Source organism: Haematobia irritans, chromosome 5 (assembly GCF_050003625.1).
Source record: "Haematobia irritans isolate KBUSLIRL chromosome 5, ASM5000362v1, whole genome shotgun sequence".
Taxonomy (NCBI): Eukaryota; Metazoa; Arthropoda; class Insecta; order Diptera; family Muscidae; genus Haematobia; species Haematobia irritans.
The window spans coordinates 167501057-167573145 of NC_134401.1; the positions used below are offsets into that span (position 1 = coordinate 167501057).

Here is a 72089-nt window from a genome sequence, read left to right on the forward strand (position 1 = left end):
TATCCGTTAATCTTTACAAATTTTGTCATATCTTCACATTAAAATTCGATCTGTGTGTGTATGTTTTTAATACGAAATATATAAATTGTTATGGTTTTCATTAATTCTAGAATGGAAATGAAATGGATTTTCGAACTTATTTGCCATGAAGTTTTTTTCATTCGATTTGTAATTCTTTGTTAAATTTTCATTTAAATACATGCAAATATATTGTAGACCTATTAAACGGTTTAGCAATAAAAAAACCATCGTAAACAACATTCTTTTCAAATTCAATTAATTGCATATTTTCGTCGGTTATAGACTTGACAAAAAATGTGGCATATTTTCAGGCACAATCTCTGAAAAATTCATTATCTATGTAGCGTCGGTGGCTTTGCTGAAACGAAATAATAAATTGACTTGGAATACATCAGTTTAAATCAACGTCTTGTTCGTTGACATTTTATTGCCTACATTTAGACACTTGGATGTATATTTTTTTTTGTTTCAGTTCTATTCATTCATTCATTCAAACAAAACGTGTCGGACCCTCACCGAAAGTCGTTAACTTTAACAAATTTTCTTTTCTAATTATTGCAATGTCTCTTTTGTTTGGTCTACATCTGATAGATGATGCCCAAGGTACCGCTGTTTGTTTTTCTGTATGGGTGTGTTTTTTAACCCACCCTCCCTCACTCTCTTCTTTCTTTGTTCAGGTCTTGTGTTATTTTTCGTATGACTATCCGAAAATCTATTCGATGGCAACATTTTGACACCTTAAGTTGTCAACATCACTCATTCCGGTAACTTGGGATTTTTGTGCCTTTTTCCGCTTTTTTGCTGTTCACACTTTCAACCCCAATTTTTCGTAGCAAAAAGAAAACAAAAATGTAGCCTTTTGACATACATTCTTTTATAGTTGATTGATAGTTGTGCTACTCTAGAGCTGACAAACTAACAATGTTGCCTCTCCTGAATTTCAAGTTGTGATTGCTGTTACTTGTAAAAATGAATTCAAGGAGTTTTCTTATGGCCTTTGCTTTGAAGCTTACCTTTTCATATTCTTTAGACCTTTTTTCGAATAGTTTTCTTTAGTACGTTACTTCGTTTAAGCCATGCATCGACACTTAACAATGCGGACAAACGTATTCAAAGTAAAAATGTTAGATAACCTTTACAATAGTTGGGGAATAATTTCAGCAATTAAATTTATTACAGTGAGTAAATTTGGTATTGTCGTTAGCCTTTAACTCCCAATAAACAGGAAATAAATTGAAAATATATTCTCTCCTGTTAACTTTAACTGAACAATTTTCAGCAGTTAAGTTTCTAACTGAAATATGGAACATGTAGCCAAGAAGACAGGTATAGCCGGTTTAAAATCCTTTAGCTAACCTAGCATTAAATGGGGGTTAGGCTTGCTTATTCAATATTGACTTTAACGAAAATTTAGTCAAAGTTTTATTTCTATAGAAAATTTTCTTTTATACAGCAAATTTGTCAAAATTTTATTTCTGTAGAAAATTTTGGCAAAATTTTATTTCTACAGAAAATTTTCTCAAACTTTATTTCTATAAAAAATTTTGTTAAAATTTAATTTCTATAAAAATGTTGTCAAAATTTTATTTCCACAGAAAATTTTGTCAAAATTTTATTTCTACAAAAAAATTGTCAAAATTTTACTTCTGTAGAATATTTTGTCAAAATTTTAATTCTAAAGAATATGTCAAAAATTTTATTTCTATAGAAATTTTTGTCAAAATTGTATTTTTATACAAAATATTGGCAAAATTTTATTTTTATAGAAAAATTTGTCAAAATTTTATTTCTATAAAAAATTTTGTCAAAATTTTATTTCTATATATCTATTTTTTTTATTATATTATTTAATTTTGTTCATTTTCTTGTTTACAATATGCTAATACAATGGAAAGAAAACAAATAAATAAATAAACCTTAATTTAATTTAAATAAACAAAATATATTCGTATTTATGACAATAACATAAAGTTGTCTGTCACTTTCAAAATTTTAGATAATTCCAGTCTGTTCCTTTTAATTTATAAGTAATCAAATTTTGTTTTAAAAATTTTCCTTCATAATATAATTTCGATATTTTAGAGCATAACTAATATAATCATATAATCTGTCCCATCCATTCTCAAACTCTCCGTTTAATATGGTCACAAGTTCATTTTCTTCCAGATATGATTTTCTAAAATTATACATTCGGATTTCTCTTAAAAGTGGACATGAGGTGATGAAATGTAAATTTATAGTAAATTTTGTCAAAATTTTATTTCTATAAAAAATTTTGTCAAAATTTTATTTCTAAAAAAATTTTGTCAAAATTGTAGTTTTATACAAAATATTGACAAAATTTTATTTTTATACAAAATTTTGTTAACATTTTATTTCTGTAGACAATTTTGTCGAAATTTTATTTGTATAGACAATTTTGTCAAAATTTTATTTCTATAGAAAATTTTGTCAAAATTTTACTTCTATAGAAAATTTTGTCAACATTTTATTTCTATAGAAAATTTTGTCAAAATTTTATTTCTATAGAAAATTTTGTCAAAATTTTATTTCTGTAGAAAATTTTGTCAAAATTTTATTTCTAAAGAAAGTACTGTCAAAATTTTATTTCAATAAAAAATTTTGTCAAAATTGTATTTTTATACAAAATATTGTCAAAATTTTATTTTTATACAAAATTTTGTTAAAATTTTATTTCTATAGAAAATTTTGTCAAAATTTTTTTTCTATAGAAAATTTTGTCCACATTTTTATACCCACCATCATAGAATGGTGACGGGGATATAATAAGTTTGTCATTTCGTTTGTAACACATCGAAATATCGATTTCCGTAGAAAATTTTGTCAAAATTTTATTTCTATAAAAAATTTTGCCAAAATTGTAGTTTTATACAATATTGCAAAATTTTATTTTTATACAAAATTTTGTTAAAATTTTATTTCTATACAAAATTATGTAAAAATTTTATTTCTATAGAAAATTTTGTCGAAATTTTATTTCTATAGAAAACTTTGTCAAAATTTTTTTATTTACAAAATTTTATTTCTGTCGAATTTTTTGTCAAAAATTTATTTCGGTAGAATTTTTTGTCAAAATTTTATTTCTATAGGAAATTTTGTCCAAATTTTTTTTTCTATACAAAATTTTATTTCTGTAGAATTTTTTGTCAAAATTTTATTTCTGTAGAATTTTCTGTCAAAACGTTATTTCTGTAGAAAATTTTGTCAAAATTTTGTTAAAATTTTATTTCTATTAAATTTTTTGTCAACATTTTATTTCTGCAAAAAAATTTGTCAAAATTTTACTTCTATAGAAAATTTTGTCAACATTTTTTATTATTTTTATACCCACCATCATAGAATGGTGACGGGGGTATAATAAGTTTGTCATTTCGTTTGTAACACATCGAAATATCGATTTCCGACTATATAAAGTATATATATTCTTGATCAGGGAGAAATTCTAAGACGATATAAGCATGTCCATCTGTCCGTCTGTCTGTCTGTTGTAATCACGCTACAGACTTCAATAATGCCGCTATCATCCTGAAATTTGGCACAGATTCGTCTTTTGTTTGCAGACAGGTCAAGTTCGAAGATGGGCTATTTCGGTCCAAGTTTTGATATAGTCCCCATATAAACCGATTTGGGGTCTTGGGCTTATAAAAACTGTAGTTTTTATCCAATTTGCGTGAAATTGGAAATCTAGAGGTATTTTAGGACCATCAATAAGTGAACCGAAAATGGTGCATATCGGTCCATGTTTTGGCATATCCCCATATGGACCGATTTCCCGATTTTGCTTTTTGGGCGTCTAGAAGGTGTATTTTCTATCCGATTTGCCTAAAATTAGAAATCTAGAGGTATTCTAGGACCATAAAGAGGTGTGCCGAAAATGGGGTGTATCGGTCCATGTTTTGATATAGCCCCCATATAGACCGATCTCCCGATTTTATTTCTTGGGCTGCTAGAATCCGTAGTTTTAATCCAATTTACCTGAAATTTGGAATCTACAGGTATTCTAGGACCATAAAGACGTGTGTCGAAAATGGTGAGTACCGGTCCATGGTTCGATATAGCCCCCATATAGACACCCATCTCCCGATTTTACTTCTTTGCCTGAAATTGGAAATATAGAGGTATTCTAGGAAAATAAGGAGATGTACTTGAAATGGTGATTATCGGACCATGTTTTGATATAGCCCCCATATATACCGATCTTCAGATTTAACTCTTGGGCTTCTAGAATCCGTAGTTTTTATCCAATTTATCTGCAAATGGAAATCTAAAGGTGTTCTAGGGCCATAATATAGCCCTCTTATAAACCGGCCCACTGATTTGGGGTCTAGATTATAGAACTACAATTAAATGTGCTGAATACTGTGTATCCTTCCATGTTTTGGTATAGCCCACATTACACCGAACTCCCGATTTAACTCCTAGGGTTTCTAAAAATTTTAGTTTTTATCCGATTATCTACAAATTGAAAATATACTGGCATTTTAGACCCATAACAAACCCATGATTTAGTTTTATCGGTCCATTTGGTAAGGCCTCCATATAGACCGATTTCACTTATTGAGGGTATAGAAGGCGCACTGTTCATGAAAATTGCTTGAAACTGAATGCAAAATTTCCAGATTTTACTTCTCGTAGTCATTTAAATAATTGGGATGAAATTCTACAGATTTTATATTTCAAATCAAGTCGTCATTTCATCATTTTCTTGTACACTTACAAGATATGTTTATGATTCCTCTAAAACTCAAACAAAAAATGGTTCTTATAAATTCAGAATCTGATTTAGTCTTCATAGGTAAAATATTTACATTTATCTGTGGAAAGTATACTGGTTGAACTGATCTGCTTGGGAAAATATCTGTTATCAAACCCTCCTGAAACTTTCAAAGGAAACTAGTATATTTGATTCATGGTGGTGGGTATTTAAGATTCGGCCCGGCCGAACTTACTGCTGTATATACTTGTTTTTTTTTTTTATACAAAATTTTATTTCTGTAGAATTTTTAGTTAAAAATTTTATTTCTGTAGAATTTTTTGTCAAAATTTTATTTCTATAGAAAATTTTGTCAAAATTTTGTTAAAATTTTATTTCTGCAAAAAATTTTGTCATAATTTTTTTCTGGTGGAAATTTGTCAAAATTTTATTTCTAGAGGAAATTTGTGAAGTTCATCTTGTTGGAATATTTTACAAAGTCTACCAAAACATGAAGAATTCTTTCAATCTACCAAATAGTAAAAAATCTTTCATTTTTGGTAGAATTCTACCAACTGTGGCAACCTTAGTCCCAACGGCATTTCGCATTGTTGTGAAACAACTTAGAGTAGCTTCGAACGATAATCCACACTTAAAAAATTTTTGGTGTCCGGTCGATACTGGTATTGAACCCGGTTGATATTGGTACACAACCCTTTGTGTGTAAGGCGGATATGCTAACCTTTGGAACAATCATTTTCGTGATTGAAGACATTTCAATTAAAAAAATTATTTTTTTTTCTGGTGAATTTACAAAATTAATTGATCCAATTTTGTAAATTAATTAAACAAAAATTTTCTGTGTGTTCGAGTAATGATGGTAAAAATCTACAGAACATAGATTTCAAATGCTTCGACGAAAAATTTAACAATCCTCTAAATTTCAAATAGAAACTGATGTAGTCTCCATATGAAAAAACTTTCAAACTAAATTTGAGAATCGTTCTATAAGATACGATTTCATATTGAATTCTGTATATTATCAAGTAACCTGCTACGGCAAGGAGTTTTAGTTTAGACTATGATTTTTGATTCATTATGATTGGCATTCCCAGAGAAGGAATATGATCATCCTAAACTCCCATTTTGCTCTTAAACATGTTTGGGGTAATCATTCTCTGCGTGTATGAAGGTTTCTATGGAATTGCAATATTTCCCACGTCCATTGGCGAAAGAAATTTTTGTAATAATGTCATGACCAGATACTGTATCGTTATACCGGTGGATGCTAAAAATTATGAAAATAAAATATAACAACAAAAACAAATATTAGAATTGCCCTTTTTCCTTAATGTGAGGGAATATTTTCAGCAATACAAATTGAATCGCTTCATGATAAAGTAAAGCTTAAAAAAAAGTTAAATCAAATGCCTGTAATTTCTTAAATAATCCAAAAGGGGATTTTTTCGCATCAAGCTAAATGTTCTCAATTAAAAGCTAACCAAAAGTTAGACATGTAAATGACCCAATTCATGTCAAATCCTTTTTTGTAATCTTTAGTCTATTAAAATTTTAAACGAAGGTTCATTGACTTGAGCTAATGAAAGTTTTGCATTTCACCAAGGGTGTCATAACTGACCCCATTTTAAATGGTATAATAGCTGCGCTTTGGTTTTGTTCATCCGGTAAAATTCAGTGCTGGTATAGAACCTCTATGGAGTTTCTGAAAATTTGCTACTGCTGCAACTGTTGCTAATGAACATTTGAAGTGAAGTGGTGGTGGTGGTGGTGGTGGCTTTTAGTTTTCAGCACTATTCCCGAGTTGTAAACAATAGCTGTTCTATGCAATTACAGGAGTAAATAGCTGGAACAAGCGACTGCCTTTTTAAAAGGAGCACTAAAATGCAGTTGGGCTCCTAAGTGCTGGTTTGATGTATCCACTCCAGCATATTGTACTTGACGACCTTTTTTCCCACACTCCCAAAATGAAAGACACATTTCACAACAAAAAAGGAAACAAGAAAATGTAATGTGAAATGTCGTAAATTACCCGCTTGACTCAAAATTAAAGTAAGCAACTAATGTAGTGGCAATGTTGAATGGAAGAACATTCATTCCGGGTATTCCATATAAATGGTCCATATTAAAGTTGGTTTATGTTTCAAAGCACCGAAGCTATGTACCTTGGGGAGGGTGTGATACTATTCGTGATGTAGACTTGAAAAATGACGACTACGTCGTTATGTTTTTAAAAAACATAACGAAGAAAACTATCATTCTTTCACCGTACTAATTACCACTACACGCAAAAGAATTTTATTTTATTTTTAGGAATTTTACCTTTCACCTGGACGGAGAATCGATCCGCGGACCATGCAGTTTGTAAGCCCAGGCTCTATCCATTGGGGTACGTAGCTGATATTGTCATCAACAGACAATTCGCTATAGCCATCAACGCATGAGCAACACAAACAGTCAAGCAGTTATATATATTGAACATAGTTTTCGGAGCCCATGACCCGAAGTAAAAAAAACTTTATTTGAAAGAAACATTCATTTAGTTGGTTACCGTGGATCAATGCATGCTTCGACTCCTGCTTCGACTGAACACCATAAATTTTTTTTTGTACATATATTCCAAAAATGTTCGGAAAATTGCGAAAATATGCTAGACATTACATACTACACAGAAAAAAATTTCGCGACAAATTTTCCAATTAAAATTTTAATTGTGTTTTAAAAAATATTCAATTAAAAATTTTATTGATTCAACAAACTTTTTAATTGAATCCAAAATCAATCACAAAATTAATAGTATCAATTAATTTTAAATTGACTGTCAATTAATTTTTTAATTGATACTATCATTTCTGTGATTGAAGACATTTCAATTAAAAAATAATTGGATTAATTAATTTCGAGATTGAATCAGAAATTTTTTTGTGTGTACTATATTAAAGTTTTGTAACACAAAAAAAAAATTTTTTGGTGATAAATGTTTGAAATTTTCGAAGAAATTCAAAAAAATCGAACAAAAGTAAAACGTTTTCGGTACACGTTTTCCAAACATTTTTGACTCCTCCACCATAGAATGGGGGTATATTAACTTTGTCATTCCGTTTGTAACACATCGAAATATTGCCCTAAGACTCCATTAAATATATATATTTTGGGTCGTGGTAAAATTCTGAGTCGATCTAAGCATGTCCGCCCGTCCGTCTATTGAAATCACGCCAACTTCCGAACGAAACAAGCTATCGACTTGAAACTTGGCGTAAGTAGTTTTTATTGATGTAGGTCGCATGGTATTGCAAATGGGCCATATCGGACCACTTTTACGTATAGCCCCCATATAAACTGACCCCCAGATTTGGCTTGCAGAGCCTCTTGGGGGAGCAAACTTCATCCGATCCGGTTGAAATTTGGTATGTGGTGTTAGTATATGGTCTGCATCAATCATGCAAAAATTGCTCCACATCAGTCCATAATTATATAATCTCCATATAAACCGATCCCAAGATTTGTTTTCCGGAGACTGTTGGAGGAGTAAATTTCATTTGATCCGGTTGAAATTTGGTACGTGGTCTAAGTATTTAGTCTTTAAAAAGCATGCAAAATTCGTCCATATCGGTCCAATTATATATAGGCCGCACAAAACCGATCCACGGATTTGATCTCCAGAGCCTCTTGGATTAGTAAATTTCATCCGATCCAGTTGAAATTTGGTACGTGGTCTTTACAAACCATGCCAAAATTTGTCCATATCGGTCTATAGTTATATATAGTCTACAGATAAACCTATCCCCAATCACACAAAAATCGGACCATATCGGTCCATAATTATATATAGCCCCCATATAAACCGATCCCCAGATTTGACCTCCCGAGCCTCTTGCAGGAGCAAAATTTATCCGATCCGGTTGAAATTTGGTACGTGGTGTTAGTATATGGTCTCTAACAACCATGCAAGAAATGGTCCATATCGGTCCATAATTATATATAGCCCCCACATGTCAATATTTTATTTCTATAGAAAATTTTGTCAAAATTTTATTTCTATAGAAAATTTTGTAAAAATTTTATTTCTATAGAAAATTTTTTCAAAATGTTATACCTATAGAATTTTTTCACAATTTTATTTCTATAGAAACTTTTATCAAAATTTTGTTTCTATACAAAATTTTGTCAAAATTTTAATTCTATAGAGAATGTTGTCAAAATTTTAATTCTATTGAAAATTTTGTCAAAATTTTATTTCGATAGAAAATTTTGTCAAAATGTTATTTCTATAGAAATTTTTGTCAAAATTTTATTTCTATAGAAATTTTTATCAAAATTTTATTTCTATAGAAAATTTTGACAAAATTCTATTTCTATAGAAAATTTTGTTAAAATTTTATTTCTACAGAAAATTTTGTCCAAATTTTACTTCTACAGAAAATGTTGTCAAAATTTTATTTTTTCAAAATTTTATTTCTATAGAAACTTTTATCAAAATTTTATTTCTATACAAAATTTTGTCAAGCGTAATTATGTACGTATTTAATCGGCCTGTTTATACCCTCCATCATAGGATGGTGGAGGTAGTCCATACTACGTAAGTTTTAAAATACCTTGCCATCGGCAAGTGTTACCGCAACCCAAGTAATTCGATTGTGGATGACAGTCTTCAGTAGAAGTTTCTACGCAATCCATGGTGGAGGGTACATAAGCTTCGGCCTGGCCGAACTTACGGCCGTATATACTTGTTTAATCTTACAGTAATAAATGGCAACATACCAAAAAATTGGAATAAAATATTTTATGCCAAGCATTTGTTAGAAATATCCAACATACTCGTATCTAGTCAAATCTTATTTTCATTAAAAGAAATTTCTATCCTATAGTCTGTACTTGGATTTGTAGTTTATGCAATTTTATGAAGATTTAGCATTTTCCACAGACAATCACAACAATATTGGATATTTTATTTATTTGGCTATTTAATGGAAATCAATTTTTACTGAAAAAGGAATCCACTTCCTACACAATGGGGAAAAACCCCAACGACATGCATAAGCCCATAATATATGTTCAGGATAAACTATCCCGAAAAAAAGGATTTAATACCTCTCCTTGGAAACGGAAATTGAAAAGTCCGCCCATACGAATAGACCCGTTATGACCTCAAACGGCAAATGGCATTTCCATAACAGCATATCTTCAATATCTTATGGAAAATATTTGAGCATACATACTTCTATTGCAAAGGATAGCAAATAAAGTCCAAAGTTCCAAAGAGGCAGACAAGTAGAAGAGTAAATGAAAGTCTATTGCTTTATCCTTCATAAAAGAATAAAAACGAACTCTTTTTTTGGTTCTTCTTTGAAGTTCTTCCATTGGAGCTGTTATTATTCACCACAAAATATCAAAATCATGTCTGTCTGTCTGGGCAAGGAAATGAATGTTGGACATAAAGCCTCTTAACAATTACCATTGCATCAATATCGGACAAATGAACCTTAACTATTTTTTCCTCAGATTTGATCAATTTACAATATGTGTATTGGTTTGCATGTGTGTGTGTGTGCGTTTATGTTTTTCTATTCTGTCTATGTGAATGTTTAGCTATGGAGTAAGCAATATTCTGGTATTTGCTTGTGTTGGCATTCGAGAAAATCTTAAGAAGAAAACTACCATAGAGAATTGTTTAAGGATTCTATAAAGGAAATTGCATTTTTCACTTCAATGCATTTGATAGTTAAGAGTATATTCAGTGGAAAAAAGAACATATAAAAATTTGCCATGAAATATTTATGAAGGGTCAGGAATATGGAGACTGAAATAATCACAAAATTTCTAAAGTACAACTCATTTATGATTATGAGCTACAAAAATTTGACAAATTTTTAGTGTTTGCTAGATTGGGAGAATCGATGGCAAAATGGTTAAAATAAATATGGGAAAATGCATTAGTTGTATTAAATGTTTCGTTGTGTAATAGAAAAAAGTCATTCTATTAACAAATACTTTCATAGCATTTATGAAATTGCTTTGTTGCCCAGCAAAAAAGCGCCGCCAAAACAGTAATGAAAATGTTGTTTTTGGATACGGAAGTGGTGCAAAATTGACGCAGAAGCGATGAATTTAACATGGCTTTGACATAGGACGGAAGTCCTCCATTTCAACAGCTGTTGCAAAGAATTTGCATCACTTCTTTAGGTGTGATCCGAATTCAATGTTTTGGATGTAAATTAAAAAATTCTGTGATATTTTGTCAAATAAATAATTTTTATAATTTTTAATGGATTCTAACGCTTATCGGAAATGTTTGACCTCAAATATTTTCAAAAATTCACAATTTTTTTTCAGATTGGATTTAGCACTTTTTTCGCCAAAAATTTAAATGATTTGTACCATTTTATGAATTCTTACTCTGTTTTTAACCTATTTGAAACAAAAAAAGTTAAAATTACCCATTGAAAGTATGAAAAAACCCAAGTTATAAAAAATTTAATTAAAAGAACTTCCTGGATAATTAAAATAAAGAACATCATTGGGAGTGCATCTTCTTTTAAAGTTGTGCCTTAGGAAGAACTTCCAATTTTTTTTGCTGGGATGTTTTTATTACATGTATGAGACCATTTAATAAAATAAATAAAAATTATTTACTTATAGATATTCAAACTGCAGTTCTTTCATTTTAAGCGTGATAAATTTGAAATTGGATTTGGGTACCAATTTTTTCGTATTTCGGTTGTGTGAACTCCAAGAGTTGATCGACACAACCGAATGATGAAGGTACTTACAGCAGAATTTATTGGTAGACACAACCAAATCATGTCATGTAAGTCTTCCTTGACATCGTTCGATTGGCATGACCGAATTATTTGGGAGACACAACTGCCAAGTGATAGTAGCTGCAACTGCCAAAACGAGGTTGGCAATAAATTCGGACGTCCCAACCAATCCGTACTCTCTGTGCATCTTTGGCTCGGAATCAATACCAAACTCCTTAAAGAAAGGTCAAAATCTTTCAATCCAAGTAAACTTTTCCTTGAGTGTATGTTGCTTTAAATATAGGATCTATTTTCGCGGCATATTCATAAAGCTATTCACGTACAAACAAATGACACATTAAAAATCCAAATTATAACGGATACATCAACATACAAAATGTTTTCTTAATTCAAAAAAAAAAAAAAAAAACTTTGAACCAACTATGCTAAATCCTCAAAATAAGTCGTAGCCTATATTTGAAGCTCTTTTAACTTAAATTTAAAGATACAATATTACAGTTAATTTAAGGACGATTTCTTTAAATAAAAAATGTGTTTATTTACTTTAAGGCAAATTGATCTTAATTCAAAGAAATACGACTTTAACGAAGGGACGCAGATTTCCCAAATTTGTGTTCTAAATTTAATAAAAAAAATTTTTGGAATCAAAAATTATAAACTTTATGTTAATTAAAATTTCACTATTTTAAAGAAATTTGTCCTTAGTAATTTGTAAATTTCTCATCCTAAAATTTAGGTTGCGTAATCTTTAATATTGTATTTCTTCGAAAATTTCGAATCTTTATCACCAAAAAAACAAAAACAACAAATTGTTACAAAATTTTTATAATAAAAAACTAATTTTTGATCCAAAAGCACAGTCAATTTCGTTTATATCAGACACAAAATGGAATATAGTGGTATGCAATGTCGAACATCTTTTCGGAATCTTCCGAACATTTTTGGAATATATGTTAAACATTTTTGGTGTTCAGTCGAGGCAGGGATCGAACCCACGACCCCTTGCTATCCATTGATAGCCAACTAGGTCAGGTTAGGTTAGGTTATGTGGCAGCCCGATGTATCAGGCTCACTAAGACCATTCAGTCCATTGTGATACTATATTGGTGAACTTCTCTCTTTTCACTGAGTGCTGCCAGATTCCATGTTAACCTCAATGACAAGGGACCTCCTTTTTATAGCCGAGTCCGAACGGCGTTCCACATTTCAGTGAAACCAATTAGAGAAGCTTTGAAACCCTCAGAAATGTCACAAGCATTACTGAGGTGGGATAGTCCACCGCTGAAAAACTTTTGTTCGGTCGAAGCAGGAATCGAATCCACGGTGGCATGGTTAGCATGTAAGGCGGGCATGCTAATCATTGCACCACGGTGGCTCCCTGTGATAGCCAACTAAATGAATGTTTCTGTCAAATAAAGATTTTTTACTTCGGCGGGCGCCGAAAACTATGCTTCATAAATATAACTGTTTCACTGTTTGTGTTGCTTGTGTGTTGATGGCTATAACGATAATTGTCTGTTGATGACAATAACAGCTACATAGCCCAGTGGATAGTGTGTTGGCTTACAAACTATATAGTCCGCGGTTCGATTCTCCGTCCAGGCTAAAGGTAAAATTAACAAGTATATACGGCCGTAAGTTCGGCCAGGCCGAATCTTATGTACCCTCCACCATGGATTGCGTAGGAACTTCTACTAAAGGCTGTCATCCACAATCGAATTACTTGGGTTGCGATAACACTTGCCGATGGCAAGGTATCGTAAAACTTTTTAGCACTGTCTTCTAAATTGTAAGTTAGCCCATACGGGGTATATCTTAAACAAAAAAAGGCCGATTAAATACGTATATAATCTAATTTGACAAAATTTTCTATAGAAATAAAATTTTGACAAAATTTTCTATAGAAATAAAAATTTGACAAAATTTTCTATAGAAATAAAAATTTGACAAAATTTTCTATAGAAATAAAATGTTGACAAAATTTTCTATGGAAGTAAAATGTTGACAAAATTTTCTATAGCAATACAATTTTGACAAAAATTTCTATAGAAATAAAATGTTGATAAAATTTTGTATAGAAATGAAATTTTGACAAAATTTTGTATAGAAATAAAATGTTGACAAAATTTTCTACAGAAATAAATTTTTTACAAAATTTTCTATAGAAATAAAATTTTGACAAACATTTCTATAGAAATAAACTTTTGACAAAACTTTCTATAGAAATGAAATTTTAAGAAAACTTTCTATAGTAATAAAATTTGACAAAATTTTCTATGGAAATAAAGTTTTGGTAAATTACAAAATTTTCTATAGAAATAAAATTTTGACAAAATTTTCTATGGAAATAAAATTTTGACAAACATTTGTATAGAAATAAACTTTTGACAAAACTTTCTATAGAAATGAAATTTTGACAAAACTTTCTATAGTAATAAAATTTTGGTAGATTATTTTTGGCGATATGGACCAATTTTTGTGTAATAAGTCATCGGCTATATATAACTAAAGACCGATATGGACCAATTTTTACATGGCTGTTAGAGGCCATATATTGACAAAATGTACCAAATTTCAACCATATCGGATGACTTTTGCTCCTCCAAGAGGTTCCGGACGTCAAATCTGGGGACGGTTTATATGGGAACTATATATAATTATGGACCGATATGGACCAATTTTTGCATGGTTGTTAGAGACCACATACTAACACCATGTACCAAATTTCAACTGGATAGGATGAATTTTGCTCTTCCAAGAGGCTCCGGAGTTCAAATCTGGGGATCGGTTTATATGGGGGCTATATATAATTATGGACCGATATGGACCAATTTTTGCATGGTTATTGGAGGCCGTAAACTAACATCAGGTACCAAATTTCAACCGGATCGGATGAATTTTGCCCCTCCAAGAGGCTCCGGAGGTCAAATCTGGGGATCGGTTTATATGGGGGCTATATATAATTATGGACCGATATGGACCAATTTTTGCATGGTTGTTAAAAACCCTATACTAAGACCACGTACTAAATTTCAACCGGATCGGATAAATTTTGCTCCTCCAAGAGGCTCCGGTGGTCAAATCTGGGGATCGGTTTATATGGGAGCTATATATAATTATGGACCGATATGGACCAATTTTTGCATGGTTGTTAGAGGCCGTATACTAACATCAGGTACCAAATTTCAACCGGATCGGATGAATTTTGCCCCTCCAAAAGTCTCCGGAGGTCAAATCTGGGGATCGGTTTATATGGGGGCTATATATAATTATGGACCGATATGGACCAATTTTTGCATGGTTGTTAGAGACCATATACTAACATCAGGTACCAAATTTCAATCGGATCGGATGAATTTTGCCCCTCCAAGAGGCTCCGGAGGTCAAATCTGGGGATCGGTTTATATGGGGGCTATATATAATTATGGACCGATATGGACCAATTTTTGCATGGTTGTTAGAGACCGTATACTAAGACCACGTACCAAATTTCAACCGGATCGGATGAATTTTGCTGCTCCGGGAGGCTCCCCAAGCCAAATTTGGGGATCGGTTTATATGGGGGCTATACGTAAACGTGGTCCGATATGGCCCATTTTCAATACCATCCGACCTACATCAATAACAACTATTTGTGCCAAGTTTCAAGTCGATAGCTTGTTTCGTTCGGAAGTTAGCGTGGTTTCCACAGACGGACGGACAGCCGGACGGACGGACAGACGGACGGACGGACGGACATGCTTAGATCGACTCAGAATATCACCACGACCCAGAATATATATACTTTATGGGGTCTTAGAGCAATATTTCGATGTGTTACAAACGGAATGACAAAGTTAATATACCCCCATCCTATGGTGGAGGGTATAAAAAAAAATATAAAATCGAATAATTTCTTCCACATTGTTTGTATTATAGATAAAGGTGCTAAGAACAAAAAACCCTCGTTGAAGTGAGAAAGATGTGAGGGAAGATGCAGTTAACCAGAAAAAAAATCTTAGTCTGTATGAAGTTGTTTTTACATCCTATAAAACAATCAATCCTTATAGCGAAAACAAATGGAAACGATGTTTGTTTGTCTAAAATTTCGTTTGGGAAGAAAGAATTATTATTTTTTTTACGTGTAATGAAGTCGTTTCATTATAATGTCTTTATTGTAATTAAACTTCTTCTTTGAAACGTAATCAATACAATAATCATTAAATGGTATGTATCACCTAATTGACATTTTGTTTTTCGAGTGTATATTAAATTATCGTAATACCTCAGAAGTTGTTTATTGTTGTTGATGTCTACTTCTTCAAACTTGTCAAGACCAGTCATTCTTCATTGAAATATCATCAAAGGGCCCACTTGTTGATTTCTTCACCAAATTTAAAATTGCACACAATAACATTTGTTTTCCTTTTCTTCTATTATTTGTATTTGCTATTTTGCGGGTTCTTAATATTGTTCGAGAGCAAAACATAAATGAAAATAAACAGTAAACAGAGACCCCTTACATTTTAGATAGCAGTTTTTACCATGTGTTTTGGCATTGCTTTCTATTCAACTGCGGGGTTGAATTTAGGCTTTTCATTGAGCACTTATAAGGTTGCCCACTTTCGATGAAGAAAAAGCTTTCTCTTACCCATCCATTGGAATGCTAGACGTATATTTTTAGTAGAACTACAGCAGTTAAATTGAAAACACTTGTCTGGGAAAACCCCAAAAATATTTAAAAAAAAAACCTACACAAGAAAAAGATAAAAAATATCTACAAATAGAAAAAAGGTAATTCACTTGTAAATCCTTTGATGTTGTGATTGTTGAAATTGCGTATTCTGTTTATATGGTTTGATTACATATCATCGTATTAAGAATATAAATTAAATGTCTGAGAGAATGGTATACATTTTTAAAGAGAAACGTATACCTAATTTTTATCGATATTTAAAATCACTAAATCTAAACCTTGACAATATGACTGGCACTTTGTCCTTCTAAGTTGGGTCCCAAGGTTATACCTCTAGTAAATGGTAATAGTATGATTATATTTGTGAAAATCGGGCAAAATAGGCAACAAAGTAAAGCGCTATTTTTTTTATAATTTTTTCGTAATTTAATGTTCGAAAACCAAAAATGTCAGAAATAACATCAAGTATTAGAATCAGTTTAAATTTGTTCGAATTGACTATCTTTGACACGAATAATGGCCTTCAAACAGCCGACAACGCCTTCACATGCTGCTCCAAAGTGGTTCTGCTGAATTTTAGTCCATTTCCAGCGAAATGCCTTCTTGAAATGATCTTGTATTTTTTAGTGCCAACCTTATTCCCCAAAATGCTCGAGGTCCACAAGTCCAACTGATTAAGAAGCGGAGATTTTGGTTTGTTGACGAGTACGATTGTGCTGAGTTCTGATGGAAAGTCTGCAGCTGAAATGTTTATCTGTCCAGGATTCAATTTTATCTTTCTGAAATTTTCTCGATAAGATTCCGCATTTATTTTGCACCCACGATCAAAGAATCAGGGTTGGCCTGTCACAAACTGTGACTTTTGCGACATACATTTGCGACGGTATAATACGTATGTCGCAAAAGTCGTAATCATAATGTAGAAAACCCAAATTGCATTCGCTGTTAGTTTCTGCAGAAATTTGTGAAAGTTTTCTCATGGTCAAGCCTATTTTCTTAGGTGGTATCGAAATTCCCGTTGGTGAGTGTGCAAAATACCTTGGACGAGGAAATCCACGGTTACCCTGTACTCGTGCAATAGGCAATAGGGAAAATGTGGGGACTAAAACCGAAAATTGTGAACATTCCTAAGAATTGAAACTTCTTCGCACATACCATCGTCTTGGATATCATCGAATTCGCTGCCTAGCTGACGCGACTAAAGTGTTTTCAGTTTGCGACTTTTGTTACTTTTTCTACATTTACGACGTTTACAACTTTGCGACAGTCGCAAACCTAAAAAAGTTTGATACAGACCATCTCTGCAAAGAATTCGAGCGGGGAACCACCATCGGCAGCGCTTGATTTCTGGTGGCCAATCGAAGTTGTAAATTTTTGAGCTGACCTCTTGTGCTCATATCACTTGGTTTACGCACAAACTGCCATATTTGGAATGGCTTCTCATCGAAGACAGGTTGGCATCGCAGATAATCAAATTTGGTAATTGGTCACTTTTTTTTGCTACGAAACCATTACCTCCAATATTTTTCAATATGTTATTTTGTGGATGGGAAATAAAGAATATTTTTCCTCAAAAAAGTTGTTTTCTCGCCACACTTAAAATGCTTGTCGAAATCAAATAAATTATTTCCGAGAAAATAATATGGTTGCGACAAACATGTCATATGTTCCTTATTCAAAAATAACATTTTTGAAACTTGTTGGAGTAGATCATATTCCTTCTTTTGGTGTGGCCCTTTCGAATGAGCCTTTGCTTTTTTATACCCTCCATCATAGGATGGGGGTATATTAACTTTGTCATTCCGTTTGTAACACATCGAAATATTGCTCTAAGACCCCATAAAGTATATATATATTCTGGGTCGTGGTGAAATTCTGAGTCGATCTAAGCACGTCCGTCTGTTCGTCCGTCCGTCTGTTGAAATCACGCTAACTTCCGAACGAAACAAGCTATCGACTTGAAACTTGGCACAAGTAGCTGTTATTGACGTAGGTCGGATGGTATTGCAAATGGGCCATATCGGTCCACTTTTACGTATAGCCCCCCTATAAACGGACCCCCAAATTTGGCTTGCGATTGCTCTAAAAGAAGCAAATTTCATCCCATCAGGCTGAAATTTGGTACATGGTGTTAGTATATTGTCTCTACCAACCATGCAAAAATTGGTCCACATCGGTCCATAATTATATATAGCCTCCATATAAACCGATCCCCAAATTTGGCTTGCGGAGCCTCAAAGAGAAGCAAATTTCATCCGATCTTGCTGAAATTTGGTACATGGCGTTGGTATATGGTCTCTAACCACCATGCAAAAATTGGTCCATATCGCTTCACAATTATATATAGCCCCCATATAAACCGATCCCCAAATTTGGCTTGCGGAGCCTCTAAGAGAAGCAAATTTCATCCAATCCGGTTGTAATTTGGAACATGGTGTTAGTATATGATCTTTAACAACCGTGCCAGAATTGGTCCATAATTATATATAGCCCCCATATAAACCGTTCTCCAGATTTGACCTCCGGAGCCTCTAGGAGGAGCAAAATTCATCCGATCCGGTTAAAATTTGGAACATAATCATGGTTGCCACTCGAGCCAAAAATAATCTACCAAAATTTTATTTCTATAGAAAATTTTGTCAAAATTTTATTTCTATAGACAATTTTGTTAAAATTTTATTTCTATAGAAAATTTTTGTTAAAATTTTATTTCTACAGAAAATTTTGTCAAAATTTTATTTCTTTAGAAAATTTTGTAAAAATTTTATTTCTATAGAAAATTTTGTTAAAATTTTATTTCTATATAAAATTTTGTCAAAATTTTATGTCTATACAACATTTTGTCAAACTGAATTATATAAGTATTTGATCGATCTTTTTTGATTTAATATATACCACGTAGGGACTTACATACAATTTAGAAGACGGCGTTAGGAGGTTTTAGATACCTTGCCATCGGCAAGCGTTACCGCAACTTAAGTAATTCGATTGTGGATGGCAGTGTTTAGAAGTTTCTACGCAATCCATGGTGGAGGGTACATAAGCTTCGGCCTGGCCGAACTTACGGCCGTATATACTTGTTGAATTTCAGTATAAGCCCATTTTTGTGTTGCATCCGTTCACGCGGTAAAATTTTCTACCACTACAGCGTGGATTTCGATAAAATCTGGCCTTCACTTTTCGGATCATTTCTGATGTGGTTACGGTGTTTTTCGTCTCCGTTATGGACGCGATGCAGCACTAGCAGTATCACTTGAGAGCCACCGTGGTGCAACGGTCAGTATGCCCTCCTTGCATATAAAGTGTCGTGGGTTCAACCTCAGTTTCGACCAATAACCAACAAGTTTTCTAGCGGTGGATTATCCCTTCTCAGTAATGCTATTGACATTTCAGAGTGTTTGAAAGCTTTCAATACAATATGGAACGCCGTTCGCACTCGGCTATAAAAAGGAGGTCCCTTGTCTTTGAGCTAAAAGTGGAATCGGCCAGCATCCAGTGATAAGAGAGAAGTTCACCTCTGTGGTATCACAATGGACTGAATAGTCTAAGTGAGCCTGGTACATCGGGCTGCCACCTAACCTAAGGCTAGGGACTACCTTACATATTCCAGGGGAATTAGAATCTGTTGGTATGTCCCTGGCTACCTGCAAGCTCATACTGCGTGAGAATGCTGTTATGATGGAAAATGTTCGATGGGAGAATTGCAAGCGTTGTAACGACACCAAGCAAATATGGCCCCATTTAAACTTAAACCGAACACTATATATGCTAGTGTTTTCGAGACGTCAGATATCACTTCTGATATATGCTATAACGGGTCGCCTATCAGGGATTTTGCAAAACCTATTGGCACGAAGTATAATGACTATTGTATGAGCTGTCATGATGCGGAGGAAAAGGAATCAATTAAACACCGTTTGTGTGAGTGTCCTGTATTTTGTGTAAGGCGTAAGCAAATTTTAGGGGCATATAGCTTTAGATTACTGACTGACCTGGAAAACGTTAACTTATGCAGTCTGGTAATGTTTTTGGAACAATCTGGTTGGTTCAACAGAAGAAAATAATCGAGAAGGTTCAGCGGTTAAAACTAGAAGTGCCCATATGTAATAGGTACTTTTAGTTAATGTGGTATCACAATGGACTAAAGGGTGATACGGTCAAAATTTGGTCAATATAAACTTGACGTATTTCTTTCAATTTTGCATTTAAAAAACATGAACACCCCTCATTTTGAAGGTGTGGGTATGTGTCGAATGTTGCTCCTATTTTGATTTTGAAATTCACTCTTCAGTTGTCAAAATGCCGTCCAAGCAGAAGAGCAGCATATCAAAATTTTGTTCGCACATCGCGAAAATCCGAGCTACTCGCGCGCAACGCTGGCAAAATCGCTAAAAGTTGCCAAATCAACCGTTACAAATGTAATTAAAGTGTTTGGGGAACGTTTGTCGACAGCCAGGAAGTCTGGATCGGGGGAAATCGAAAACCGGAAGCCGCTGAGACGACAAAGAGAGTTGCCGGTAGTTTCAAGCGAAACCCTAACCTCTCTCTCCGAGATGCCGCAAATAAGCTGGGTGTATCGTCTACAAACGTGCATCGAGCCAAAAAACGAGCCGGACTATCGACTTACAAGAAGGTAGTGACTCCAAATCGCGATGATAAACAAAATACGACGGCCAAAGCGCGATACCGGAGGCTGTACACGACGATGCTGACGAAGTTTGACTGCGTGGTAATGGACGACGAAACCTACGTCAAAGCCGACTACAAGCAGCTTCCGGGACAGGAGTTTTATACGGCAAAAGGAAGGGGAAAGGTAGCAGATATTTTCAAGCACATAAAACTGTCACAGTTCGCAAAGAAATATCTGGTTTGGCAAGCCAAATGTACCTGTGGCTTGAAAAGCAGCATTTTCATAGCTTCCGGGACTGTCAACCAAGAAATTTACGTGAAAGAGTGTTTGAATAAACGTCTGCTGCCTTTCCTGAAGAAACACAGTTGTTCCGTACTGTTTTGGCCGGATTTGGCATCTTGCATTACGGTAAAAAGGCCATGGAGTGGTACGCCGCCAACAACGTGCAGGTGGTTCCCAAGGACAAGAACCCTCCCAACACGCCAGAGCTCCGCCTAATTGAGAAATACTGGGCTATTGTCAAGCGGAACCTAAAGAAGAACAAAAAAACTGCTAAGGACGAGCAGCAGTTCAAGGCAAACTGGCTTTCTGCGGCGAAGAAGGTGGACAAGGTGGCTGTACAAAATCTGATAGCAGGTGTCAAGCGTGAGGCGCGGCAATTCGGATTTGGAAAAGCGAAAGCCTAACTGAATATTTTTCCTGAATTTTATACAAATTGAACTTGAAAAAGAAATTTAATTTGATTTTTTAAATAAACGATTTCACCGATTTGCACGCGTTTTCCCTTGAGCAAATTTTGACCGTATCACCCTTTAAATAGTCTAAGTGAGCCTGAAAGTTAATTGGGCTGCCACTTTAAACTAACCTATCCACTGGCCCTTGAAACTCTCATTGTCACCAGCAATCTATTTTCGCTTAACGAACACATACAATCATACAGTTCTATTTATAGACCGCATTGTAGGGCACACACACGTCGATGTAAAGAAACTATATTTAAAGAAAACGAACCATTATAGGACCGCCTGACCTTTTTTAATTTTTTTTGGGTGATAAAGTTTTGAAGCTTTCGAAGAAATTCAGAAAAACTGCTTCAAAAGAACGACGTTTGTTATACCCGCTTCCCGTGCATGGTTTTATAACCAAATATAAAGCAATCACACTATCACTATAACCCATTGTCAACCTATGTACCCTCTGTGTTAGCTGAAGATTTCCAGTAAGTTAATTCATTTGTATTAATTCAATTCAAGTGTTTAAGGGTAATTTTTATTAGAGGATCAAACTCTATAAAACTATGAAAATTATAAGCAAATTGTAGAATTTATTTGTAATTTTTGAAACAACTTGGAGAAGAAGAGCCTCCTTCCCCGCTCAGATATAACTAAGAGAGAAACCTTATCATCCTTTGCAGAATTCTGAAGAAAAATTAAAAAAAAAAAAAATGAAAAATATTTCAGTATACCGATTGGGGGAATCCCCTTTCCTGTTCTGATATGTACACTCAAAAAACAGCGAACCCACCACAAAAAGGAATTTTGATTAATCTTAAATTTAGGTTATTTTTGGAGAATTTTAACTACATTGTATAAAAAAAACGCCTATATCACAAAAAAGTAATTATTTTTAGACACATGCAAAAAAATTTACTAGACCTTCTTAATTATTCTCGCTTCTTGAAGAATAATTCGTAATTTGAAAGAAATTTGGAGTAAAATAATTGCAAATTATTAAAGTCAAGAAAAATTTCTTACCACATATAATAATTCCCTGAACTAAAATTGAGTTGAATTGTCTACAGTACCCTAGAAGGTTAATTTTTATTAGGGTGTAAAAAATTTTTTTTTTAATTTATCAGCTTATATTATAGCCTGCTCTAAATTATATCTCTTTAATTGTTACAAATATTGTAAATGTCCAGAAAATCTTAGCACCCATTTAAAATACCGTTTAAACATTATGCAAATATTGCAAGCGGATAAATCAAAATGTTTCAATCGATAGCAGACGGCGCCAAATACATGTAGTGTTGCGTTAACGTGTACGCATTTTGTTGGAGACAACTAATACGAAAAACCCCCTTATGTTATGGTTATGAGTTGGAATAACATGTGTTAACTGGTTTGACCTATGGCAACAAACGTCGCGCCAAACATATACACGCCCTCCCCATCCCAAGTTCTGCATATAATAACGCTGTAACCCCATAGAAATCAAACACCCTAGTCTAAGCCCGGTCTGGCTTATTTGAATGCCAAGGTTATCAAACATACACCAGAAATCTAATAATTGTCTATTGTTTTTTTTCTAGCTTGTAGACCAAACTAATAAAAAAAAATCCAGCATTGTTCATGGCTGAAATAACACCAAATTCTAATGGAAGCAATTGCGGTCTGGATCAAAGCGTTAGAGCAACCGAAAAACAATCGATAATGTCGGCCTATTCAGTTGAACCTTTAGTTGAATCTAGCTGCATTGCTAGCGAGCCAAATGTCCCGGTATGTGGCAAATGAAATCATTTTCTGTCAAATTTGAATTTACTCAACCCCGTTTTCCTTCTTTTAGATAGCTGAAAATAAATCCATGGATTTACCACCTTGTGATACATCTGATTTTGTGGGTTTACCTGGGCCTCTTTTAACAGCTGAGATTGAAGGAGAAATTTTAGGGCCTCCCATTGGTTTTGAAGATAGCAGCATTACTTCCCTAGGATGTAAGTAATTGCTCCGCTTACATTCATTTATGGTTATAATTTTCATGAATTCAATATTTTATCAAAACCTCAAAATTTGTAGAATATCACCTGCATTGCTAGCAATTCTTGTCCTTTTTGGTTTATATCATATTCCAGGTAATAGTTTTCAGAAGCCCACAAATTGTACTTAATATTAAATTAACTGGCTTTTGTTTCTCTTTCAGCCATAAATCCCGATAAACTGATGAAGGCGGAAGTGGATTCTATTGATATAAAAAATTTCCCAACACCAGATGAACTGGACAAAAGTGTATCTTTAACGGCTGAGAATAAAAATTTGGACTCTGTTACCAGCAGTGTGGCTTCGGCTAGTGGTGAGAGCAAAACCATTGAAATTTCTTCAATTGAAGAAAAGTCTTCAGAAGAGAAAATAGAAATTGAATCTCAAGACCACTCTAATATTGTTAAGGATTCCTCTAAAGTTGATAAAAGCTCGGATAAATTACTTGAGAATTCTTCAGAAGTATTAAAGAATAATTCGCCACAAGAGAAACATAATGAAGACTTTATAACACCTTCGGATGAGGGTAATGCATTGCACCAAAGCGTAAGAGAATCTGATATACGTATTGCAACTGAAGATTCCACTTCAGAAGCGGTAATTGAAATAACGAATGAACAAGCACTGCCTTGCGAGTCCCCAAAATCCACGGAAGAGGCACCTAAATCAACAACAGGAGAAGTTCCATTACCTTCAAAGGAAGCTTCGATTTGCAAAGATGAAGTGAAGATTAGTGAGTTGACTTCTAAAGCTTCCATAATAGAAGAAACTACCACAGCTGAAATTCCTACTCTGGAATGTTTAGCCAAAAGGGCAAGTGTATCTGAACTTTCTGAAAAATCCAGTAATGTATGTACGGAAGAACAAACAAATACAGCTGGAGCCAATGAAGAGGCCACTCAAGTAATCGAAGAAAAAGTAACACAAACTACATCATCACAATCCCTTGTAACTTCGGAAGATACTGCTAAAATTGTACCAGAAGCAACACAACCTGATTCACATAGTGAAAATGCTACATGCAAAGATGAACAAACGATTAGTATGATGGCTTCTGATAATACGAAAATTCAAGAAAATATTGGAAATGTTAAACAAGAACTCGAAAAGGTAGATGATCAAACAACCCTAGTAAAGTTAGAAGGCACATCATTAGCTTCGCAGGAAGAAATAAAAGCTCCTGAGCAGATTGAAGGCATTACATCTGCGACTTTGCAGCAAGAAACACCAGCTCCTTCACTAGCGGGAGATATATCTTCATCAGCTCATTCGAATATTGTTCAGTCAAATATCCCTGTTCCCACGGATATAAACTTAAATGTCACTGAAACATCTTCCGAAACATTGAAGGAGCCCTCAATTAAATCACCTGCAATAAAAGAAAACCAGGGTATATCATCATCTTCAATAGAATCAATAATCGAAGTTACCACAAAAGAAGAGAATTCAGTTCCCATATCAGACGCAAACGTCTGTCATACCATAACAACTAAACTTACTGAAGTGTCAGCAGCAGAATCTACAAGTGATTCAAATGACCCAAAAGAAGACATTTCAATTGAGACGACACCTCAAATTCCCCAATCTATATCCAATGCTGATTCCAAAGACGATACAAAATCTACAACAAGCAAAGAAGATAAAACTGAAAAGCAAATTGCTTCAGATTGTCCTGGAGATTCCATAGAAAACGAAGGTGATAAAACACATGTTCAAGAGTCTTCAAATAAACCAACATCAGCTTCATCTGTAGAGGCAGGAATATCTCAAGGAGGAAATACAAAAACTACAGATGATTTGTTACCTCCCTCTGAAGCAAATCAGGAAAATAATTCTACTCCAATCCGGGAAGATGTATCTTCAGTTGAACACGTCGAAGATAAAGACGATCCCCTTAACTCCACTGTAGAAAATCTTCCATTCTCTGCAACAGCAGAAACGAAGAATGCTTCGAAAGAAATCGCATCATCTTTAGAAGTGACACAACCGAAGATCGAAAATGATAGAGGTAATAAGGAGAGTTTAGCACATGTTGCTTCAATCAGTGAAGTAATATCTTCATCTGAACACGTCGAAGATAAAGACGACCCCCTTAACGCCACCGTAGAAAATCTTCCATCTTCTTCAACAGTAGAACCAGAGAATGGTTCGAAAGAAATAACAGCGTCTGTCGAAGCGACACAAGCAAAGATCGAAGATGATATAGGCAATAAGGAGAGTTTAGCGCCTGTTTCAACAAAGCAAAGTGAAATAACTTCAACTTCAGTTGATCTACCACAAGAAGAGAAGAAAAGCTCTGAAGATTCTGCTGAATACGTATTGCCTGTCCCCACAGAAGAAGTAGCTTCAGCCGAAGAACCATTGAAAATTAGTATGGAAGCTCTGGCAACTGAAGCAGAAGTAAAATTGGAAAATAGCGTAAATAATGTCAAAGATTCTGCGGAAACTATACAAGAGGTTATTAGAGACGATGGGGGAAGTACCAATGAGGAATCACCATTTGTTTCAACAAACCCACAAGCAAACCAAAATTCTAAAGATTCTTCCGAAAATTTGCTACCTCCACCAACAGCTTATCAATGTGACAATTCTGCAGCAGTTCAGGAAGAAGGTAGCACGGGAAATGTAGATTCCACAACAGTCGTTGTAGAATCTCTGACAGCCACTGCAGCAGTAGTATCAGAGATTGGAGTTAACGAAGTCGTAGCCTCGGTGGAAGTTGCACAAATGGTAATCAATGAGCAGAATCATGGAACCTCCACTGAAACTATGGCAACTAGCGTTAGCATTGCAAATCCTCAGGAAGTCCTACCTGAAGAAACCACAAAATTCGTACCAGTTGAAGAAATCCTGGACTCAGCATCCTGTGCTACGGTATTATTAAAAGCAAAAGTTGAAATGCAGTCAAAAGACGAGTCATCAATTATTGCATCACAGGGAACAAGAATGTCTAGTCCAGAACCAGGCAGCAACGTAACGAAACCTAATAAAGCTGTACGTTTTCCGGAAGATATAAAAGCTAATATAAGTCTAGGAAAGTTCCCAAAAGAAGTTAAACCAAATATTGTTGTTAATCGTCCACCGATCCCTGTATCAACTATAGAACATTTACCTTCTTCACCTGAAAATGAACCATGCAATATAGAAGTAAATGATACAGAGTTATCTAAAGAAACTCAATTAGCCGATGTTACTGATACCTTGTATTCAAAGTCATCTGAAAGTAATGCAGAAAACACTACAAAATCAGCGACCGAAGAATTATCAGCAATTTCGATAGAAAGCTCCGTCAGTAGTTCTATTGCGGAAAATACTTCCAATGAGATTGAACCATCTACGATGACAGTAACCACAAGTATAGAAAAATCAGTCGCTGATGAAACACCACCAACTAAGATGGAACCAACAATTATACCAACCATTAATAAAGAGAGTCAAGCAGGCATACTTACAGAGCCATCAAATTCTGCTCAGGAGGTGAATGAAAAGTCCTGTGAACAGGTTGTTTCAACTACACCAGCTGTGTGTCCAGAGGAAGCTTTGCAAACTGTTTCTTCTAAGATGGAAGTCGTATCATCTACCATGGATGAACACAGTTTAGAAAAATTGCAAAATACCCCCAAAACGACTGAAGAAGTTTCTCTTATCGATAAAGCGCAAGGTGATGTTGAATCAACTACTGAAGATTCAAAAGGTTCTGAGAAACCCATAGACCAGAAACCACCAGTCCCTGCGAAACCCTTAAAGGACGCAATATCAATGGTATCAATGCCTACGCCGGTATCCCAAAAGGAGGAAGTCTCAAAAGAAATAACTAACTCAGATGTTCCTACCAATGTTGAACGAATCATTGAGAAACCACCAGTCCCTGCGAAACCCGTAAAGCACGCAATATCAATGGTACCAATGTCTACGCCGGTATCCCAAAAGGAGGAAGTCTCAAAAGAAATAACTAACTCAGGTGTTCCCACCAATGCTGAACGAATCATTGAGAAACCACCAGTCCCCGAGAAACCCGTAAAGGACGCAATATCAATGGTACCAATGCCTCCTTTTGGGATACCGGCCCAAAAGGAGGAAGTCTCAAAAGAAATAACTAACTCAGATGTTCCTACCAATGCTGAAAGCATCATTGAGAAACCACCAGTCCCTGCGAAACCCTTAAAGCACGCAATATCAATGGTACCAGTGCCTACGCCGGTAGCCCAAAAGAAGGAAGTCTCACTAGAAATAACTATCTCAGATGTTCCCACCAATGCTGAACGAATCATTGAGAAACCACCAGTCCCTGCGAAACCCTTAAAGCACGCAATATCAATGGTACCAATGCCTACGCCGGTAGCCCAAAAGGAGGAAGTCTCACTAGAAATACCTATCTCAGATGTTCCCACCAATGCTGAACCAATTATTGAGAAACCACCAGTACCTGGGAAACCCCTAAAGGACGCAATATCAATAGTACCAATGTCTACACCGGTATCCCAAAAGGAGGAAGTCTCAAAAGAAATAGTATCTCATAATGTAGTGTCTTGTACTGAAACCCTACTTGCAACAACGGAAATCGAACATGTCGAGAAATTCCCCGATGGCATAGTAACTGTTGTAAAGGAAAATGAAGACACGTGTGCTCCAACTATTGCATCAATAACTTGTGCTGAAGAAACTCTTATAATAGATGATAAAAACATTCCCTCTGCACTTATTCAATCGATAACTTCAGCAGAAGACATTGAGGGTTCTGCAGTAAAGAATACAGATATTCCCGTCCAAGTTGATGAAGTAGTTACAACTGATTCAAATCATATAGAACCTGACAAATCCATAAAACAAAATGGAGAATCAATGGCTACAAATATTCTTACTCCCTCTATTGAATCAAAAACTTCTGCTTTAGAACCACCAATAAATGTGAATCAAGCAGACTTGGTCATATCCACTATAAAAGACAGCGAAGATACGATCCCTGAAGAGACGACTAAAACTGCTACTTCAACTACCGAAGGAGAACCGATACACATTGAACAATCAGAAGCAGAAGTGTCTAAAGATGTTATTCCCAGTACTGAAGGTATATCAGGACAATTAAATATCGGAACGAATAATACAATTATTGGCCAAGTTGAAACTCCGATTTCTTCTGAACCTCTCCCAATGGCACTAGAAAATGTTGTAGAGCGCCAAGAAGTATTAGTATCATCTGTAAGTGAAACTAAGGAGACTGCTACTCAAGAAGTGGAGACCAACAACTCTATTGATAATAAGACCGAAAATCAAAACAAAACTATTGAGGAAGGTTTACCCAGTATTCTGAAAGAGGATGATCAAAAACCAGAAGAAGTTAATATAGAAAATATACTGATAGCCCCACCACCTGAATATGGAGAATTTGTAGAGACAGTGTCTGAGGAAGTTCAACATATTAACACAATAGAACTGTCGGAGAACGAATTAGCGCAGAAAACCGATGTTCCGTCTACGACCTTAATTGAAACAAATACTAGTTCAACTTCAATTGAAACACAAACAATAGTACAAAGTAGTCATGTTGGCGATGAGAAAGAAAAATGTCCCGGAGAGGATACAACATCTTCTATGGCAGATATTATTTCTCCCGGACCCAATATTTCTCCCACCCAAGGAGATGTTTTGGAAATGCAAGAAGTCTCTACGTCTACAACTACGGAAAATATGATTCCAATAGAGCATCAGCCTTCTGAAAATGCTACCCCCAGTTTGTCTCCCGATACAATAAAAAACGCTGCATATCCCACAACGGCTTCACAGGCCACATCTTCAGAACCATTAACAACTGAACCATGTAATAATGAACATAGTGACCATAGTGAAACACAAGCGACAACTCATAGTAGTGACACTTCTATTAAATCTGAAACAGTGGAAGTTCCAAGCAAAAAATCATCCCCAGTAGAAACATTTCCTAGAAAATCACCTCATTTTAATAATGCTGTTATTTTTATTACTTCATCAAATCAACAAATCATACCTCAAGGAGGAACTCTGTCCATAGTATCAAAATCAGGTGTAGAAGAAGCTGTATTTCAAACGATTGGAGAACCATTAAATCCAACAGATACTCAGATCGATACTGAACCCAATGCTACACAAACTAAAAATGAGCACGTTTCAACTTCATTGGAAAAAGTAGAACTTGTTGAAGAGGTTAAAAGCACTTCTTTAGTAATAGATAAGGATCCGGTAATTAGTGAAAAGAAACCAGTTCCTTCTCCTATAGAAGAGCAAATTACTGAAACACAGGCTGTGACAGTAGAATCTCAAACCCCTACCTCTGACATAGGTAGTGAACAAGCAACTAAGTTGAACGAAGTAACTCCACTTGGTACAGATGAGCAAAATACTGAAACAATAAAAGCCGAACCTATTAGTTCTCAAAATGGTAAAAATACAATAGAAAATATCCAGCACATCACTGATAGTGCTGATGAAATTCAAACGATTGCAGAACCTGCAAATACAATATGTGATAAGTCTGTTACAGCTAGTAAGGCAATTCAATCCAATGCTACTCAGCCTGCAACGGATAGTGTTTCAGCCTCTTTGGAAAAAGTTGATCCTATTGAAGGGGTTAAAAGAACTGCTGAAGAAACAAATAAGGATCAGGAACAGAAAACACTTCCTACTCCTATAGAAGAGCAAATTACTGAATCGCAGGTTGTGACAGGAGACGAAGTCCCAAACGTGGAAAGCTGTCAAACTATCCTAACTATTGAAGCACCGGAGGACCAACTAGCAAGTCATCATGAAGAAATACCAACAGTTCAAACCAATGAAATAAATTCGTCAACAAACGAACTATGCGATAAGGATATAAGTGAGCCATCTGTTAAATTACAAAATGTTGAAGTTCAGCCAGGGGCTAAAAAAGCAAACACAGAACAAGAAGCAATACCATCCATTGAGCAATTAGACTCTAATAATACACCAACAGGGACAAGCTGTAGCGACAAATCAATTTCTGATCAAGTAACCGAATCCTCTATCATATTGGAAAAGTCCGAAATCCCAACTGAAAAGACTACTTTGAAAGTTGAACTGATACCAACCGAAACAAAACAAGAAACATTGTCTCCTATTGATAGCCTACATTCTAGTCAATCTGATGTAGATCAGTCGAATTTTAAAACACCTTTGCAAGAGCCTGCAGTTAGTACGCCTGCCGAAGACCCCAAAACTATCGATTCTCAACCGAAAGACAATGTTGCATCTATAGTAGAAAAGGAAACTAAAAAACCAGAGACAGTGACAGATGGAAGTTGTGATACACACTCAGTTACAGATTCGGCTGTAGCATTAAGTCCTTATTCAGAGAATCAACCTTTACCAAAACTGCAATCAGAAACGACTACTGTGGAACAGGAAACGGAGGTCAATCTAAAAGTAACGCCATCTACTGAAACTTCTGGTGAAACGCAATCTGTAATACTTCAGGCAACTATCAAAACACAAAATGTTGAACCTGCAGAAGAAACTGAAGATCCAAAGTCTACAAGTACTCATCAAGAAGAAACATTATCTTCTTCTCACATAGATAAGTCTGTTGAAGTAAAGAAGGAGGAAATTAATGACTCTTCTGTCATATGCCAAGCGGTTGAAACTGCTGCAGAAACCAGAACAAATTTGCCAAGCGAAGGGGATCCCAAACCAGAGGAGCAAACTATGGATATAAAATCTTCCCAAAATCATATGGTTGAAGCAGGCTCAATCTCAGCCACTGATTCATCCCTTCTATTGGAAAAGGTTGAAACAACACTTGAAAGTGAAACGAACCCATTAAAAGAGGATGAGATTTCCACTGGTAATAATCCAGAAACAGCATTATCCACTGAAGATATTCATACTAGTGAAGCACAATCTGTAACAAATCATTCAATATTGACTGTGGAAAAAGAGACTGAGACATTGAGCTCTAAGGAAGAAGAGAAGCCAAAGGAACCAGGACCAGTATCTGTGTCTGAAACAGCTAAAACTATTGATGCAAAATCTGAAGCTGATACTACGAAGGAAGTGGAAATGAATGAATCTTCAGTTACTACTTTGGAGACTGATAAAACTATAACAAATGAAGGCCACATCTCTACCGATTCCCATCAAGAAACAGTTTCATCGATAAATGAAGTTCAGACTGTTGATGTACATACAGTGACGGATTGTGGTTTGAATGAATCTTCTATTCAATTAGATAATGTTGAACCCGTGTTGGTTACTGAAACATTTAGTTCTACGGAAGAAGAGAAGCCAAAGGAACCGGACCCAGTAAGTGTATCTGAAACGGCTAAAACTATTGATACAAAATCTGAACCTGATACTACTTGTGAAGCAAAAAAAGAGGAAACGAATGAAGCTTCAGTTGCTACTTTAGAGACTAGTAAAACTATATCAAAGGAAGCAGATATCTCTACCAATTCTCATCAAGAAACAATTTCATCGATAAGCGGAGTTCAAACTATTAATGTACAATCAGTGACGGTTAGTGATAATGAGTCAAGTTTAAATGAACCTTCTATTAATTTAGATAAAGTTGAACCTGTGTTGGTGGCAGAAACAGTAAGTTCTGCGGAAGAAGAGAAGCCAAAGGAACCGGACCCAGTAAGTGTATCTGAAACGGCTAAAACTATTGATACAAAACCTGAAGCAGATAATGGTTTTGAAACAACTCCATCTATAAATCAAGTTCAAACTGTTGATGTACAATCAGGGACGGTTAGTGAATCCTGTATTCAATTAGAAGACGTTGAACCTGTGTTGGTGACTGAAACACCTATCTCGGGAAATGAACAGAAATTGCCGGGAACACATACAAATGTAGTTTCTCCGTCAGACAATGTTGGTGCTGTAGATGAAATTAAAACAACTGAGACCGCTGCAAATATGAAGAAAGTTGAGCCTGCGTTAGAGAGTGAACAAGCAACAACTTTACCTATGGATACAGAAACGACAATAGTTACACATCTCGAGCAGACGATTCTAACACAATCATCCGATCTAATCGATAAAAGTCCAAGTTCTGAGGGAATGGATCATAGTACTGAAATTGAAGGTAATCTAGTGCCGTGTTCTACTCTCCCGGACTCCTCTGAGAGTGAAGTAAAGAATACTGACATTTCTGTGAATCAAGAAACTCACCAAGAAAATATTCCATCTACCGAGGATGCTATTGCAACAAATGTAGATTTGGCAAAACTACAACCTTTTGCTACAATTTCAGATGAGTCAGATAATTCGTCGACGTATCTAATTTTACCACCTCCACATGAGTTTTCTGATGATGATGCTGTAGGTAACTCTAATCAGAAACTTAAATCACTACGATTTCGTGAATCGCATATCTCAAAAACTATATCTATGGATTCCGATATTGATGTATATAGCACTCCACCATGTCAAACTCCATTGGATGTTTCTGTTACAGAAAATGAATCTAATTCTACTGCTACTGATAACAATATTCCAAAAGATGAAAATCCTGTAGTTGTCGAACATTCCGAAATCCATAATCAAACTCCTTTGGATGCTTCTGTTACAGAAAGTGAATCCCAAATTACAGTCGAATCTAACTCTACTGCTCCGGATAACAATGTTCCACAAGATGGAAATCCTGTGGTTGTCGAACATTCCGAAATCAATAACAATAATATTGTAACTCCTAATTTGACTTCTCAGCAATAAGCAAGGACTGTTATAAATCCTAAGGAAGAAGTATCATCTCCCGTAGGTAATAGCGAAACACATAGCCCTTAAAAATTCCAAAAGGGAAGTTTTGATTGGAACTATAAAGATATCCTAAGTTGAAAACTTTAGATTGGATGAAATCTAACATAAAAACTAAAACTATGAGGTAATTTAAAAAATCTTAATGGCCTCAAAATGTATCTTCTGATTGGATGAAGAAGTATTTGAGATATTGATGCCAGACCTCTTTAAGGAATTAAATAATAAAAAAAATCGGATGACTTTGAGAAGAGATCATCACAGAATACACGAATGCTCTAGACGATCATAAATATATCATAAATATTTATGTTGTATGATAATAAAGATTTTACAAAGAAGCTTTGTCTTATATTGTTATTTTTATTTCTAGCTGCACTCGGATGGGCGATTTGAGTTGCAGTCAATATTTGCATGAAATAATCTTCAAATTGAAATCTGCACTATAATTATAAGACATTGTCTTGCTGTGTAGAAATATACAAATAAATAAATATATAAATAAATAAAAAAATAAATAAAAATAAACATTAAAGTAACAGGTTGGCTGATAAGTCCCCGGTCTGACACATAGATGGCGTCGCTACTATTAAATGCATATTAGTTTTATATAGTACCAACCTTCAAATGATTCGTGTCAAAATTTGACGTCTGTAAGTCAATTAGTTTGTGAAATAGAGCGTCTTTTGTGAAGCAACTTTTGTTATTGTGAAAAAAATGGGAAAAAGGAATTTCTTGTTTTGATAAAATACTGTTTTCTGAAGGGAAAAAATACGGTGGAAGCAAAAACTTGGCTTGATAATGAGTTTCCGGCCTCTGCTCCAGGGAAATCAACAATAATTGATTGGTATGCAAAATTCAAGCGTGGTGAAATGAGCACGGAGGACGGTGAACCGACGAAAACGTAAAAAAAATCCACAAAATGATTTTGAATGACCGTAAAATGAAGTTGATCGACATAGCAGAGGCCTTAAAGATATCAAAGGAAAGTGTTGGTCATAGGTTAGGTTAGGTGGCAGCCCGATGTATCAGGCTCACTTAGACTATTCTGTCCATTGTGATACCACATTGGTGAACTTCTGTCCTATCACTGAGTGCTGCACGATTCCATGTTAAGCTCAATGACAAGGGACCTCTTTTTTATAGCCGAGTCCGAACGGCGTTCCACCTTGCAGTGAAACCACTTAGAGAAGCTTTGAAACCCTCAGAAACGTGTTGATCATATCATTCATCAATATTTGGATATGCTGAAGCTCTGTGCAAAATGGGTGGCGCGGGAGCTCACATTTGACCAAAAACAACAACGTGTTGATGATTTTGAGCGGTGTTTGCAGCTGTTAACTCGTAATACATCCGACATGGATGAAACATGGCTCCATCACTACACTCCTGAGTCCAATCGACAGTCGGCTGAGTGGACAGCGACCGGTGAACCGTCTCCGAAGCGTGGAAATACTCAAAAGTCCGCTGGCAAAGTAATGGCCTCTGTTTTTTGGGAGGCGCATGGAATAATTTTTATCGATTATCTTCAGAAGGGAAAAACCATCAACAGTGACTATTACATGGCGTTATTGGGACGTTTGCAGGTCGAAATCGCGGCAAAACGGCCCCATATGAAGAATAAACAAGTATATATGGCCGTAAGTTCGGCCAGGCCGAAGCTTATATACCCTCCACCATGGATTGCGTAGAAACTTCTACTGAAGACTGTTATCCACAATCGAATTACTTGGGTTGCGGTAACACTTGCCGATGGCAAGGTATCTTAAAACTTCCTAACACCGTAATATATACCACATAGTCCATACGTAGTATATATTAAACTAAAAAAGGCCGATTAAATACGTATATAATTAAGTTTAAAGTTTCTATAGAAATAAAATTTTGACAAAATAAAATTTTGACAAAATAAAATTTTGACAAAATAAAATTTTGACAACATTTTCTATAGAAGTAAAATTTGGAAAAATTTTTTATAGAAATAAAATTTGGAAAAATTTTTCTATAGAAATAAAATTTGGAAAAATTTTCTATAGAAACAAAATTTTGACAAATTTTTCTATAGAAATAAAATGTTGACAAAATTTTCTATAGAAATAACATTTTGACAATATTTTCTATAAAAATAAAATTTTGGTAGATTATTTTTGGCTCGAGTGGCAACCATGATTATGAACCGATATGGACCAATTTTTGTGTGATTGGGGATTGCCTATATATAACTATAGACCGATACGGACCAATTTTGGCATGGTTATTAGCGGCCTTACACTAACACCACGTTGCAAATTTCAACCGGATCGGATGAATTTCGCTCCTCCAAGAGGCTCCGGAGATCAAATCTGGGGAACGGTTTATATGGGGACTATATATAAATATGAACCGATATGGACCAATTCTTGCGTGTTTGTTAGAGACGACATTCTAACACCATGTTCAAAATTTCAAGCGGATCGGATGAATTTTGCTCCTCCAAGAGGCTCCGGAGGACAAATCTGGGAATCGATTTATATGGGGGCTATATATAATTATGGACCGATATGGACCAATTTTTGCATGGTCATTAGAGAATATATACCAACACCATGTATTAAATTTCAGCCGGATCGGATGAAATTTTCGTTTCTTAGAGGCTCCGCAAGCCAAATCGGGGAATCGGTTTATATGGGGGCTATATATAATTATCGACCGATGTGGACCAATTTTTGCATAGTTGTTAGAGAACATATTCCAATACCATGTACCAAATTTCAGCCGGATCGGATGAAATTTGCTTCTCTTAGAGGCTCCACAAGACAAATCGGGGGATCGGTTTATATGGGGGCTATATATAATTATCGACCGATGTGGACCAATTTTTCGCATGGTTGTTAGAGACCATATACTAACACCATGTACCAAATTTCAGCCGGATCGGATGAAATTTGGTTCTCTTAGAGGCTCCGCAAACCAAATCGGGGGATCGGTTTATATGGGGGCTATATGTAATTATGGTCGCATGGTTGTTAGAGACCATATACTAACACCATGTACGAAATTTCAGCCGGATCGGATGAAATTTGTATCTCTTAGAGCGATCGCAAGCCACATTTGGGGGTCCGTTTATATGGGGGCTACACGTAAAAGTGGACCGATATGGACCAATTTTTGCATGGTTATTAGAGACCATATACTTACACCATGTACCAAATTTCAGCCAGATCGGATGAAATTTGCTTCTCTTAGAGACCTCGTAAGCCAAATTTGGGGGTCCGTTTATATGGGGGTCTATACGTAAAAGTGCACCGATATGGCCCATTTGCAATACCGTCCGACCTACATCAATAACAACTTTTTGTGCCAAGTTTCAAGTCGATAGCTTGTTTCGTTCGGAAGTTAGCGTGATTTCAACAGACGGACGGACGGACGGACATGCTCAGATCGACTCAGAATTTCACCACGACCCAGAATATATATACTTTATGGGGTCTTAGATCAATATTTCGATGTGTTACAAACGGAATGACAAAGTTAATATACCCCCTATGGTGGAGGGTATAAAAATGTTGTTCCACCAAGACAACGCACCGTGCCACAAGTCATTGAAAACGATGGCAAAAATTCATGAATTGGGCTTCGAATTGCTTCCCCACCCACCGTATTCTCCAGATCTGGCCCCCAGCGACTTTTTCTTGTTCTCAGATGCTCGCCGGGAAAAAATTTGGCTACAATGAAGAGGTGATCGCCGAAACTGAGGCCTATTTTGAAGCAAAACCAAAGGAGTACTACCAAAATGGTATCAAAAAATTGGAAGGTCGTTATAATCGTTGTATCGCTCTTGAAGGGAACTATGTTGAATAATAAAAACCAATTTTGACAAAAAAAATGTGTTTTTCTTTGTTAGACCGGGGACTTATCAGCCAACCTGTTATATGGGCAGTCCTTTCGATCCAAATAAATATAAATATGTTTTTCGGTTTTTGAATGATTTTCCTATAGCTCTCCGAAAAATTTCCTAAAAAAGTATTGAAGCCCTGGACCTACGAACATCTTTGCCACAAACCTTGCTTATATTTACTTATTTTCTTTAATAGGTAGATTTAAAATGTTTTTAATGTCCATGATCTCTTGTCATGGAATTTAATGTAAACATTTTAAAGGATCATAAACTTTTCAATATTTCAAATGCATTCAGGTAAAGAGCCATAACAATTACTTTATTATCTGCATCATAAAATGACCTTTATGGCATAAGCAATATCGAACTACATTGTTCTCTACAACAAATCATAAAAAATTAAATAAATGAACAACAACAAAAAACAGATTAGACAACATTATTTTAAATTTGCATCGTTTCGACTTTTTAGATTACACCCTAAAAGTATGCTTCAGTTTTCCATTAAGCTCATAACCCTTAACATATGCACCATAAAACATAAAAGTAAATTGATAAGATTTTATAATAGATTTAAAAATGTTCAACAAACAACGAGAATATGTTGTATGTACCAAAGGAAATTTATTACATCTTGAAGTACTTGCTTAAAATGAAATGATTCTTTTGTTTTGTTTTATTCCACTTTTGCTGTTTGTCGGATTTCAATATGTTCCCCTAGATGAGAGGTATTGTTCGTGCAAGTGAAGAGGTATTAAAATCTGTAAAAGCTTTTCAAAATTAATATCACTTTACGTTGTTATGGCCACCGAGAGGAAGCTTTGGAATTTTACTGTTGCTCATATGGATCTCCATGTAGGCATGTATGTGTGTGTGTGCATATGGAGTTGGTTCCGGTTTCCGTTTTAACTAATTTATGGCCTACATTTAGGGAGTGATAAAAATGATAAATGCCTAATAATATACTAAGGTATATGTGCCATAGTATTTTGTTGCCTGAACTGATAACGGTTTGTGTGTTTGTTGAAACCAAAGAGGAAAGCAGCAACAAAAAAAGATGTTCGGCTAGAAAACCAAATAAGACACATGCACACACTCAAAAATCCATTGGTTTTTATGCATAATTTAACACAAATTGACTATAAATCATATTTGCTTAACGTAACATAACAAAACGCAAAGGCATCGCGTCACTGGATAATATCCCACAATACGATATACGACGCAAAGCCAAAATACCAGTCAGCCAGCTGGCAACCCAGGAACCGAACGAAAAACACAACCAGGTACAACCGATATAAATGTCATAATCATTATTTTTGGTAATGTAATCCCATGCCAAGTCTTCTACGCCTGCTCTCCCACCACAAAAAAGGCGCTCAACACAAATGCTCTAAGACAATGTGTAGTAAAAATGTTTTACATCCCAAGGCGGTTATAAGTCGAACCCAAATTGTAAAGAGAAAATATGAATTTCAATTACATTTTCATTATCAAGACCAGAAAAAGCTAAATCTAATAATCGAAAAGTACCTAGAATTTTCAAAGTATTTCAAAAATGAAATAATTCATCGTTTACGTTTTCGTCATAAAATGTAGTCTGGGTAACCGTCATACCAAGTACAGGAATTTTTTTTTTGGGGGGGGGGGGGGGGGTGGAGGATGAAAATATATATATCCTAAGAGTTTAATAATAAATTATTATGAAATCGCTGAATTCAGACCTTATTGTTTTTTCTCTTGTCTGGTTTTATTTGAATTTACATCTTTAAATGGAATTTATGTCTGTTTCCTTGGGTGACAAAATGGATTTTGTTTTATTTGTTTGGCTTTGTAATTAATTTATAAATGTTGCGATGACAGAGAAATGAAATTAACATTTAGAAAATTTTCTTTGTGGTATTCACAAATAATTGGTGTAATGCCATTGCAGATGAAATAAAAAATCTTAACCAGATTTAAACATTGCTATTAATTTTAAGGTCTCCAGAATTTGCCCCACTCTATGGGTCCAAGCAAATATTACATTCAAAATTTCAAGCTAAAAGTGAAATAAAAATTACAATACCTACAAAGAAAAAAAAAACAAAAAATTTTCTAATTAAAGTCTTAATTGAGTCTTAAAAACTATTCAATTAAAAATTTAATTGATGCGACAAAAATTTTTTAATTGAAACAAAAATTAATAGCCAAAAAAAAATATTTTTTTTAAGGACAAAAAATAATTGATACTATCATTTCTGTGATTAAAGACATTTCAATTAAAACAAGTATATACAGCAGTAAGTTCGGCCGGGCCGAATCTTAAATACCCACCAACCAAATATAAATGAAAGATATTCTTCTAAGCAAATCAGTTCAACCAGCACGCTTTCCCATGATAAATTTAAAGACTCTACCTATGAAGACTTGATCAGATTCTGGATTTATAAGAACCATATATTTTTTTTTTAGTTTTAGAAAAATTATAAACATATCGTAGACTTTTTCCGTCGTTATTTAAATGATTACGAGGAGTAAAATCTGAAAATGTTACTTTCAGTTTCAAACAATTTTCATGATCAGTGCGCCTGCTACACTCTGAAAAAAGAGTTTTCTTTTCTGAGAAACGATATTTTAGACAAGCAAAGTTTTCCTTTGACACAAATTTGAGTGACAATCGTTGAATCGCTTATCAAAAATTCGGATTAATTTTCTCTAAACGAAAATACTTTATACGAAAGGGGAATTTGTTTAAAATTCCATTCCGGAGCAAAATATTTTTTCTTTGGGTGTGCCCTTAAGTAGTTAAATCGCTCTCTATCGATGCCTTACCAAATGGACCGGTAAAAATAAATGCGATACAGATTTTTGCGGGTCTAAAATATCAGTATATTTACATTTTCGGGCAAATCGAATAAAAACTACGGTGTCTAGAAGCCCAAGGAGTTAAATCGGGTGATATGGGGCCTATACCAAAACATGGGTCGACACACACCATATTCGGCTGACCTATTTGTGGTTAGCCGGATTCTAGAAGTCCTAGAAATAAATTGGGGAGTTAGGTCTATATGGGGGCTATACCAAAACATGGACCAATACACACCATTTTCGGCACACATCTTAAAGGTGCTCAAATACCTCTAGAATTCCACTTTCAGGCGAATTGGGTGAAAATTAAGAATTCTAGAAGCCCAAGAGGTAAAATCGAGAGATCAGTCTATATAGCGGCTATACCAAAACATGGACCTATACAGACCATTTTCGACACACCTCTTTATGGCCCTAAAATACCTCTAGATTTTCAATTTCAGGCAAATCGGTTAGAAAATACAGTTTCTAGACGCCCAAGAAGTAAAATCGGGAGATCGGTCTATATGGGGGCTATACCAAAACATGGACCGATACTCACAATTTTTGGCACACCTCTTTATGGTCATAAAATACCTCTAGATTTCAAATTTCAGGCAAATTGGATAAAAACTACGATTTCTATAAGCCCAAGAGCCCAAATCGGGAGGTCGGTTTATATGGGAACTATATCAAAACCTTGACCGACTTAAAAAAAAATATTCATATAATCTCATGTGTAGAAATTTTTATTTATGCATAGGTATGTATACAATATTTTTACAATATTAAATTGAGCCGACGGGTTTTTTGGGCAGCAAATAAATCAATGACTTCTTCAGTCGGCACATTTATTCGCCGATGAACCGACATTAATGCCAATCCATTGAGTCTACTCTCGCTAGTCGAATTTCTAAGATACGTCTTTAATCTCTTCATTGTTGAAAATGAAAGTTCGGATGAGTACGTAGTAACTGCAGGGATGGAAAATGCAGTACTATAGTACTTTTTTCAATACTTTTTCACCCGGGTCAGTACCGTAGTACACCCGCGAATGATTTAGTACCTTTTGTGTAGACATTTTTGAGTCGATATCAGATTTATGGTACAATATCTTTGACAAAATATTTTAATATTTTGAGAAAGTCTTTATCAACCTTATTTGCTAATAGTCTTTTACAAATATGGTAAACAGACATGTTCATGTGGGAAGAAAATCTCGATTTTGTAAAAGACATAGTCAAAAACAGGATTTTATTGATCTTCAAGAATGTTTTAGTCGAAAAAAGAATGCGACTCTATGTTATCGATTTTTTATTTCGGTAGAAAAATGTTGTCAAATTTGTTATTTCAATTGAAAATTTTGTAAAAATTTTATTTCTATAGGAAATTTTTGCAAAATGTTATTTCTATAGAAAAATTTTGCAACATTTTTTTTCTACAGAATTTTTTTGCAAAATTTCATTTCTATAGAAAACTTTTGCAAAATTTTATTTATATAGAAAATTTTGTCAAAATTTTATTTATATAGAAAATTTTGTCAAAATTTTATTTTCTTTAAAATTTAGTCTCTTGACAATAATTTTCCAGTGAAATTTTTGTAAAAAGTACCTTTCCGCTCAAAAAATACCTTTTTTGTACTTTCTTAAAAATTGAGTAACTGGCAAATTGACCAAAATTTTTAAAAGAATATGCACGTTTGGAAATATCTCTTTATTGCGCTCTCCAAGTGCTTCCATCGCTGAATTAAGCAGGTTCTTTTCGCAGGTTTTGCGCCATTTCATTTACACATGTGTGTTTGGCTATTTCGTTGTTGTTGCTATGGCTAAACAAAGCGAGTCATGTTCACAAAAAGAACAACAAACACAAATAAAAAGCAGAAAGACATTTTCCAAAAATGAAATTTGTGGTGCGAGAACAAAAACAATTTGTTTTTTGTCCGGCCGTCGTTTAACGGACTTTTCAACTACACCCTTACAAAAAATCGCTTCTGTAACAAATACTCCCAAACATATTTTGCTTCAATCATATACATTTTTGGGTATTGCCCAAACATTTATATGTTTGATCTCTACCAATATATAATATGTTTGAAAGCATATTGGTCTAAACAATATATGTTTGGGTAGTCAAAATTCCAAACATTTTGTATTTTTGCATCCAAATTCAATAATGTTGTCTTCCAAAAAACAATATGTTATTATGTGACCATATAATATGTTTGGAAGCATTTTGCACCCAAAAATATTATATGCTTAAAAAAATTCTCCCAAACAATATTGTGCTCAAAATTTTATTTATTTATTTATATATTTACAATCATAATGAATTATGAAAATAAACAGGTAATATAGGTGCTAACAACATAGGTTTTCGACCTGAATGCTCAAAATTTTGTTTCTGCCCAATTGTGTATTCCCCGACATCTTTCTCACTTCCATGAGATTTTTTAATTCTTAGCACCTTTTTCTGTAATACAAACATTGTAGAAGAAATTTTTCAATTTTATGATTTTTTTATTTTAATTTTACCTTTTGCCGGACAGGGATTCGAACAGCGGACCACACAGTTTGTAAGGATCAAAGAAGTAGCTGATGAATTGCCCAAGGAAAAATAAAATGTTAATTTTGTAATAACAAGCAACAACCACCAACTTAATTCAATATCGCTCCCTGTTAAATAGCGCTCCAAGCTACTAAACACATATATGTTTATAGGCTATTTCTAAATTAATATATGTTTGCATTCAAGCATATTATATTTACAAACATTTTATGTCCCAAACATAATATGTTCTAACATATTAACATATATTTCCCAAACATGTTATGCTAGTTTATGAACATTATATGCTTGCACTCAAAAATATTGTGTTTAAAAATTTGTGTTCCAAACATAAAATGTTTATAGCCAAACATATGAAAAACAGTCTTTTTCAACCGTGTAGTATTCTATGATTTGTGCAAGTTTTATAGGTAAGCGTTTTTCAAAATAAAACCTCCAGCTTTTCTTCAACATCTTCGATAAGATTTTTCTATGCAGCTAAAAATATATATTTATTTATATAAAAATATTCATTCATTTCGGGGGGGTTTGATCCCCCACATCCCGCCCCCTGAATACGGCCTTGCTTGGTATACTCGTAATGTGTACCGGTTTGTGAGGAGTAACATGCTCCTTGGCCATATGGTCCGTCTCTCTATAATGCCGGCAAGAATTTCCATATGACTGCAGGCAGTGCTCTCCAGCGAGTCCAAGCTCTTAAGTCTCATAAATGTCAGCCTTCCTTACGTGTAAATTGAGTGGGATAGGTTAGGTTAGGTGGCAGCCCGATGTATCAGGCTCACTTAGACTATTCAGTCCATTGTGATACCACATTGGTGAACTTCTCTCTTCCATGTTAAGCTCAATGACAAGGGACCTTCTTTTTATAGCCGAGTCCCAACGGCGTTCCACATTGCAGTGAAACCACTTAGAGAAGCTTTGTAACCTTCGGAAATATCACCAGCATTACTGAGGTGGGATAATCCACCGCTGAAAAACTTTTCGGTGTTCGGTCGAAACAGGGATCGAACCCACGACCTTGTATATGCAAGGCGGGCATGCTAATCATTGTACCGCTGTGAGTGGGATAACTCCCATCAATACCTCCAAAGCGGCAGTGGCTATGGTCCTCATTGCGCCTGCCATATAAATAAGTGCAGGCCTATTTATCCTATTTATTCTCGACATATGATTTTGGTGTCTCACGATTGTCCACCAAACATGACAACCACATGTTGTCATGTTTGTCATAGCCCCCATATAAATCGATTCCCAGTTGACTTCCGGAGTCTCTGGAAGGAGCAAATTTCATCCGATTCATTTGAAACTTAACCCTCTAATTACCATACAAAAATTTTTTCAAATAGGTTCATAATTATAAATGTATCATTCTCATTCTCTGATTGGTTTGTGTTGATTCTTTAAGGTTTGCAGTATGATTAAAACCTCCATATACATAGACGGGCAGATGGACATTGTCTTCAAATATCATCCAGCTCTAGGTTAGGTAAGGTATATTCAGTTCACAATCACCTTTTCTGGTGATTTGACTGTCCCTTGTCTATATATGCTTTGCTTCATGGTATGAGATAATGCTGAAAAAATTTTAAGAAATATCTGTCTTTTGTTTCTAGCAATTTTGTGCCCTCAAAGAAGAGTTTTCTTTTCTGAGCAACCAAATTTTAGACAAACTAAGTTTTCTTTTGACACTGAAAAAGCTTAGTTATAGGCAAATAAAAAAGGACGGTGACAATCATAGCAACGCTTTTTATAAATTCGGATTTATTTGCTTTTAAAGCAAATAATTTTTAATTAAAGGGAAATTTCGTTTTTCTAAAATTTCGCTCCGGAGGAAAGTATTTTTACTTTGGGTGTAACAAAGAAAAAAAAAAATTACCCAACTTGGAAGATTCTGCTACCTAGATTTTAGGACATGCCAATTTACACAAAATTAAGAACAAATTTCATTAGAATAATGGAATTTTAATTAAACAAAAGTTTACAATCTTTTCTTAATTTTTTTTTTCATTAAATTTAGTACAGAAATTTTGAAAGTTTGTGTCCCTACTTTAAAGTCGATTTTAAACTAATGAATTTTAAATAAAAAAAAATTCCTTAAAGTAAAGAAACATATTTTTGATTTAAAGAAATAAGCCGTAACTAAACTGAGATACTGTATCTTTGAATTAAAGTTAGTTTTAAAGGTTTGGTGTACGGACAATTGTTTGAGATAGTGTATATATCTCTTTCCCATTCAAATAAGTTAATGGTCACTGAGTGTCTAATGTAGTTCCTGTTATGTTTTCTTGTTATAGTCCTCATATAACCTTGAGAAACCCCTTGGATTGTCCATGTAAATGTAAAACTGCCAGAGAACAATACTTTTGTCCATGAGTCACCCAATAGAAAATTGCGTACACGCAACATGTTCTATGAGATTTAAGCTCTATCTGATATCTGGGGATGGTGTTTTTGGCTTTGTTTAAACGGCCACTGAAGTCATCAAAACCATTCGACAATTTTGCTGTTGTACCAACACATAAAGTTGGCATTAAGTGGCTACGAACAAAATCTCTTGCGACAGACCAAAATTTACAGTCAATGGCAAACAAATTGGGAAGGAAATGCACCAAAAAAACAGTCCGTAGTTAAACGCTATATTTAATTCAATTTTATTGCAAAAAAAAATATTTGTTAGGAGTTAAAAGTTCTCACGGTTAAGCCTTGCACTCGTGCAAAGGCAAGAGGAAAAAAGAGGAGACTAAAACCGAAAATTGTGAACATTCCTGAGAATTGAAACTTCTTCGCACATATCAAATTCTCTGCATAGTTGTCGTAACTGAAATATTTTGAGTTTGCGACTTTTGGTACTTTTTCTATATTTACGACGAGTATGTGACGTTTACGACAGTCCCACACCTAAAAAATTTTTGAAGGAAAGAAATCTTTGGCTCCACGACAATATTTTTTTTTTTTGGTGTATTAATATGATTTTATTAATTTTATTTTGCCAAGACCCTTCTCGATATCTCTTTCAAAAACTATGGCAGTTTGATGATAAATCAATGCAAAGAGCTATGTCTCCACTTAAGCCTTTTCCCTTATCATCATTCTAGAGTCGTTTCAAAGCTTTTGCAAACTTTGAAATTTCGAGACTATAAATTCGGATAGCCTTGATACTAAGTAGATGGAGACACATTACCAAAAGCTACAAAATAAACGACTATTTAGCAAGATTTACAAGATACTTAAACAAGTCAAAGCACACACTAACACAAACACACACTCATTCCCAAAAACCATTCATAAAACTGCTCATAAATGTTTGCAAGCTTTCTAGGATGAGGGCTAAAGATTGTCCAAACAAGTGTAAATGAACACTTCCCCTATGCGGACGCGTGTATGTATTTGTGTGTGTGACCCCATGTTTCAAATTTTGTCTTACAACTTGTTGGTGTTATTGTCAGGAAGCTAAAGAGCGTGAACTAACCATAGATTTTATAGCTTAGACTTGAGATTCGTTGGATGATTGTTAGCGGACTACTCGTTTGTTGGTGTTGCGTTGTGTCGTGTTTTAATATCCCTTGGCAAAGGCTTATACATTTGTCGGTATGCGTGTGTGTGTGAATCTGTGCTTTATTGGTGTGAGTATGTGAGTGCATGACTAAGCTTATATCATTAACATGTTGTCATATTAAGACGCATAGCATGTACACACATATTCGTATAGTTTTCGCTTTTTAGCTTAGCCTGAAAATCCTTTAATATTAGGACTAAGTTATACGCATCTACGTAATATAAACACAGTGGAGGAGCCTTCGAGTGCAAATCACTTTACATACAGAAATATACGAATCAAAAAATAAATACTTGAAGATTGTTTCATGCAAATGTTGAACGCGACTGTCCTTTAAATTGTCCATTCGCTAACTCTTTGCAACAATTCGGCCGGTATCGGTCGAATTAATGATTCAATGTTGTCTACCAATCACGGTTGCCATAGTTGGTAGAATTCTACCAAAAATGGTAGATTTTTTTCTGTCTAGTAGATTGGAATTCTTGAATTTTGGAAGATTTTGCAAATTAATCCTCTCCGACTAAGGGATACTTCACAAATTTTCTATAGTTTTGACTAAATTTTATATAGGAATGAAATTTTGAGAAAATTATCTATAGAAATAAAGTTTTGAATAAATTTGTTATACCAAAGAAAATTTGGCAAATTTTCTATAGAAATAAAATTTTGACAAAATACTCTATAGAAATAAAATTTGGAACAAATTTTCAAAAAATAAAATTTGGACAAAATTTTCAAAAAATAAAATTTGGACAAAATTTTCGAAAAAATAAAATTTGGACAAAATTTTTGAATAAAATAAAATTTTGACAAAATTTTTGAATGAAATAAAATTTTAACAAAATTTTTTATAGAAATAAAATTTTAACAAAATTGTTTATAGAAATACAATTTAGACAAAATTTTTTAATGAAATAAAATTTTGACAAAATTTTTTATTATTATTATATAAAATTTTAACAAAATTGTTTATAGAAATACAATTAAGACAAAATTTTTTAATGAAATAAAATTTTGACAAAATTTTTTATTGGAATAAAATTTTGACAAAAATTACGAAAAAAATAACAAAGTTTTTAAATAAATAAATTGCTGACAAACATCTTCTTTAGAAATAATTTTTTTTGACAAAATTTTTTATAACAAGTATATAAAGCAGTAAGTTCGACCGGGCCGAATCTTAAATACCCACCACCATGAATCAAATATTATAGTTTCCTGTGAAAATTTCAGGGGGATTTGATGACAAGCAGATCAGTTCAACCAGCACACTTCCCGAAGATAAATTCAAAGATTTTACCTATGAAGACTAGATCAGATTTTGGATTTATAAGAACAATATGTGTTTGAGTTTTAGAGGAATCATAAACATCGTGTGCAAGTGTGCAAGAAAACGATGAAATAACGCCTTGATTTAAAATCTAACATCTGTAGATTTTTACCCCCATTATTTAAATGATTACCAGAAGTAAAATTTGGAAACTATAATTCAGTTTCAAGCCATTTTCATTATCAGTGCACATGGACCGATATTCACCATTTTCGGCATACCTCTTTATGATCCTAAAATACTTCTAGATTTAAAATTTCACGCAAATTTGAAAAAACTGTGGCCCAAGAAGTAAAATCGGGAGATCGGTCTATTTGGGAGATAAACCAAAACATGGACCAATACACGCCATTTTCGACTCTCATATTTAAGGTTCTAAAATAAATTAATTAGATAAAAACTACGGATTCTAGAAGCCTAAAAAATAAAATCATTTCTTGCACACCTAAAAACCTCCAGATTTTCGATTTGAGGCAAAGTTGACAACAATTACGGTTTCTAGAAGCCAAAAAAGTAATATCGGGAGATCGGCCTATATGGGGGATATACCAAAACCTAGACCGATACTCACAATTTTTAGCACACCTCTTTATGGTCCTAAAATACCTATAGATTTCAAATTTCAACCAAATTAGATAATAACTACGTATTCTAGAAGCCCAAGAAGTAAAATCGGGAAATCGGTCTATATGGGGTCTATACCTAAACATAAACCGATAGTCAACATTTTGGGCACACCTCCTTACGATGCTAAAATACCTCTAGATTTCCAATTTCAGGTAAATTGGATAGAAACTAAGGTTTTTATAAGCCCAAGACCTGAAATCGGTCTTGGGCTTATAAAAACGGTCGGTTTATATGGGGACTATATCAAAACTTGGACCGATATAGCCCATCTGCGAACTTTACCTGCCTGCAGACAAAATACGAGTTTGTGCGAAATTTCAGCACGATTGCTTTATTATTGAAATCTGTAGCGTGATTACAAAAGACAGACAGCCAGCCAGACAGACAGACGGACATGACTATATCGTCTTAGAATTACTCCCTGATCAAGAATATATGTACTTTATATAATCGGAAATCGATATTTCGATGTGTTACAAACGGAATGACAAACTTATTATACCCCCGTCACCATTCTATGGTGGTGGGTATAAAATACAATTTTGACAAAATCTTCTATAGAAATAAAATGTTGACAAAATTTTCTATAGAAATAAAATTTTGACAAAATTTTCAATGGAAATAAAATTTTGACAAAATTTTCTATAGAAATAAAATTTTGACAAAATTTAATAAAATTTTCTATAGAAATAAAATTTTGACAAAATTTTCTATAGCAATAAAATTTTGACTAAATTTTCTATACAAATAAAATTTTGACAACATTTTCTATAAAAAAAAAATTTTTGATAAATTTGTCTATTGCATTAAAATTTTGACAAAATTTTCTATAGAAATAAAATTTTGACAAGATTTTCTATAGAAATTAAATTATAGCAAAATTTTTGAAAGAAATATAATTTTAACAAAATTTTCAAAAGAAATTTTAACAAAATTTTCGAAAGAAGTAAAATGTTGACAAAAATTTCGAAAGAAAAAAAATTGACAAAATTTTTGAAAGGAATAAATTGTTGACATACTTTCCTATAGAAATGAAAATTTGCTATAGAAATTTTTGACAAAATTTGCTTTAGTAATTTTTGACAAAATTTGCTATAGAAAATTTTGACAAATTTTAATATAATTTTCTATAGAGATAAAACTTTGATAAAATTTTCTATAGAAATAAAATTTTGACAAAATTTTCGAAAGAAATAAAATTTTGACACAACTTTTAAATGAAATAAAATTTTAACAACATTTTTTATAGAAATGAAATTTTGACAAAATTTTTGAATGAAATAAAATTTTGACAAAATTTTCGAAAGAAATAAAATTTTGACAAAATTTTCGTAAGAAGTAAAATTTTGACAAAATTTTCTATAGAAATAAAATTTTGACAAAAATTCCAAAGAAAACCAGTAAGGAAAGTCTAAAGTCGGGCGGGGCCGACTATATTATACCCTGCACCACTTTGTAGATCTAAATTTTCGATACCATATCACATCCGTCAAATGTGTTTGGGGCTATATATAAAGGTTTGTCCCAAATACATACATTTAAATATCACTCGATCTGGAAGAATTTGATAGACTTCTACAAAATCTATAGACTCAAAATTTAAGTCGGCTAATGCACTAGGGTGGAACACAATGTTAGTAAAAAAAAAGTATGGGAAACATTTAAATCTGAAGCAATTTTAAGGAAACTTTGCAAAAGTTTATTTATGATTTATCGCTCGATATATATGTTTAGGAATTAGAGTCATTTGTACAACTTTGCGACTAAGCAGTGGCGATTTTACAAGGAAATTGTTGGTATTTTGACCATTTTTGTCGAAATCAGAAAAACATATATATGGGAGCTATATCTAAATCTGAACCGATTTCAACCAAATTTGGCACGCATAGCAACAATGCTAATTCTACTCTCTGTGCAAAATTTCAACTATATCTGAGTTAAAAATTGGCCTCTGTGGTCATATGAGTGTAAATCGGGCGAAAGCTATATATGGGAGATATATCTAAATCTGAACCGATTTCAACCAAATTTGGCACGCATAGCTACAATGCTAATTCTACTCCCTGTGCAAAATTTCAACTAAGTCGGAGCAAAAAAATGGCCTCTGTGGTCATATGAGTGTAAATCGGGCGAAAGCTATATATGGGAGATATATCCAAATCTGAACCGATTTCAACCAAATTTGGCACGCATAGTTTCAATGCTAATTCTACTCCCTGTGCAAAATTTCAACCAAATCGGAGTTAAAAATTGGCCTCTTTGGGCAAATGAGTGTAAATCGGGCGAAAGCTATATATGAGAGCTATATCTAAATCTGAACCGATTTGGCTGGTATTTTGCATGTTTTTCGAGACCCATAAAATATTCGGATGTACGGAATTTGAGGAAGATCGGTTGATATACACGCCAATTATGACCAGATCGACGAAAAATATATATGGCAGCTATATCTAAATCTGAACCGATTTTTTCCAAAATCAATAGGGATCGTCTTTGAGCCGAAACAGGACCCTATACCAAATTTTAGGACAATCGGACTAAAACTGCGAGCTGTACTTTGCACACAAAAATACATCAACAGACAGACAGACAGACAGACAGACAGACAGACAGACGGACAGACAGACAGACGGACATCGCTAAATCGACTCAGAATTTAATTCTAAGCCGATCCGTATACTAAAAGGTTGGTCTATGATTACTCCTTCTTGGCGTTACATACAAATGCACAAACTTATTATACCCTGTACCACAGTAGTGGTGAAGGGTATAAAAACACAAACTTTTTAAATAAATAAATTGTTGACAATCATTTTCTTTAGAAATAAAATTTTTGACAAAATTTTCTATAAAAATACAATTTGGACAAAATTTTCTATAAAAATAAAATTTTGACAACATTTTCTATAAAAATACAATTTTGACAAAATTTTCTATAGAAATAAAATGTTGACAAAATTTTCTATAGAAATAAAATTTGGACAAAATTTTCTATAGAAATAAAATTTTGACAAAATTTTCTATAGAAGTAAAACTTTGACAAAATTTTCTATAGAAATAAAATTTTGACAAAATTTTCGAAAGAAATAAAATTTGACACAATGTAATAAAATTTTCTATGGATATAATACTTTGATATAATTTTCTATAGAAATAAAATTTTGACAAAATTTTCTATAGCAATAAAATTTTGACTAAATATTCTATACGAATAAAATTTTGACAACATTTTCTATAAAAATAAAACTATGATAAAATTTTCTACAGAAATAAAATTTTGACAAAATTTTCTATAGAAATAAAATTTTGACAAAATTTTCTATAGAAATAAAATGTTGACAAAATTTTCTATAGAAAATTTTGACAAAATTTTCTATAAAAATAAAATTTTGACAAAATGTTTGAAAGAAATAAAACTTTGACAAAATTTTCGAAAGAAATAAAACCGTTCTTGCAATACACCAATTGAAGTGGGCGTCTCTATGTAGACATAAAGTTTAACATAGCTCCACAAAAAATAGTTGCCATAATGATAATGATAGCTAAAATATGGCCCTTTATAAAAGCGATTTTTTTTCACTATTCAAAAGTGTCCATTTTTGTACCCAAAAGCAAACCCCTACCGAATTTCATGAAAATCGTATAAAAATTACGACATTTATCTTGGAAAAAACAAAACAAAAAGGGTGAATAGACCGCCAGAGAAAGATAGATTCAAGAAGTACCCAGCAAAAAAAGCGTCGCCAAAAAAGTAATGAAAATGTTCTTTTTGGATCCGGAAGTGGTGCAAAATTGACGCAGAAGCGATGATTTTAACGTGGGCTTGTCATAGGACGGAAGTACTCCATTTCAACAGCCGATGCGCTGAATTTGCATAACTTCTTTAGGTGTGATCCGAATTCAATGTTTTGGATGTAGAAATAAAATTTTGACAAAATTTTCGAAAGAAATAAAATTTGACAAAATGTAATAAAATTTTCTATGGATATAATACTTTGATATAATTTTCTATAGAAATAAAATTTTGACAAAATTTTCTATAGCAATAAAATTTTGACTAAATATTCTATACGAATAAAATTTTGACAACATTTTCTATAAAAATAAAACTATGATAAAATTTTCTACAGAAATAAAATTTTGACAAAATTTTCTATAGAAATAAAATTTTGACAAAATTTTCTATAGAAATAAAATTTTGACAAAATTTTCTATAGAAATAAAATTTTGTCAAAATTTTCTATAGAAATAAAATTTGGCCAAATTTTCTATAAAAATAAAATTTTGACAAAATTTTTGAAAGAAATAAAACTTTGACAAAATTTTCGAAAGAAATAAAACCGTTCTTGCAATACACCAATTGAAGTGGGCGTCTCTATGTAGACATAAAGTTTAACATAGCTCCACAAAAAATAGTTGCCATAATGATAATGATAGCTAAAATATGGCCCTTTATAAAAGCGATTTTTTTTTCACTATTCAAAAGTGTCCATTTTTGTACCCAAAAGCAAACCCCTACCGAATTTCATGAAAATCGTATAAAAATTACGACATTTATCTTGGAAAAAACAAAACAAAAAGGGTGAATAGACCGCCAGAGAAAGATAGATTCAAGAAGTACCCAGCAAAAAAAGCGTCGCCAAAAAAGTAATGAAAATGTTCTTTTTGGATCCGGAAGTGGTGCAAAATTGACGCAGAAGCGATGATTTTAACGTGGGCTTGTCATAGGACGGAAGTACTCCATTTCAACAGCCGATGCGCTGAATTTGCATAACTTCTTTAGGTGTGATCCGAATTCAATGTTTTGGATGTAAACTAAAAAATTCGGTGATATTTTGTCAAATAACTAATTTTTATAATTTTTTGTAATATCTAATGGATTCTTACGCTTGTCGGAAACGTTTGACCTCAAATATTTTCAAAAATTCACAATTTTTTCAGATTGGATTTAGCATTTTTGTCGACAAAATTTAAATGATTTGTATAATTTTATGAATTCTTTCTCTGTTTTCAACCTATTTGAAACAAAAAAGTTAAAATTATCCATTAAAAGTAAAGAGAGAAGTTCACCAATGTGGTATCACAATGGACTGAATAGTCTAAGTGAGCCTGATACATCGGCTGCCACCTAACCTAAACCTAAACCTTGTCCAGTCATATGCTTTCATAAGAAGAAAATTTAATGCGCTAAAACCAGTGGCTTTTTAGTGATCCTTACACCCAAAGAAAAAATACTTTTCTCCGGAACGAAATTTTAGAAACGCAAATATATCCTTTGTTATAAAGTATTTTGTTTAAAACACTTGTTCAAAATGTAAGAAAGTCGAGATTTTCCGAATTTTTCCAAATTAAAAAAAATATAAATTTCCCAAAATTTGGAAATGTCGACTTTCTGACTTTTAAAAATTTTCTTTAGAAATAAAATTTGGAATACATTTTCTATAGAAATATTTTTTTTTTTTAGATTTGAGGTAAAATTTTCTTCAAATCTGGGAGCGGCCGTGAATATGAAACGAAGTAGACCGAAAAAGCTTAAAAACTTGTATCGTCCAATATATCCAATCTAGATTGCTGGGAAAGACTAAGTAGAGAAGAAGCTTCTATTTTCCTCGGTTGTGAAAATTTTTTCAAAAAATATTTTTTTCAGAAAATATTCCGTTCCCAATCTAACAATGTAGACAAGTAAACATATTTAATTGCTGCAGTGAAATGTAAAGGCTGGACTGGAACCATGACAATGTATTAGCAATGTTTCCAGAGATCGTTGCAATCATGCTTTTCTTATATGCTCTCACAAACAGGAACAAGTACCTTTTAGTTTGGAAAAAAGTAAATAAATCGAAACTGATTTATTATATATTTTCTATGCAATTTATCATCCTTTGTGCAGGTTATTATTAGGTCCTCTAAATTTGGCTCATTTATGTTGACTATCATTCTCTCTCTCTCACTTCTTTAGATTTTTTTTTGGAAAATTGAACCCACTGTTCATTTATTTTTCTTCCATCATCATCATCGTCACCATCGCCATCAACAACAGTAATTAAGACGCAACTGTATCGGTTAAAGAAAATTCCACAAAAGGCGATAAATTGTTTTGCATGACGTTGCCATAAAAAAAGCAGTTTCTTAAACACCAGTTTATGCCTCGAGATTAGAAAAACGATAGTGGGGAAAAATACAAAATAACCAAAGACTCAAAGGGGTTTTTACCCTCGTTGCTGTGTTATTTTGCATTATAAAGCTTATGCAGCAATCTAAATAAATTATGTGATGACAAAGGTTAAATGGCATTGAGCGGTGTTTACGGACGCTGTCACCATCACTTCCTTTGGTTTATACATCCAACCAACCAATCTTATTTTCTTGAGGACCATCAGATGCAGCAAAGGTTTTTTCCAGATTGCAACAGGTCATTAAGGGGTTGTTGGTCGTTTAAAAGCCCAAGCTTTTATAAAAGGAGTGTGTTCTCTATTAATGAAAGCAAAGAAGAGCTGTCACTTACAAGCGTCTGGTTTGTGGGTCAATTTGTTTTTGTGATGGTCTGTATTTTCAATTTAATTTTTTTTAGACTAAGTGTACTTGACGAAGACCTTTGTTTTTGAGTTTATTTTATTTCGAATCTGTTTTTTTTATCCTGCTATCGGTAGGTATGAGAGGTCGGCTTTTTTATGTTACCTCATTATTTTAGAGGTATAGTATAAATCAGCAAGGAAAAAACACAGAGACAGATGGACATGCATTTACCATAGGATTGAGGAAATCATAAAATTAGGTTAATCCTAACATACTTGGGATCTGGGTAACTTCTTATGGGTGTATATTATACTTTGAGCTAAGTTATTTATCCTCCGTCGGGATAAAGGTTAGCAAGTTCACACTGGCAACCACGTCTCTTTTCGTAATATGTAAATTTTGAAAAAGATGACTTTCCAATTTTTGATTTTTTTAAAGTTTACTTTAGGCTTCGCCACTTCTGATTCTACTTCTCGAATCTCAAAGAATAAAAGTTTCAAAAGTGCGAAATCCAGAAACAAAACTGATACAACCTCTACGCCCGATTTTAGTCATCACGACCCAGCAGGGTATATTAATGGGCCCAAGATTTATAGCCTTATCGAAATAGTTCCCTTTTATATTAGCCCGCTAAGACCTTTAATAACATCTTAATATTCAAATTTGACGCCGTGGGACACTCTAAAATTTCTCATACCATAGCATATGTGTCAAAAGTAGGTGACAATATTTCTAAAAAATCAAAATATTTATATATTCCTCAAATACCAATGAAGCAACAAATTTATATATTTTTTATGTTGTCATGCCAATACCGATGGTATATGCGTAGTGTCTATAGTTTATTACACATATATTCATTAATATGTATGTGAACTGTGATAATCTCATTATATGTAAATTATTGTAAATAAATTATGATCAAATTCTTTATAACAATAAAAAAATAGAAATTTATAGTCAATACGATTGATAAAATTATACGACTCGGTCCCTTTGGCATAAATCCATCACACGCTGCACGAAAGTTGCTGAGTGACAACGGTTGCCTGTTGAGACCAAAAAAAATATACAACAATTTTGAGAAAACTGTACAAAAAGCCCAAACAAATTAATGTAAAAATTTTATTTCTATAGAATATTTTTGCAAAATTTTAGTTCTATAGAAAATTTTGTCAAAATTGTATTTCTATAGAAAATTTTTTCAAAATTTTATTTCTATAGAAAATTTTTTCAAAATTTTTTTTTCTATATGAAATTTTACGAAAATTTTATTTCTATAGAGATTTTTGTCAAAATTTGATTTCTATAGAAAATTTTGTTAACATTTTATTTCTAAAGAAAATTTTGCCAAAATTTTATTTCTATAGAAAGTTTTGTCAAAATTTTATTTCTATTGAATATTTTGTCAAAATTTTATTTCTATAGAAAATTTTGCCAAATTTTTTTCTATAGAAAATTTTGTAAAAATTTTATTTCTATAGAAAATTTTGTCAAAATTTTATTTCTATAGAAATGTTTGTCAAAATTTCATTTCAATAGAAAATTTTGTCAAAATTTTATTTCTATAGACAATTTTGTAAAATTTTATTTCTATAGAAAATTTTGTCAACATTTTTTTTTTCTTTAGAAAGTTTTGTCAACATTTTATTTCTATAGAAAATTTTGCCAAAATTTTATTTTTATAGAAAATTTTGTTAATCTTTTATTCTCAAAATTTTATTTCTATAGAAAATTTTGCAAAAATTTTATTTATATAGAAAAATTTGACAACATTTTATTTCTATAGGAAATTTTGTTAAAATTTTATTTTTATAGAAAATTTTATCAAAATATTATTTCTATAGAAAATTTTGTCAAAAATTTATTTCTATAGAAAACTTGGTCAAAATTGTATTCCTAGGAAATTTTTGTCAAAATTTTATTTCTATTGAATATTTTGTCAAAATTTTATTTCTATAGAAAATGTTGTCAAAATTTTGTCAAAATTTTATTTCTATAGGAAATTTTGTTAAAATTTTATTTCTATAGAAAATTTTTGCAAAATTTTATTCCAATATAGAAAATTTTTGCAAAGTAGAAAATTCTGTCAAATTTTTATTTCTATAGAACATTTTGTCCAAATTTTATTTCTAGAGAAAACGTTGTCAAAATTTTAGTTCTATAGAAAATTTTATTGCTATAGACAATTTTGTCAAAATTTTATTTCTATTGAAAATTTTGTTAAAATTTTATTTATATAGAAAAATTTGTCAACATTTTATTTCTATAGGAAATTTTTGATCAGCTATGATGCGCACATTCGAGACTGTTGCTGTACGGAGTACATTATTGTACTCTAGTACATGTAATGTTATTATGACTCATATATATGAGCCTATCATCACTCATTTTTTTATGATATTATGGAAGGGCAAAAATGTTGTCTAAAATGTTTGGGAGGACAGCTGTTTTGGATTTCCACATCCTCATCAGTTCCCTGTATTGGACGATCTACTCATTTCAATTATTAGACAATATTGGAAAAGCTTTCTTATATTGAAAAGAATGAGCTTCAAAAAATCCAAAATGTCCAAATAAAGAAAAATAGTAGAAACATTTTTGCCTTCCAATCAACACCACTCTAGAATATTGCTGTCGGTAATTCATGTACTAGAGTATGAATGCCATGTAATGACATTCAAGGGCCGTATGCTACCTTCTTGCATTGTTTTTGTTTTGATTTTATTTAGTCTGTTTGTTTCAAAATGCATTGATCAGCTACGAGACGCGTATTCGAGGCTGTAGTTGTACGAAGTACATTATTGTACCCTAGTACATTTACTCTTTTTTTTATGATGTTGTCAAAATTTTATTTCTATAGAAAATTTTATCAAAATATTATTTCTATAGAAAATGTTTTCAAAATTGTATTCCTACGAAAATTTAGTCAAAATTTTAGTTCTATAGAAATGTTTGTCAAAATTTCATTTCAATAGAACATTTCGTCAAAATTTTATTTCTATAGAAAATTCTGTAAAATTTTTATTTCTATAGAAAATGTTGTCAAAATTTTATTTCTATTGAAAATTTCGTCAAAATTTTATTTCTATAGAAAACTTTGTTGACATTTTATTTTTATATAAAAAATTTTCAACATGTTATTTCTATAGGAAATTTTGTCAACATTTTATTTTTTATAAAATTCTGTCAAATTTTTATTTCTATAGAAAATTTTGTCAACATTTTATTTCTATAGAAAATTTCGTCAAAATTTTATATCTATAGAAAATTTTGTTGAAATTTTATTTTTGTTGAAAAATTTTTCAACACTTTATTTCTATAGAAAATTTTGTCAAAATTTTATTTCCATAGAAAAATTTGTCAAAATTTAATTTCTGTAGAAGATTTTGTCAAAATTTTATTTCTATGGGAAATTTTACCAAAATTTGATTTCTGTACAGATTTTTGTCAAAATTTGATTTCTATAGAAAATTTAGTCAAAATTTTATTGCTTTAGAAGATTTTGTCAAAATTTAATTTCTATAGAAAATTTTGTCAAAATATTATTTCTATGGGAAATTTTACCAAAATTTGATTTCTATAGAGATTTTTGTCAAAATTTGATTTCTATAGAAAATTTAGTCAAAATTTTATTGCTTTAGAAGATTTTGTCAAAATTTAATTTATATAGAAAATTTTGTCAAAATATTATTGCTATAGAAAATTTTGTCAAACTTTTAATGTCAGAATCTTATTTCTATAGGAAATTTTATTAAAATTTTATTTCTATAGAGATTTTTGTCAAAATTTTATTTCTATATAAAATTTTGTCAAACTTTTATTTCTATAGGAAATTTTACTTATACGAAAAAAATTTTATTTATATAAAAAAATTGTTAAAATTTTATTTCTATAGGAAATTTTGTTAAAATTTTATCAAAATTTGATTTCTATAGAAAATTTTGTCAAAATTTTATTTCTATAGAAAATTTTTGTAAAATTGATTTCTATAGAAAATTTTGTCAAAATTTTATTTCTATAGAAAATTTTTGTAAAATTTTATTTCTAAAGAAAATTTTGTCAAAATTCCAAGGAAAATGTATTCCAGGGAAAATTTTTTCAAAATTGTATTTCTATACAAAATTTTTGCAAAATTTTAGTTTTGTAGAAAATTTTATCAAAATTTTATTTCTATAGAAGATTTTGTCAAAATTTAAATTCTATACAAATTTTTGTCAAAATTTTATTTCTATAGAAAATTTTGTCAAAATTTTATTTCTATACAAAATTTTGTCAAAATTTTATTTCTATAGAAAATTTTGTCAAAATTTTATTTCTATAGAAAATTTTGTCAAAATTTTATTTCTATAGAAAATTTTGTCAAAATTTAATTTCTATAGAGAATGGCTTCTCATCAGAAAAACAATAAAACAAATTCGATAACTGGTCCCTTTGGTCTTTCCAATAGGCGCGTCGGTGAGTTTTTGTTCAGCTCTAACTATAGCCACTTGTGGTCAAATAAAAAGCAACCACGCTAACACATTTCAATTCCATCACAAACAACTTTATATCTGAATGCAATAAATCAAATGAGCTGTCGCTGGAATAAATCTGTCAGCTGTCAGGCGAGCGGTTTAGAAATTGTAGCAACCTGAAGACGGTTGCAATACATATATCTAAATATGGACCCATATGAAGCCTTTTTAAATGGTCACTTAAGGATGCATAACGGCATCACCTATTGAATCAGGTCAAAAATAAAAACCTTCATGTCAAATCTAGAGATCGATCCATATGGGAGCTATATATAATTATGAACCGATTTGTGCTAAATTCATAGCACTACCATTTAGAATTTCTAAAAATTGACACCAAAAAGTGTCACGAACCATAAAAGGTGTCACACTCAATTTAAAAAAAATGACACCCTTTTTTCATAAAGAAAATTCAACAATTAAACACATTTACATATATCAGTGTATTATATAGCGTAGTGAAATAACTTTATTTTTAAATTTAGATCTTAGCAAGTCTAACATTAATTTTATCTCCATTTAGATGAATATTCTTGAAATTTAATATACAGAAATTTAACCTCGGTTATCTACTACTGAAAATTGTACATACATACTTTTAGGCGGTAAAAGTATGCACTGATAATATTACGGAAAAAAGAAAAGTTGCTTACGAATACAATATTTGACTCGTGAACTCGATTATTTGTTAAGAATCCAATTGTATCTAAAAACTTAACACTATTTGTGATCGAAATGTGACAAAAATATTTTAATTTAATAAATTAATGTAATTAAAAAGTGGCACAGTATGATAAAACAGTGGCGCAAAATAATAACAATTATCATAATTTGTGGCAAAACAAAAAGGTGGCACAAAAGAATCACCCCCTTGAAAATAATGGCAAATTTTCCACTAAAGTGGCACAACGATAACACTGGCTTCCATCCTATATTAGGTATAGTGGCCGTCCATTATTTGAGGCTTACTTACTACAGGTGATGAAATATTACCTTACCCTCTATTATACTATCAGTTTTCTTTCATGTGTCAATACATCTTCACCACATTTCATTGATCAATATTTGTTACGATAGTGGCAGTCAGTTTCTTTTTATTGTTTTCTATTTCCGACTGACCAGTGATAGTTGTATTCTTAATGGCAAAATGACTCCCATGCGTGACATCAAGAATAGCCTCTTTAATTTAATTCAGTTGTGACATCTCTTATCGCTGTCTCTAGCTTGTTTTCAGTTTTCTTTTTTTTTTCGATTGCCATGTCGTCCTGTATTGGCCGTGTGAATCTCTTTTTTATATTGTATTTCTGTTGTTTCGTTGGTATTGGGGTAGCTTCCTTTTCATTTACAGGTTTTGTTGAAAATATCTATAAATTTCCTGTTGACCTCATTTCACCTTTGATGGAGAAAGCTTACGTTTTGGCATCACTCGATTTGGTGATGTACACAGAAAAAAATTAAATTAAGTTATGGGAGAAATTAGCTATCTCTTGCGAAAATTGAACTACTATTTTATTCTTACTATTTTTGAGAAGCGTACGAAAAACTTCTTCTGCTTTAGTTAGCATTGAGCTTATTTCATATCTCATTGAAATTTTACTGGCAGTTAGTTCATAATTTTTTTGAGACATACTTGGAGTAAAGAAAAATTTGTTGGACTGGGGAAGATTCATACGAAATTCTAAAAATAAAATAAAACAAAACAGATTGGAAAATATATTAGTTTATTTTTTATATTAGTTTAGTTTTAATGAGAATCGAAATGGACAATTTTAAATAAATCTTAAAATTTATACCATTTAAACTTTTTAAAATTGTAAAAAAATCACCTTTTGCAATTATTGAAAATATCGAAAGCTCGACTTTTTTTTAAGAGAAGTAGACTTTTTCAAAATTTAGAAATATCGACATCCGATTATTGTGATCATTGAAAATGGAACTTTTGTCATTGCAATTTTCGACTTTTTCCATAATCAAACTTACCTTCTAATTCAGTTTGATTTTCCGATTTTTTCGTTGCATTTCGACGATTTTGGTCAGTATAAACAAAAAAAGTAATCGATTTTGAACAACATTCGATTTGACTCAATTTTGAAGATTTTAAAATGTCGACTTTTCGATTAGTCTGGTGGAGAGAACTCAACTATTGATCCCCAGCAGATTTAAAAATAAAATTTAATTATATCTACAAAGTTTTTTTTTTTTTTTTTTGTTGCAGCAACAGTAATTAAGACTGTGTGAGTCAGCGTTGCCAGTATTTTTCTGGCTCTTGTCCCCAAATTATGATGTTTTTGTCCCCAAAAATCCCCAATTTAAATTTAAATTCCTCAAAAAATTCCCCAATACATTTTTGACAAGTTTGTTTGAAAAAAAAAAAAATATGTAAGGCAAAAAGATTTGCTGTAGAAAATCAGTAATAACTTAAAAACAAATAAGGAAAGTCTAAAGTCGGGCGGGGCCGACTATATTATACCCTGCACCACTTTATAGATCTAAATTTTCGATACCATATCACATCTGTCAAATGTGTTGGGTGCTATATATAAAGGTTTGTGCCAAATACATACATTTAAATATCACTCGATTTGGACAGAATTTGATAGACTTTTACAAAATCTATAGACTCAAAATTTAAGTCGGCTAATGGACTAGGGTGGAACACAATGTTAGTAAAAAAATATGGGAAACATTTAAATCTGAAGCAATCTTAAGGAAACTTCGCAAAAGTTTATTTATGATTTATCGCTCGATATGTATGTATTAGAAGTTTAAGAGTCATTTTGTCAACTATTCGACTAAGCAGTGGCGATTTTACAAGGAAAATGTTTTGACCATTTTTGTCGAAATCAGAAAAACATATATATGGGAGCTATATCTAAATCTGAACCGATTTCAACCAAATTTGGCACGCATAGCAACAATGCTAATTCTACTCCCTGTGCAAAATTTCAACTAAATCGGAGCAAAAAATTAGCTTCTGTGGTCATATGAGTGTAAATCGGGCGAAACCTATATATGGGAGCTATATCTAAATCTGAACCGATTTCAACCAAATTTGGCACGCATAGCTACAATGCTCGTTCTACTCCCTGTGCAAAATTTCAATTACATCGGAGTAGAAGATTGGCCTCTGTGGTCATATGAGTGTAAATCGGGCGAAAGCTATATATGGGAGCTATATCTAAATCTGAACCGATTCCCACCAAATTTGACACGCATAGCTATAATACTAATTCTACTCCCTGTGCAAAATTTCAACTAAATCGGAGCAAAAAATTTACCTCTGTGGACAAAGGAGTGTAAATCGGGCGAAAGCTAAATATGGGAGCTATATCTAAATCTGAACCGATTTGGATGATATTTTGCAAGTTTTTCGAGACTCATAAAATATTGGGATGTTCGGAATTTGAGGAAGAGCGGTTGATATACACTCCAATTATGACCAGATCGGGGAAAAATATATATGGCAGCTATATCTAAATCTGAACCGATTTTTTCCAAAATCAATAGGGATAGTTTTTGAGCCGAAACAGGACCCCATACCAAATTTTAGGACAATCGGACTAAAACTGCGAGCTGTACTTTGCACACAAAAATACATCAACAGACAGACAGACAGACAGACGGACATCGCTAAATCGACTCAGAATTTAATTCTAAGACGATCGGTATACTAAACGATGGGTCTAAGACTTTTCCTTCTTGGCGTTACATACAAATGCACAAACTTATTATACCCTGTACCACAGTAGTGGTGAAGGGTATAAAAAATGCACATTTTCTCAAAACCTTGCTGGCTGCAATAAGATTAAGATTTCGACCCACAACAAGAGACTGGTAATCGTCTTCCAAATGCTGAAGATATGAAAATGGGCGATCGGTCACCTTGTATTTATGAACGAAAATTTACTTCTAAATATTCATGTAGCAAAATTGGGTGTTAGACACGTTGCCAAAGTTGGTAGAATTATACCAGAAATGGTAGATTTTTTGTTGTTTGTTAGTTTTGTTGATTTTTTTTTTTTGATGTTTTCATAAATTTTCTATAGAAATAAACTTCTGACAAAATTTTGAGAAAATTTTGTATATGGAAAAAATGATGAGAAAATGTTCTACATAGAAATACAATTTTGAAAAAGATTTTCTATAGAAATAAAATTTTGACGAAATTTTCTATAGAAACAATATTTTGACAAAATTTACTATAGAAACAATATCTTGACAAAATTTTCTATAGAAATAAAATTTTGGCAAAAATTTTTATAGAAATAGAATTTTGATAAAATTTCTTATAGAAATAAAAATTTGTAAAAAAACTAAACCGATTTCATGAAAATATCCCCCCAAATTCCCCAAAATTATAGAAATTCCCCACCAAGTCGCCAAGTCCCCAACTCAAAAATTTCGTCCCCATTCACGAAAAATATCCCCAATTTGGGGTAAAATCCCCAATACTGGCAACACTGGTGTGAGTTATCGCTGTAGTCGGAATGAGATTACATGAACTGGCTGTAGAATCTCGAGAATCTCTCGATGAGATGGCTGAGCACTTGAACATTCATTTAATATGGGTACCTGAGGACATCAAATCGTTACATATCCCAGGGGACCTAGAATCTTAAAATACCTTAAAATTTTTTTTTAGTTCTCAATTACTAAATTAATTGAAATTTCACAGAAATAATAATATAAAATGCCAACATCAATAAAAAATGTAATATAGAGAAATATAATTAATTTTTAGGTCATATTGTTTATACCCTAAACCACATAGTGGTCAGGGTATAATAAGTTTGATCTGCCAAAAAATTTGCTTACCAGAAATATTGATTTTAGACTCATAAAATATATACCGATCGACTCAGAATCACCTCCTGAGTCGATCTAGCGCTTGGTGTCCGTCCGTCCGTCTGTCCATGTATATGTTGTTCACAGGATTCCGGGTAGCAATTATTAACTGATTTTGATGAAATTTGGTACAGGGAGTTTTTTGGGCACAAGGACGAACGCTATTGAATTTGATTTTTTGTTTCAAACGGATCGTCACTTAATTTGGCAAAATGTAATCTTTTTCATCGCCCTTTAAGTCTTTCATCGAAATCGGTTCAGATTTAGATATAGCTCTCATATATATGTACCGCCCAATTTTCCTAAATTTGGCCACAAAACCCTTATTTATCAACCGATCTAACTCAAAATTGGCTAAATATAATCTTCTATAGCATTAACTATATGTGCAAAAAATCATCGAAATCGGTTCAGATTTAGCTATAGCTCCCATATATATGTACCGCCCGATTTTTCTAAATTTAGCCATATAACCCTTATTTAACAAGCGATCTTACTCAAATTCGGCTAAATGTAATCTTCTATAGCACTAACTATATGTGCAAAAAATCATCGAAATCGGCTCAGATTTAGCTATAGCTCCCAAATATATGTATCGCCCGATTTTTCTAAATTTGGCTAGATCTAGTCCCCTATAGTACTAACGGTATGTGCAAAATATCATTGAAATCGGTTCAGATTTAGTTATAGCTCCCATATATATGTATCGACGGATTTTACCAAATTTGGCCATATAACCCTTATTTATCAACTAATCTTACTCAAACTTGGTTAAATGTAATCTTCTATAGCACTAACTATATGTGCAAAAAATCATCGAAATCGGTTCAGATTTAGATATAGGTCCCATATATATGTATAGCCCGATTTTCCCAAATTTGGCCATAGAACCCTTATTTATTAACCGATCTTAATCAAAGTTGGCTAGATCCAGTCCTCTATAGTACTAACTATATGTGCAAAATTTTATCGAAATCGATTCAGATGTAGATATAGATTTCATAAATGTATCGCCCGATTTTGAAAAATTCGCCTCTAATAACCTTATATTTGACCATACAGGCCTCATTTCTAAACTGATCTTACCTAAATTTTGGACATTTTCACACCACACAATTTGTAATAATTTTCACATCTTGGTGGCTCTAGAGGAGCAAGCCGGCAAGGCTTGATCTTTAACAATGTGTGGTAACAACAGTTACCACTCGTGCCAAAAAAAAAAAAAAACAAGTACATACGGCCGCAAGTTCGGCCAGGCCGAATCTTATGTACCCACCACCATGGATTGCGTAGAAACTTCTACGAAAGACTGTGTTGGACCACTTTTGGCATGGTTGTTAAATGTCATATACTACCACCACGTACCAAATTTCAAGCAGATCGGATGAATTTTGCTTCTCCAAAAGGCACCGGAGGTCAAATCTGGGGATCGGTTTATATGGGAGCTATATATAATTATGGACTGATAGGAACCAATTCCTGCATGGTTGTTGGATACCATATACTAACATCACGTACCAAATTTCAATCGAATGGCAAGAATTTTGCTCTTCCAAGGGGCTCTGGAGGTCAAATCTGGGGATCGGTTTATATGGGGCCTATATATAATTATGGACCGATATGGACCAATTTTTGCATGGGAGTTTGAGGCCATATATTAACACCACATACCAAATTTCAACTGAATCAGATGAATTTTGGTCTTCCAATAGGTTCCGGAAGTCAAATCTGGTGATCGGTTTATATGGGGGTTATATATAATTATGAACCGATGTGGACCAATTTTTGCATGGTGGTTATAGACCATATACTAACATCACGTACCAAATTTCAGCCGGATCGGATGAAATTTGCTTCTCTTAGAGGCCTCGCAAGCCAAATTTTGGGGTCCGTTTATATGGGGGCTATACGTAAAAGTGGACCGATATGGCCCATTTGCAATACCATCCGACCTACATCAATAACAACTGCAAGTTTCAAGTCCATAGCTTGTTTCGTTCGGAAGTTAGCGTGATTTCAACAGACGGACGGACGGACGGACATGCTCAGATCGACTCAGAATTTCACCACGACCCAGAATATATATACTTTATGGGGTCTTAGAGCAATATTTCGATGTGTTACAAACGGAATGACAAAGTTAATATACCCCCCCATCCAATTTTGGTGGGTATAAAAATAACAAAATTTGAAGATTACCACAAATTACCACAAATCTACCAAATAAATATTTCTATAGAAATTTTAGTCAAAACTTTATTCCTGAGAGAAAATTTTGTCAACATTTTATTTCTATAGAAAATTTTATTAAAATTGTATTTCTATAGAAATTTTTTTCAAAATATTATTTCTATAAAAAATTTTCTCAAAATTGTATTTCTATAGATTTTTTTTTTCAAAATTTTATTTCTATAGAATTTATTGTCAAAATTTTATTTCTATAGAACAATTTCTCAAAAAAATTTTTTTATAGAACAAAGTACTATTTTGGGTAGAATTCTACCAACTGTGGCAACCGTGGTGGTAATAAAAATTTATATTCTAAGTTATATACGTTGCATATTCATATTTTAAGATAATAAAGTACTTAAAACCATTTCAATTTTGTAAAAATTGTTTAAATTTAACGAAAAATATTGTAGGGAAAATTGTTTGGGAATGTAGGGAACTTTTTTTGTCCTTGTAGGGTAAACCAAACATTTTCCCTGGCACCACAGACTATGAGCTATAGTCAGATTGATACAAAGCACCCATAAACATGTACCCCTTAATTATATTAAATATGCAACTGCGGTTTATCTCCCAGACCTATATCAATGTTACCCCACAAATGGTTATGTTTACTAATTCAGTAAGGGTGGTTTAGGGTATAATATAGTCGGCCCCGCCCGACTTTCTACTTTATTTACTTGTTTTTTTTTTTTGTAATTTTTATAGATCAAGAGGTTCACACACTCTGTGGCCTGTGCTAAATTCATTTCGTACTATCCTCAGTGTAGGATTTCTTTGATTCGTCCAGGTGGAAATTTTGTTGGCATTTACTTATTTTATTTTCACACCATTGAAGCCAATGAAAGACATGACATTTTGAGGTAGACGAAAAGTTTTCTTTTTAGTAGACCACCTCGTTGTGAATAGGTTTCGATATTTTGGTATAGGTGTTTTTGTCTCAATATTTAGTCCTTTTAGCGTTTTTCCTTTTCAAGTTTTAAGACGCCATTTATTTTAGATGGGTTGAGAAAACTTAAGTGTTTTTCCTTGTTTTCTGTTGTGAAGTCAATTTGTCGTCTTTTCTCAATAGTTTTTTTTAATTTTTTTTTAAGTAGTTACCCTCTTTCGTTTGGGCTTCCATGTTTTTCTTTGACGTATTAGCCAATAAACCGTCACAGTATACGCTTTGATGATTTTGTTTGTTGTGTTTTTGAAAATGAAAGCGTTTTTGTTGCCGTTTTGTTTTGTTTTTTTTTTTTTTTATAGCTGCCGAAAGTTCAAAACTAACCAAAAGTCATGACATTCCGTAAAAACAAAACACACTTTCACCTTTGAATGACGAAAAAAAACATATAAATGACCATAGTAAAAATAGCAGAGAAATCGGTTTATAAAACTCAGACAAATTGACTCCATTATGAGGGTATGGTCCTTAATTAGGATCAACTAATTAACCAATGGATAGCCCCAAAAGCCATTGGCCAATTTGACCAAATTCTAAAGCAAACCAGAAACACTTGAATCCTTGAATTAAGGGTATTTGTATTTCCCTTATGGGTCTGAAATGTGTCAAAAGCAGCAGTTGGTCTTATCTCCATGAGGTGTCTGCTAATCGAATTTGAATTGCTGATGTTCAAAATTAGTTTTGAATAATTTGTACTACTTTGCTCTATTTCTGATATCAAAGACATGTGTATTTTTTGTATTCATAGAGCTTTTATGGGCAATTTTAATCTTGTTATATCACCATTAGAATGATAACTGTCAAATTTAAAAAGATATACAGAGAGAAAAGAATGACAGGTATTTTTGGTTTGTGAAACGAATTCGCTGATGGTGGAGGAGGAGGAGGAGAAGCAAAATTTTTAATATAATTTTTGATCAACCAAGCGTGAAAAGAAAGCCATATTAAACGACTGATAGTAGCAGAACTGGGTAACTATTAGTGCTATATAGCTAGCAAAAAAAATTGGAAGTACCACAACTTCCAGAAATGTCCTTCCAGAGATGTTCTTTATTTTAACTACTCAGGAACTTATTTTAATTAAATTTTTTATAACTCGTTTTTTCATACTTTTAAAGGGCAATTTTAACATTTTTTATTTTAAAATTTGTTAACAACAGGGCAAGGATTAATAAAATGGTATAAATTATTTAAATTTTGTCGAAAAATTTTCTAAATTTATTCTAGACAAATTGCGAAATTTTGAAAATAACAGGTTGGCTGATAAGTCCCCGGTCTTAGAAAGAAAAACACATTTTTTTGTCAAAATTCGTTCTTATTATTCAACATAGTTCCCTTCAAGAGCGATACAACGATTATAACGACCTTACAATTTTTTATACTATCTTGGTAGTACACCTTCAGTTTTGCCTCAAAATAGGCCTCAGTTTCGAAGATCACCTTTTCATTGTAGCCAAATTTTTCCCTGCGAGCATCCTTTTGAGGTCTGAGAACAAGAATACGGTGGGTGGGGAAGCAATTCGAAGCCCAATTCATGAATTTTTTACCATCGTTTTCAATGACTTGTGGCACGGTGCGTTGTCTTGGTGGAACAACACTTTTTTCTTCTTCATATGGGGCCGTTTTGCCGCGATTTCGACCTTCATACGCTACAAAAACGCCATATAATAGTCACTGTTGATGGTTATTCCCTTCTCAAGATAATCGATAAAAAATTATTCCATGAGCATCCCAAAAAACAGAGGCCATTACTTTGCCAGCGGACATTTGAGTCTTTCCAGGCTTCGGAGACGGTTCACCGGTCGCTGTCCACTCAGCCGACTGTCGATTGGACTCAGGAGTGTAGTGATGGAGCCATGTTTCATCCATTGTCACATATCGACGGAAAAACTCGGGTGTATTACGAGTTAACAGCTGCAAACACCGCTTAGAATCATCAACACGTAGTTGTTTTTGGTCAAATGTGAGCTCGCGCGGCACCCATTTTGCACAGAGCTTCAGCATATCCAAATATTGATGAATGATATGAGCAACACGTTCCTTTGATATCTTTAAGGCCTCTGCTATCTCGATCAACTTCATTTTACGGTCATTCAAAATCATTTGGTGGATTTTTTTGATGTTTTCGTCGGCAACCACCTCTTTCGGGCGCCCACTGCGTTCACCGTCCTCCGTGCTCATTTCACCACGCTTGAATTTTCATACCAATCAATTATTGTTGATTTCCCTGGGGCAGAGTCCGGAAACTCATTATCAAGCCAAGTTTTTGCTTCCACCGTATTTTTTCCCCTTCAGAAAACAGTATTTTATCAAAGCACGAAATTCTTTTTTTTTCCATTTTTTTACAATAACAAATGTTGCTTCACAAAAGACGCTCTATCTCACAAACTAATTGACTTACAGACGTCAAATTTTGACACGAATCATTTGAAGGTTGGTACTATATAAAAGCAATATGCATTTAATACTAGCGACGCCATCTATGTGTCAGACCGGGACTTGTCAGCCAACCTGTTATAACGTAAAAAACATAGTAAATGTCAAAAATCCTTACAGGATCCTTAGAATTGATTTCAAAAACTAATTTTAATATCATAAGGTATGAAAACGTCATATTATAAAATTTAGGTTTTTTATAATAATATTTTGAAATTTTTACTCAAAAGCAATTTGCAGGCATATGAAAAACGTTTGAATGCAACGCGATTTCCCATTGCTGAAACTGTGAATGTTGGTGTTGCCAATATCGGATTTAGGTACTATGTGTGGGCATGCAACAAATAACCACGCAGGGTAATAAACCTGATTTTAATACTGTTATATGAAATCCAACTGACAGTAGTACGCCTATATTTTCTTACTATTTTTTTAGAAAGTAAGACATAAATGGTTTTAAAAAATGTATACTGTACAAATTTGTATATGTCAAAAACTAAGTATTTTACGAAGATTTACGATGTTTTTGACGTATGGTAAAATTAGTCGTAAATGTATGTCAAATACCTTACAGTTTACGATAGTCCATATCTGATAATAATATAGAATACGACATACAAATGAATAAATTAAAAAATAGAGTTTACTTTTCGTTTCTACTTGTAAACCCGGTAGAGTTGGCGATTTGGAAAAAATATATATTTGATCTTCTTAGTACGGAATATTCCAGTAAAATGTAGGCCAAACGACTCTGAAGGGGGAGCTTTTTTTTACTAATACTGGTGAAATTTCTGAGTGTATCAAAGCTTCTCTTACTGCATCCACCGTAATGTGAAACGCCTCTGACACTCGGCCATAAGTAGAAGATCCCTTATCTGTGAGCTTATCGAAGTGGTTTCACTGCAATGTGGAACGCCGTTCCGACTCGGCTATAAAAAGGAGGTCCCTTGTCATTGGGCTTAACATAGAATCGGGCAGCACTTAATGATAAGAGAGAAGTTCACCACTGTGGTATCACAATGGACTGAATAGTCTGAATGAGTCTGAAATATCGGGTTGCCATTATAGCTAACCTAACCTATTAGTAAGCTTAACATAGAATCCGGCAACACTCATTGATAAGTGAGAAATTCATCACCTGTGGTATCACAATCAAGGTTGCCGCTCGTGCCAAAAATATTCTGTCAAAATTTGAAGACAATTTTAACAAAAATCTACGAAATTTAAACAAAATCAAATCAATAAAATTTTTGTGCGTGTATGAACAAAATGTTCTTCTTAGAAAAAAAAAATAATAGAAAATTTTATTTCAATAGAAAATTTTGAGAAAATTTTATTGTAAAGAGAATTTTGTCAAAATTTTATTTTTATAGAAAGTATTGTCAAAAATTTATTTCTTTTTGCAAAATTTTATTTCTATAGAAAATTTTTGCAAAATTATATTTCTATAGAAAATTTTTGCAAAAATCCTTAAAATAAGTCTTAGTCTGTAATTCAAGCGTTGTTATCTCAAATATAAGGATTCAGTATCTCAGTTAATTTAAAAAAGATGTCTTTAAATGAAAAATATGTTTCTTTATTTTAAGGAAAATTTGCATTAGTTGAAAGACATACGGCTAGCGAAGGGACAAAAATTTCCAAAATGTGTGTACTAAAGTTAATGCCAAAAAATTGTTGAAGCAAACATTAGAAACTTTCTTTTAATTACAATTTCCTAAAATTTAGGTTGCAAATCTTTCATAGTACGCCAATATTTTTTTCATTGCAAATGAAACATAAAGGTTTACCAAATGCGTACACCCACAAAAAAATCGGTTCTCTAACATATGTTCCAAACATATTTTGCAGAAAGCACATATATTATTGAATACAGCCGAAACATTAATATGTTTGTAATATTGTAACATAATGTTGAAGAAATCATTCAAATTTATAAATTTTTTAAATTTTACCTTTCGCCTGGCCGGAGCAGTAGTTAGCATGTCTGCCTGGCATGCAAAGGGTCGTGGGTTCAATCTCTGGTCCGACAGAACACTATTTTTTTACACATTTATATTTATACTATATTAAGTTTTTATAATGAAACTTCGAAATGTACAATAACAATTTTGCAACAAAAAATTATTTATACCCTTCACCACTACTGTGGTACAGGGTATAATAAGTTTGTGCATTTGTATGTAACGCCAAGAAGGAAACGTCGGAGACCCATCGTTTAGTATACCGATCGTCTTAGAATTAAATTCTGAGTCGATTTAGCGATGTCCGTCTGTCTGTTCATGTATTTTTGTGCGCAAAGTACAGGTCGCAGTTTAAGTCCGATCGTCCTAAAATTTGGCATAGAGTCGTTTTTTGGGACAAAGACAATCGCTATTGATTTTGGAAAAAATCGGTTCAGATTTAGATATGGCTGCCATATATATTTATCCCCGATCTGGTCATAATTGGCGTGTTTATCAACCGAAAATTCAGTATAACCGCGGGGGCCAGAGTT

General features: G+C 33.1%; 1 protein-coding gene across 1 annotated transcript; it reads left to right on the forward strand.

Moving 5' to 3' along the window:
• Positions 1 to 16190: 16190 nt before the first annotated feature.
• On the forward strand, positions 16191 to 33663 carry LOC142238402 (uncharacterized). The gene is made up of 4 exons (XM_075310042.1): positions 16191 to 16287; positions 23131 to 23317; positions 23385 to 23532; positions 23739 to 33663. The coding sequence occupies exons 2-4, from the start codon at positions 23171 to 23173 to the stop codon at positions 33278 to 33280; spliced, it is 9837 nt and encodes a 3278-aa protein (XP_075166157.1). The 5' UTR covers positions 16191 to 16287; positions 23131 to 23170; the 3' UTR covers positions 33281 to 33663.
• Positions 33664 to 72089: the final 38426 nt, after the last annotated feature.

Excerpts from the sequence above, each read along its gene's own strand:
- LOC142238402 (XM_075310042.1), top strand. The coding sequence starts at position 23,171 with ATGGCTGAAATAACACCAAATTCTAATGGAAGCAATTGCGGTCTGGAT. Across the intron at positions 23,318-23,384 it reads CTAGCGAGCCAAATGTCCCG|ATAGCTGAAAATAAATCCAT; the intron begins GTATGTGGCAAA and ends TCCTTCTTTTAG. Across the intron at positions 23,533-23,738 it reads CAGCATTACTTCCCTAGGAT|CCATAAATCCCGATAAACTG; the intron begins GTAAGTAATTGC and ends TTTCTCTTTCAG.